Raw genomic sequence first — 72089 nt, forward strand, 5'->3', positions numbered from 1 at the left:
ATAAAATATTCCATGGAAAGGAAACACATTTCTCTTGCCATTTAGAGTCTCCCTGACTCTACATTAAGGCTACATTTGAGGTTTGGGGCCAGCTTCTACCTAGACAGCTACGTTTGGTTCACTTTATCAATGCTTTTCTAGTCACTTGTTCCTCTCATGAAATCGACACATTTTTACCCATCTATGCTGATCTTTTACACTAGGAATACAATAAAGACTTTTATTATGGAGAATTTCAAAAGCATATATCATGTAAACCTAATGGCATAATGAAACCCCATCACTGATACAGTAACTATCAACTCAAAAGCCAATCCTGATCTACTTGTACCACATCTTCAAATATTTCAGTTTATATCACCAAAAGATAAGGACATTTTTTCAACATGACCACAAAGCAATGGTTTCAACACACACACACACGTATGCACAACTTAATATCATCAAATATCTATTTAGTGTGCTGAAGTGTCCAATTCCAAAGGAAGTCCTTTTGATTTTTTTACAGTTCATTTTAATCAGGATCTAAATAACTTCACACATGACTGATTGACATATATCTTATATTTACTTTAGTCTATACTTTTCTACCATCTATTTTTTTTCCTTACTCTTAACTCGATAAAGAAATCAGGTCCTGTAGAAAGTCCCTTTGAGTAGATTTTTGCTTAATGTCTCTTTAAGGTGTAGTTTAGCATATTACCCTGTCTTCTGTATGTCAGAATCAAGTCTAATTCATTGTTTATGCTGAGTTCTTCCATAAATAGGCAGGTAAAAACTTGTTACCTCTAAGAGACTTATTAAATGATATTATTGCAAAACAAATAGACATGGCTTGAGTGGAATAGCCAAAAATGGCTGGTCTCTTCTAAAAATAATAGGAATACTCTTTTTTATGAAGAATGTTCAGTAAACTTCTAAATCCTTTCCTTCTGAAATAAAGCATTAGTAAGAGAGAATACTATGAGAATACTATGAGTATCAGTAAAGCCCACCTTTTGTTCATATAGTCTCCAGTTGGTGTTTTATTAAACTTCATTCACCATTTTCCTCCCCCCATTGAACCAATCCATGCTTCCATACAACCTCAGGATAAGCCGTAGAACAGCTGGACATAATTCCTTTAGGCTTAATAGTTATAGTGTTTTGTAATGAATGATGACTATATTTCACCACAGAACCTTTACTTAGAGAGGCTTGTAGTTTAGATGGGTCATTCATCACTGATTCCAAAAGGAAAGACAGAAACTAGAATCTCATTTCCTCAAGAATGAGTAGTCTGCACTTGGGTTAAACTCCACAGATAACATTATCTTTTGTTTTCTCTGTTTGTGTGTATGTTTTTTCATCATCTTACGCAGTTTTGGGGCCATGGCTGAAAACTAGTCAGTTTCCTTTCTTGAACAGCAAAATCCACACCCCAAACACTTACCTTAACAGGCTCTTATACTCAGGGAGCCATTATTCACCAGCCCTAATTGCCCCAGGGACAACCCCTATGCCCAGGAGCCTGCCAAATTTTCAAATTAGCCATTTAACAGGGAGCCCAGGAAACCTTATCAACCCACCCCCTACCATATATAAGCTGATTTCTAAAGCTCAAGTTTACCTTTTACCCTGTCCCTGGATCTACCCACTCTGTATCACCATGTCTGGCAGCCTTCTCTGGTTTAGAGCTGTAAGTGACAAATAGTTCTGCCTTTCATCTGTCTGAGTGTCAGTATGTTTTACTGACACTGCCAGCCAAAAAAATCCTTAGATCTTATAACACATCAGTCAAATCTCATTTCTCTAATCTGATTAATTTAGTTCTATTAAAAAAAATTAGTTTATTATATCATAAACTCTAATTTCTGAGGAAAAGTTAGAAAAACACAAGGAGAAATAAATTATAAGAAATATAAAGTAATTAACGAATGAGAAGTGTCCTAACATTGCTCTTGTCAGGTCATTATTGTAAAGACACTAATTCAATAGGTGTATTGATAGAAGCAGGACACATTTTAAGCTTACTGTGACTGTTTTCTGAGGATACTATTTATATAACTTGGAGATGCAGAAATACATACTTTTTTAAACAAAGTTAAATAATGAATATATTTAGTCTATACATATGGAAATAATCTAAATAGTAAAGAGAAATGAGTTAGACATATTTCCACACAGGTGAATACATTAAAAAATACTTTTTCAATTATATTTATAGGTGAAATAGATAAGCTATAACAATTATTCTTAATTAGTTTCCATCAATTTTTTAAACTGACTGAAAAGAATGCATACTTGATAACTACAACCAATTTTCCCTTCAAAATACTTTACCAGTTACATGTACACTAACTGGCTGAGAATGCACATTTTATCTCACAGTTTTAATGACACTGAATTTGTTACTTTCTTTTTGTTACTTTCTATTTGTTACTTTCTTAGGACAAAACATTGGATCTTATGTAGTTATACTCTGGTAGCCCCTGGTAACTAATAAGTTTGAACATGTTTTCATATATTTAATCAGACAACTGCACTTAACAATCATATCCAGCTCCTTACCCAGAACTTTCAAAGCCCTGTTTTTTCCAGTCCCAATCTTGGTAACCAATTCCAACTCATGCCACTTTCCTTATTACTCACCATCCTACAAGCCTCTAGCAACATTCTAGCGGTTCCTAGAGCGTATCAACCACTCTTACCTGAGAGCAGTTTTACTTTTTGTTCTCCATGACTATGTCCTCATTCCCACAACCCCAGCCCCGATTCTTTGAATTCTATTCATTTTGATCATTTCAATCTCTTTCCAGACTATTATCCTCTATTATTTTTGTTTATTTCGTTTACCACAGTTTTCATTATATGTATTTATTATTGTTTGCTTACTGTCTATCTATGTAACTAGCCTCTGTTTAACACAGTACTTTTTAGATAATGCCACTTGCACAGGCAGCTGCCTGATTTATTTCTCTTCATCTGTCCAGATGAGGTCAACACAAATAGAATTTTCCTGAATCACCTCTACGTTCCTGCTTGATATATACCCTTACATATGATTCTCTTTGACAATGCTGTCAAACTTCACCTTCTCTGAAACATCATGAAATCTCATGTGTTTATGCATTCATACATTTTCTTTGCCTGGAAAGTCCCCACTACAGCCCTTCTAATCCTTCATCAATTAGGCTCAGCTTCTATCTTATCTATCTTCGTCCTCTGCTTGCAAAACAGCCAGCAGACAGCACATTCTGAAAGATCACTAGGTAGTGAACTCCTTGAAAGCAGGAACTCTATGGTTATTATACTATAGACTAACAGTGTTGTATAGTAGGTGACTGGTAATTGTGTATTTAATGAATTAGGAGCATTCTGAAACCTTAATGGCATTAATTTTGCATAAGATTAGAGAAATTTCTTGCCAAATACCCCAAGCCTAAATGAGCCACTAATGTAAGAATTCTAGGAACATAACCATGAGTCAGTAGATGGTATGGGGGACTAGAGGAACATTCTTGCTCAGACCAGTTTAGCACGCTGAGACAAATATAATAATTAGAGTAAAATAGATAGCAAGTGGGAAGCAGCCACATAGCACAGGGAGATCAGCTAGGTGCTTTGTGACCACCTAGAGGGGTGAGATAGGGAGGGTGGGAGGGAGATGCAAGAGGGAGGAGATACGGGGATATATGTATATGTATAGCTGATTCACTTTGTTATAAAGCAGAAACTAACACACCATTGTAAAGCAATTTTACTCCAATAAAGATGTTAAAAATAAGAAGAAGAAGAAGAGTAGTTTGTGAAAAAAAGCAGCATCGCTTACATAAAAGTGGGAAAGCAAGACCACACCTGATCAGATATTAGTAGACTAGGCAGTACTCTCAGGTATCATTTGGCTGAAGAATTTAATTTGCTGCTTAGTAAGAAAGACTCAAAGATATTATGAAAACCCTAAACAGAACTATTAGATTTCACATATATTTTTTCTCTGGATGTATATGTTTAGTAAACAAAGAATATTTTCCCACTACATAGGATGAATTCAATTATTCTCAGGTAATTAAGTTTTAGTTATTAATTTTCAGATTAAATGTATCTTTATCCAAAATGACTGCCATAGTCAAGACTTTGGTACTGTATTTATATTTTTCAGTGTAGGAAAAGAAAATGAAAGAGAGAGAGAGAAAGAATCTCTAGACACTTAAGTGATCATTAGCATATAATGCCTAAATTAAGTGTAAGTGAATTTAATAGTGAATAATTTCTCATACAATTTAAAACCAGATTTTAAAAGCTGACTGAAATAGTGAGCTTAGAGAAATTATAACTTATAAGATTTTATTAGGGGAAACTCTTGGTTTTAACCCCAAATTCAATATATTTCCTAATTCCCCTTTTGATTTTTGAGTAATTTTCTTAACATCAAATATTATGAGCCTCAGATACTCATCATATAGTTTCTTTCATCCTTCCCTCCCTACCCCCAGCTATACTAACTCCCAGGATTGTATTATCTTGATAGCGACCCTAAGAATGGCTGTCTGGACTTCATTTCTTAATTTATGTTATTTTATTTCTTTGAATTCATACACATACAAAATATTTTACTTATGGTTAATGTATTATATTTTATTGTATGCAAAATATTTAATTCTGACTAAAATCCTATGTGACTTTAATAATATATTATTGTTAGAATATGATGCTATTGGAAATGTGTACTCACCATATAAATGAGGTACTTGTCATAAAGGAGATTTTGAGGCTAGAAAGATTAACAAATTAGTTTACAGGTCATAAATAACTTCTTTAGAGCTTGATATATGTAGTTTATTAAAAGTCATATATAGGAGATAGCATGAAACTTCAGAATAAACATGAATAAATTACCTCATGAAAATTAGGCTTATGATGGTACACATTACCAAATGTATCTTGCCTAAATCCCTTCATTAAGGGCATATTAATTACTTTTTAGAACAAAATGGAAAGATGGTCTAATAAATTGAACATAATGAAATTGCAATCTTTAATGTGTTAATTTTCTTTTTCCTTTTCTACCTTTTAACAAAATATGCTTAAATCTGTTTCAAAAAATTGGTACCTAATAAATTCTCTAAATGAAATGCCTTTCAATTTTTAAATAACCCTGTGTTCAACAAAACATCTAAAAAAAACTCACTAAAAATGCCACATATTGAACACAAAAGCATTCCTTGAACTACACAGACCTACTGGTGTGATTGGCCGGCTTAAGCTGGTATTCAGCCCCATGAAGGGTCTTATATTCCCATTAATAACACATTTTTTTCAAATGAACTAAGTTTCAATAATCATTGAGCAGGATAGCTGTTGGCCTTGACTTCTAATACAACAATATTCTTGAATATTTCTTCCTGATTTTGCAGTGATATATGTGTATGTACCTATATTTAAGAATTATTTCTAACCGTATATAAAACCGTATATATAGATCTATACCTAACAGTATATATATATATATATATATATATATATATATATATATATGGGTACTGTTACTGCCACTGATGAGAATAACAAGGTACAGAGGGTTTAAGCTTGTCAGTGGAAGATTCAGTTTTCATATTCAGGTAGTCTGGACCTGGAGTCCAAAATTTAATTACATGAGCGACTGCTTCTTACTACCTCACGATGTAAGGAAAATAATCACAAAATAGCTAATTCTGAGTGAGAAGGTCAGGGTAGATGCCAGGCAAGGTAACAATTTTCAGTGTCATACTGGGCACCCATGCACTATATAGATATATTAGACAGGAGTATGGATATAGATATGGATACAGATATAGATACAAATATATGTATGTATATAGATATCCAACAATAAGGAGCTTGGATTTCAGATATTCCTAAATTTAATTTTTGTCTGTTTTTCTCTAATGATAAAGCGAGATGAAGACTAATGATTTAATCCCAGAGTACTTTCCTCAGCAAAGGATAAGATCCCACAGAAAAACACAATGACTTCAAAACAACAATTATACCAACAATGAAAAATTGCAATCCATCAAACTTCTTCACATATAGCAAGTACATCATACCAAAGAGTCTGGGTGGTTTCAAATTAGCTGACAAAGGCAAAATTCTAAAATTGGATATACCTGCTTTTAAATATTCAGAGGAATTAAAAGAGAAAAAGATTTTCCTTTTGTGCCTTTCCAAGTCCCTCAGGAGCAGTGAAACTTAATTATTCTCATCCTCCTTTCAGTCACTCTCATCTACCATCTATCTCTATATCGTAGAAACACCTGCTTCTTTGCTGAATTCTAGGATTCTTGGCCTCTATTTCCATAGTTAACATTTCTTTGTTACATAAAAAGATTTGGACGCAATGAATTAAGCATCAGTACTATGAAAGTAGAGACAACTGCTGAATACACTCCTTTGTCATGGTAAACATTTTGACTACCAATGAGATGGATTTGAGACTTTAATGACAGATAACACGGCTGCCAGTTTTTAGTCTGGAGATTACTTGACTTCTTTTTTTCCCCCTACTAACCTGAGAAGATTCAGTTTAAGATTTTGGGGGGTTTTTTGGGGTTTTTTTTTTTTTTTTCTTCATTTTTTGGCCCCGTGGCATGTGGGATCTTAGTTCCACGACCAGGAATCGAACCCAGGCCCCCTGCAGTGGAAGCAGGAGTCTTAACCACTGGACCGCCAGGGAAGTCCCTAGAAGTTTCAGTTTAAATGTTAACTGTAATTACTGTGTGGTTAGACTCATATGTTGAACTGTAATCTAATGCTGTGAAAATGGGACACTGTGGAATATGAAGCAAACCCAACGATAGTAAAGTGCCTGGCCACTTCATTTTCAAAACAAGGTGGATATGCTCAAATCGTCAAGGATTTTATGAGAATTGTGAAAGTATAGGAGACAATTTATGTTAATGTGCAAACTGAATATAGAAAAAGAAAAACAGGTTTCACATAATTAAATTAGCCATTTCATTCCCTAAGTGAAAGCGTAGTTTCTGCTATGAGAATTTTGTAGCTCATCAAACTTTTAAATTTTCCTCATCTGGTTATAAGAAAATTATGCAAGATTGTACAGGCTAAAAAACTCATTTGAACAAGTAAGTAATAGAAAACTGCTTTCATTTTTGCAATTTCAGAAAACAGTTCAAAAAGCTGTACATTATGTGATCAACAACAAGTAAATGACTGTAGTCATATCTCCGCTCAATTTCTCTCTAAAATGTTTCTTTTCAAATAATCCAAGGAAAAAAAATTTTAATAAAGTGGAAATTGAAGTTCATGATTTCTTCTTGATTAAACTTCAATGATTATAGTAAGCTGTATGTAGTTAGAATCTTCCTGTACTGTATGATTTTTAGGACATATTTTATACACATTTCCCTAAGGCCTCTCCCACCACCCTTTGCCCAAAACTACTAATTAACTTATTATTTTTGCATGTTATTTTACTGACTGCAAGACTGTCAAAATTTTAAATGATAGGAATTCAGGAAGGTTAAAAATAAAGACTACAATTATTTTCAGGAATGTTAATAGGTACTTTTCAATTAGATATTTTACCATTTTACAAATGAGAAGATTGAGGCTCAAACAGAGTAACTCCTTTGAACAATGTTATACTAAATTGTTTAAGATTTAAGAGTTTACTTACATTAAATAATTAAGATCACCTCATGCTTAAAATTCAAAACTATTTTGGAAATTAAATTGCATGTAATATATAGAAATATCTGAAAGAATACATCTATGAAGTCTGTAAAGATTTTAAAGATAAAAATGGCTATTTTATAATATAAGGCAAAATATTTCATCAATATAGATCTGACTTGGGGAAAAATGTCTTAGAAGACAATGCTAAAGTTTTCCTTTTTTCACTTTTATGCCTATCCCCCTTAATTGCTGATAAATGAGACAGCTAAAAATACAATATACTAGACAGGAAAAAAATAACCTACTCTTCCAGTTTAGCAGCATTGATTATTTTAGCATTAATTTATGTATAACTAACATCACTGAATTTAGAGAAGCAGCCTTTCTTAAGTAGAAAAAGACCTGGTATTGGAGACAGAAAGATCTGATTTTTTTCTATTCTTTAGCTACTTTATTGTATTCTCTTTGGGCCTCTAAATAATGTATCTATTACGAAAAGATCAATTCACATTCCTGAAGATAATTATAGTATTTATTTTAACGTACCCAAATTCCTATCATTTGGAATGTCAATAATTACTCTTGTTTGCAGCAAAAAAATGACAAAAATAATTAGCATTAGGTTTGTCAGGTATTTGAGGGGAAGAGTGGTGAGAAATACCTTAAAAATATGGGAAACATGTGACAAACCCTGAAAAATTCTACAGAATTCTTCCTCAGTTTTACTCAAAAGCAAAAGAAAACAAATGAAGAAAAAAAGGCAAATTCTTTTTCATGAAAATTGCATAGTAGCATTCCTTATGTTTGCCCAATTGTACCATTAAATTAAAAAGTGTTTAAAGTAATTTGAATTAACACATTGTCAAAGGATCATGGATTAGTCTCATTAAACAATTACCTCTGAGGCAACTGAAGTTTCCAGAGTCTGATTATAAATGGCAAAGTTCCCATATCAAGGGAAGTGGACTTTACTTGAGGGTAAAGTATGCTTCTTAATGATAAAAATATAAATGGAAAAATCCCCAACCACCACATTTAAATGTTAGCCCCTCTCAGAATAATGATTATCTTATGTGCTTTATCCTTGGGTATGAAAACAATAAAATGCAATAAAAATATATTCTTTCAAAAATAGTTTTAAAAGCAGGAATGGATGACAAATATAATTACAGCTGTTAAGTTAGTGAACATAAATACTGAATCAGCTGCTTTAATTGCTATTCATTTTGTTCATCAATTTCAGCTGAACTGGTCTTCTAGAATCATATAAATGTAAAACCACAATGGAGCCTTCAGTGTTTGGCAATCTGTCATCTAGTTATCCTGTACAACAACAACAACAAAAAGTTAGAGAAATATCCAGAGGCCAAAAATCACACTCAAGCAGAGAAGAAATTGAACAAGTGTAGTGGGTGATTGCCCAGGGAACCCATATTAAATTCCACTTGCCTAGATTTTCCTCTTTAATAGGACACAGGGAAGGGGAGGCAAGCCTGAGCCCTAATCAAAACAGGAAGACAGAACCAAGGGAATCTGCATAAAGCTGGGTCCTCCCAGAAAGCCAGTTCCAGCAAAACATAAACTAGGAGAAGATCCACAAAAAGGGGGTGGAAGGTGAAGAAATGTGCCCATTTTGGCCATCATACTTGGGATGGGAATACCAGAGACTCTCTCAGAATCTATAAAGCAGCCTTCAAATGGGTACCTAGCTATGATTCATATGGCCTGTCAGATCTGAAAAACCCCCTTCTTCCCCACTGCAAGCCAAGGACTTGGTCTAAATTGATCTTCCTTTCTTAAGGTGTATATTTATGGAAACAAATGCAAATCACCTAAGTAAGAATGACTTTCAATCCAGGCCTTATTAAATTCCTATAAGAGGCAAAAATATGAATTTCTATCCTCTCCCCTTCCCTCCCACCCTTTTTCTCATACAGACACAGACATAAATTCACATGGAAACAAACCACTGTAAGTAAAAATCAGTAGGAAAAAAAATGAATTTCACAATCAGAACCAGCAAGTCAACAGGTACTAAAATTGGCAATTATGGGACATAAAGTAAGAACACTTAATATCTTCAAAGAAACAAAAAAGGGACTATAAACTAGAAGTTCAATGAAAGTTAAACAACGAAGCAGACACAGAAGAAAAGATCAGCAACAAAAGATTGTTTTTTTGGATGTCAGAATGATAAAAAGATGTCAAACATGAGAGGTTATGAAACATCAAAAATATAGTGAGAAGTCTGAAGGCATATTTGACTTCTGAATAAAGACAGTATTTAAGACAGAGAAGAGACAATGTTTGAAGGGATAACTGTTAACAACTGTTGAAATAAATGAACCTTCAATTTAGGAAACTCAACATATCCCAACCATGGTTTAAAACATAATAAATCCATACCTCAACACATTTTAGTGACATTTTTTTAATATTAAAGATTAAGAGAAGCTATTAACGGTAGCTTGGCAGAAATGACAGCTTCACAAATATCTTTCAAGAAGGAAGAAAAAGACATTTTTGCATAAGCGAATACTGAGAGTTGACCATTAAAAGGTTCCTATTAGAGCAATATCTAAAGGATGTTAAGGAAAAAGAAAAAATGGGCAAGGGTCTAAGATGCAAGAGATACAGTGCACAAAAAAGAACTAAGCATGCACATAAGTGTGTGCTGTGCACACAGACACACACACACAAAACAGGAAAATGCTGTTTTAGAGATAAAAAGGAAACCTTGATTCTTAAATGCTTTCGAGAAAAAATACTGTGAGCTTCAATCTATTGCTTTAAATTGCCTTGATTTGAAACATGTATATTCAGCATAAATCACTAAGTCAGAGACAAGGAAATTTCTAAGCAGGTTTGCTGCCTCCATAACCTAATCAATGCAAATAAAGTTTTCAAGGACTTTATTATACATTATCTTAGAAATGAACCCAGGGGCTTCCCTGGTGGCGCAGTGGTTGAGAATCTGCCTGCTAATGCAGGGGACACGGGTTCGAGCCCTGGTCTGGGAAGATCCCACATGCCACGGAGTAGCTGGGCCCGTGAGCCACAACTACTGAGCCTGCGCGTCTGGAGCCTGTGCCCCGCAACGGGAGGGGCCGCGATAGTGAAAGGCCCGCGCACCGCGATGAAGAGCGGTCCCCGCACCGCGATGAAGAGTGGCCCCCGCTTGCCGCAACTGGAGAAAGCCCTCGCACGAACCGAAGACCCAACACAGCCAAAAATAATAATAAATAAATAAATAAATAAAGTAGTTATAAAATTAAAAAAAAAAAAAAAAAGAAATGAACCCAAAATCTCATAATTGCCTTTTATAAGAAATAAACTGTATTTTTCCAGTTAGTTCCCAAACTGTTTAAAAGTTTGGGTAGAGAATTAAATAAAATGAAGAGATTTTTGCATTTCAAATACTCAAATTCAGAAATTCACAATTCAAATGGTTACCAAGAAAACCTTGCTTAGCATAATATAGGAATGAGCATGTTTAGGCCCAAATAAGATTTTGTCAACTAATTAAAAATACAGATGAAGTAATAAAATGTAGCTTTACAAATCTGAAGGTTATCTATGATTATATATTACCAACCATATTTTCTAACAAAGTTACCATAAGGTAACATTCAGTACATTTTAAAATAATTACTAAAATTTAAATGTTATAAAATTCTGACATTTAAAAAATTGATAAGCACTAATTTAAATACTGATTGTAAATCTCTTTGAAGAAGATTTTGGCATAAAATTTTAGCCCATTTTTAAATATTCCTCTAGAATAATTTTAAGAATCCATAATCATTCCATTCTGATGAAGCACAAAGCATAATTAATGAATGTTCGGCTGCACAAAAATCCAGAATAAATTGTATTCACCACCCCCAAATGTTATTTTAAAGAATTAAAAGATCTGTTACAGCCCTGCCCTTTTCTCTAAATAAAAATTCTTATGAAGCCATATGTAAGGATACTGGGTATTGTGTCTTCCACAGTATAGTATACTTACAAATTGCTTCAAAGGTTTTGAAAGAATGAAAGCTTCTTCTGCTTATCAAGAAATTTACCATCTAGTGTGGCCAACAGAATCAATCCTCAATTACCGTACAGGGTGGTTGTTAGGTAAGCCTTTATTGGGCTATAATTGACAAACAAAAAACTGCACACATTTAATGTATACATCTTGATGAGTTTGGACATATGCATACAATCATGATACCATCACCACTAAGGTACTAAACATAACATCTCCAAAAATAAAAATTAATGGGAAAAAAAATAAAGAAGGCAAGTTTAAACTATAAAGTAGACAATAGGATATTAAAAGCCTCACGGAAGGTATAACAACAATCATTTGATTTGAATTGGGTATAGATACTTGACTTTTACCTCCTTATCTACTATTCTAACTATGTTAGGATAGTTTCCCCTCCAAAAGAGAGGAAGTTTAAATCTTAAAGAAGTTGTATAAAAAACCTGGCCTGGGAAAATAAATGGGGAAAATAAAGACCCTTGATTTGAAGAGATGTGTAGAGACTTTCTATTGGTGAAAGAGACCCTAAGAATAGTTCAAACTTCTGGCTTCATTTTTTTGTGACAGCACAATATAAAACTCATAACACAGAACCGTGGATAAAGAGACAGAAGTAAAAAGTGTCTTCACCCAACTTAACACTGAATGATTGTTGTTACCCCCAGTAAGTCTTTTAACATCCCGTTGTCTACTCTGCTTTGTAGTTTAAACTTTCATTTTTTTCCATTAAATTGTGTTTTTACATAAATGAAACTTGTGGGGAGGTTAGTCAGCAAGCTTTCTTTTTCTGTGACACTTGCCGAGTTTCTGTAGGGCTTACTTCCTTTCTGTTACCACCACACCTCCAAAGGACAGCTACCCATACAATGTGGTTTTCTGTCCCCCAGAAAGGATACCAACCCAAACTGCTGCATTTGTTCCTGCACATTTTCCAAGCCCTTTTATTTTGTCCATCCAATAGCCAGGGCTGTGATCCTCCAGAGTTCAGGCCTGTTACTTAAATCCTAATTCAGTCTGGACTTTCTCCTGGTGTGAACCCTCATTAATATGATTTGTGTGTCTTCCCCAGGAGGACTTTGATAGCCTCCTCTATTATGCTCAATCCTAAACTCATTCTTTGAAAGGGTTTAAATAAGTTTAGAAACTTACTTTGTGGTTTATTTCCCCATTCACTACATGTACTTTGAAGTCTGGATAGTTATGTTGTAGGCATGGAAAATAGGTGATGGTATACACGTTCCCTTCGTTGATATTTATAGTTCATGAATGATGTGGTCACCATTTTTCTATGGGAACTTTTTGAAGTGTCCAGGCAGTTATTGTTTAAAGTGTTCTACATTTTAGTGTTGTCTGAGGGTATTTCTCCTTGCATAGTTTACTTTGTTCCTCTATCCTTTGTATTTTCTGTAATTTAGAATTTAGATCTGTGTTTAAAACATAGAAAACATACATAAGTCTGTGTGCTTCATTTTTTATCATAACAGCAGATGAAGAATTTAAGGTTGTCTCATCATTAAGAAAGCCAATTTCACTCACATAATAGTTAACTTGATGACAGCCAGGTATCTTCACTGTATCGTTTTTTTTCTTTGCAATTAGCAAATAATAGGAGGAAAAAATTTAGTCAGCAACACAAAATGTAACTGAGCATCTGAAAAGTTTATGTGACTATATAAAGTATAAATCTCTCAAATACTGTCATTATCATCTCTTGAATAAATGAGGAGGAAAATAAAATTCAATTCAGCAAAATCTTACAAATTTTTCCATTTAGTATTTTCACTAAAAGTGCCAATGAAATAAAATGCTTAAAATATTAAATAGGTGAAAAATCATTTGGATCTTACCCAGAGTTTTCATAATTTAAATAGACAGGTATTGATTAGTGTCATAAAACAATTTTTCCTGAGAATTTCTTGTTTTAATTTTGTCATTGCATTGCCAAAATAAATATGCAAAATATTTGGGAAGGCAAGCCAAAAAATTACTATCCCACAAAACAGAATGCAATTTATTAGAGAAAACATGATAACCTTATTTAAAAAAAAATTATAATGCTTACTCATGATGAAAAAGGTGTAACAAGACAACCTATAAGCTAGAGATTATATTTGATTAAAAATTGCTGTAAGAATTTGAATAATGTTAAAAAACCAAAGTGTAACAGTTAATGATCAGAAAAAAACATACTAATATTTTTAACATTTTGACTGTTCTGTAAAAGAGTTAGACCCAGGAAAATTAATGAAAGGAATTAAGCTGATTAGCAAATATAAACTTAGGAGTGTTTGTTTTCTGTCTCTCTGTCTCTGTTTCTGTCTCATTGTATCAATACTTCATAACCATTGGGAGCCATAAATAAGTAAATGAATTGGAACTGAAGGAAAGATTTCTACTGGGAGATAAAGCATAAGGAAGATTCAAGAAGATACCTGTGACCTATCAGTTATGAGTAATTAGATTTGCATGAAGGCACGAGTCTAACTCAGATGATCTCTAAGGACCCTTTCAAGGTCTTTAATTCTATTTCACAGGTGCCACTCCGTGGTGAAAGAACATAGGATTTAGAGTAAGAACTGGATTTGTGTTCAAACTTTACCTCTGGCTGCTATGATATCATGAGCAAATCGCTTAGTCTGTGCTGTCATTCCTCAATGATGCAGCTAACATTCATAATAAATTCCCCAGATTTCAATGTATTGTAATTTGAAATATTGATCAATATCTTTATGTGTATATCTATAGGTATGTATACAGATAAATTTGAAATTGCAGTATTAGCTATATGTATTTGAATGAATGTATAGATATACATAATTTACATTACTGTAAGAGTTGTAATTCAGTATATAATGCATCCATGCAATATATCTTTATATTTGCCAAATCTTCCTTTTGTTTAAAACGTTTCCTGGATAATCCTTTTTATAGATTATAATGTGTTGAGATGAATCTACAGCAGCTCTGTACCTATAGTGCAGATTAAAAACCTGCGTTTTACCTATATGAACTATTTAGAATTTTGTTAACACTCGAGTGAACAATTGAGTAATTTCCTTTGGTAATAGACTTAATAAAGCAGAGAAGCCATGTCTTTTCATGTGCTACCCACAGTAGACTTCGAGAGTTTATTCTGCTACACAGGAATTTTGATGATGAATGTATTATGACTAAGTGATATTACTTTTCTCCTCCAAATTAAGTTGCTATTTTATTTTTCAATTATAATGCACAGTAAATGTAGCATTAAGTCTGGCAAAAAGGAGAAAAATAAATGAGCAAGGGGATGAAAAATAAGTATTTTTAATAACAGTACCCTCTTCTATTTAACTTTCAAAGACAGCTTATGTTAATGTGCCTCAACGTTTCTTCTTGTTCTATTTCTGCATTCATGTTACACAGACCCCTTAATATTTATGATTAACGTTGAGTTTTTCTCAACATTAACTGGTGGCAACTGATAATGTGATCATGAATGTGAATTTAGAATCACCCAAGAACAAAATAATATTGATAATCATCACTAATTTCTCAAGTGCTATAATAAAAATTCCCCCTTTAAACTGCAATTTTGATCCTCTAAATTATACTAAATATCGAATGGTTAAAAATTAAACCACCATCACATTGTCTCCATTTTAGTATCTGATAAAATGTTTCAGTCAAAATGTCCAGGTTTGTCTGCCTAATGGGAAAATAACATTAGTGCAATCATAATGAAAGAATATTAGTTTCATGGTAAGGTCACAGGGGAAAATCCTTCCACACATATACACACACACAGGAAATAGATTTCCCAGATTAAGAAAAGAGACATTTTAGATACAGTGAGAACTATAAAGAAAGTAGCCAGCATTTTATTGAATATGAGGAGGGGGACATACTTTAATAACATAATTGATAAAAACTATTCAGTGTGAACTCTTAAGTGGAAAATAACAATCCAAGCCAGAAATAAAGGTCTGTAAAAGGGGACTGATTCAGAGAAGTTTAAGGGAAGAACAAACTATAGCATTGGAAAGAGGGTCAACAGAGGGTTTAAGAAAGTAGGTTTGGTTTCTATAAGAGAAGCCCTTCTCACAGTTAAAATTGTTTTAGTGAGTTATCAAGGAAAAAATCAAGTTCCATAGACTTTAGAATTTGTAGCATACAAATATGATCAAATGAAGTGAAGAGTGTGGTAAAATGCATGTAGTTCTTATTTTAGAGAACTGATTTAGTCAATCTCAGCTAATCCTTTGCTATTACTAAAGTTATGATTTAAAGAACTTGTCTACATCACTTAAGAGAATTATATCTAAACCTAGTGGACACATCTAGATTGTACCTAGTCAGAATTCCAGGGTCCAAAATGGTTCTATAAATTTGTATTCTATACCAGGTAGCCATGTAGTAAAAAGAGAACTCAAGTCAGAAGTAATTATATTGAACCTGACATTTATGTTCCATTTGTTGGGTATCCTATATTCTGTTAAATACTTTGTATCATTAATTTTATTTAATTCTTACAAATAAACTTTATCACAGCTTATTGTAACATTCATTTTACTCACGGCTTATTGTAACATTCATTTTACAGATGAAATAACTTAGGTTTAGAGAAACAAAATGGGTTATCCATAGTTCCAAGTTTTTAAATGGTGGGTCTAGGATTTAACTGATGCAGTTTGCTGCTAGTATTAATTTAGTAACCAGGAGGAGTCAATTCTATTCTATAATGTTGTTTCATGATTTCTGTCTTTTGTTTCTAGGATTAGGGATAAAGACAGTACAGCCAAACAAAGAGACATAGTGATATGGGAGTGGGCATCCCACAGAAGTGTGCATTCAGGACAGGAGCCAGGATATCAGTCTACTTCCCCCTGGTACATGTGATGTACATAAAGGCCTTCACAAAGTCTCTACAATTGGGAGGTACAGTGCTAAGTGGCTGTCTTCACACAGCCCACGAAATCCTCTTCCAGCCACATTTTTATGGGACCAGTACAAGGACATGTCATCCATCTTCCCTGCACTGCTTTCCTTTTACCTATTGATTTACCAGTCTTTTAAAAGAAGGAACTCCTGTAGTAGGAGTTACATTCCTAAGATATAGTTCCAAAAAACTCAGGCTTCTGACCTCACCTCCAAATTATTATTTTCAGTGATGAATTTCTGACTTGAAAACCTATTCTAACTTATTTTTCCAGACCCTGACTTAACTTCCAAAGTAGTTATTCCCCCTGCTAAGCTCCTTTGTGGGGGAAAAAATAACAGCAACAAGAAATGCATTAGCCTTTCAAGATGTTATATACTTTTAGAAAAGCTCATTTATTTTTGGAAGTGCTCTGTGATACATAAAAATCCCACAGAAATGTTTACAAGATGGGGATTATTTCCTTTAATGTTCAGAATAATGTTGCACCAGAATAAAGCAGATTCAATATTGTTAAATCATTCACTCTTATTCCATTTCAAAGTTATCATTTGTAGAAAACAACTGATTTTAATAAAGCATAAAAACCTTAAACTGTGTTCTTTCATGAAAAATAACCAGATAAAATGAGTAATGGGCCAAGTAATTGTAATTTATTCCTTTTCAAATAATTTCTTTTATCGAGATGTACAGTTTTTCTAATATACTGTTATTAAGAAACAATATATTGCCTGAAGAATGAAACAAACACCATTCTGAATTAACATCCAAGTCATGGGGCACTAATCAATTTCTCTTCATAGCAGCAAACCAAGTTTGTAAATTAAAGTTCATATCAACTTTGCTGTTTGTGCAAATTAATTGAAATGATATATAAAAAAGGCAGAGTCCCTGCAACATAGTAGTGTTCAATACAACAGTATTTTTTGTGTAAAATTATGGTTAGCCTGGTTTGGATGAAATGGGACCTTCAAAATCACATGAGTCCAGTTTGCTTGGAAAATTTTTCTAAAGACTATTTCTACTGCTGTTATTGTTCACTGACTTTTAAAATTATTTTTGTATTTACTGTTTGATGAACAATTCACCATCTGCCATGTCTAGATATGAAAATTAATTGCTAATGAATGTGGCTGAAGTCCACAGGACCACTGAGGACACCTTGACGCCAGAGTCTCTGTGACAGCCTCCTTTCCCTACCTGTGACTGATGACTGCTGTCTGTGGTCACATGTTGCTTCACCTGATAGCTGTGAAATGTACAGAATGTTGCTTCATAATTCACAAAATGATTATGAAGCTAAACATTCCTGGAAAAACAATGCTTCTGAAGAAAGTTCAAAGCTTCAACTAAATTAGGAAAAGAGTGTTAAATATGCACCAGAATTGCCCACCTGCATGCAAAATGAGACTGTTAAAATCTTGAAAAGGTTTCAATACCTACAGATGGAACTTATCCATTATCCACAAATTTACTCCTTTTTGCCTTCACTAATAACTGGTATGCTCACAGTACATCGTCTGAGTTAAATTATGTTATTTGTAAATCTTTTTGAAATAAAATTAATTAGTGCTGAGAAATGAAATGTGACAGATTTTCAACTGGTATGAGAGCAGCAATGATTCTCTGAGTGATGCCATTAAATGCCTCTCCTCGGCGTTAGGAGATCATTCTTTTTTATATACTGGCAATTGCGTACAATAAATTCACTTAGATGTTAATCTCATCCCTAAATATAGTTACCTAAATACTAGAGGGTTATCTTTTTACATATTTTCCTAAAATGCAATTGCATTATTAGGTCAAATTTTTGGTGTATCTTTATTATTATTTATAGATGAAAGAATAAAGATCATCATCTACACATAGTACAGGTTATAGATGATTAATTATATAACAATCATGGATACATGAATGGAAAAAAATAAAGGGAACTAAATTAACAAGATTGTGGTTATCATCATACTTCATCTTTTTAAGTCCACTGACCTACCTTGAATATGATATTACAATTGACTTAATCTTACCAATTCCTTACTTCCACAGATAACTTATTCTCCTTGAAGGTTTCCTTGACACCCAGTTAAAGTATTATTTTCTATGACCACTGACACTTTGGGCATCTCTTAGATAAACTATTGAATCCTTACTTATGTTTACATATTTTATCTCCATCACAAGTTATAAGATCTTCTTAATATATCTATAGATCAAAATCTATTGATAGTTAGTGGTCTATCCATCCGTCATCTTTTTGATTACAATGCAATGAACTGAAGTGGAAAAAAAAACTGGGATTATTCTCTTAATTATCCTGAGTTTATACACTTTTTCCAATAACTCCAATGGTTTCTCTATGCTTTCCTAATTTATTTTTATAATTTTTGATTAGAAAATTAGAAGCATTTCTCAAAATAACTTATTGACGGAAGAGACAGAACAAGCTGCCTGGCCAGCCTCTGTTGCCAAATAACCACTTAGTTTCATTTAAGGCAATCTCCATGATCCGATTTCCAAATCAAAACCCTGCAGTTCTGGGAACAGCATAACAGCATTTGCCACGATTCGCAGTTTATTTTACCCAAAGGAATAGTAACAGCAATACAATCATACATTTTTTTCCCACAAAACATGAAGACCAAAATTTTCAGAGCTCAAAAGCCTAAGGTACCCTTTATGTTCATAGTTCAAAAAAAAAGTCTTGTTAGTAAATGACTAATGTTTGTGTTAACAGAAACTACCCAAATTAAAACTTTATTCTCGGAATACGATTCAATTAAACTGTAAAAATACTAAGAAAGGGGAAGTCATTTTTAAAAGGTTAATCTTTCAACAGATGTTATACGTACAAGTCTATTTAATATAATCTCTCCATTAGCAATATAGTTCCTTTAGCACAATATACTTCATGGGGAATTGCTAAGTCTTTTCTTAGATTTCCTGGTTACTCTGTTATCTAAGGAAAAAAAAGGGAAAAGCTGAATATTGTACAAATAAATTAGAGAAAATCAAATCAGGGAAAATAAAGACCTGGAATATAAAGTATATACTTCATAACTTTTAACAAATGTTCAGGTCTTCAAGTCCAGTGGTACCTGTTTTTATTTTTCTTAAAACAATACTAAACTATTAGCCTAAGAAAAATGAGCTATATCTCAGGATCTCAAATGTATATTTTTGCCAATAGTATCTTATTATTAATTTATGAATCACAATTGCTTTCTGTTCATCTCCTATTAATGCTTTTTCTAGAGTGATGTTATTATTCAGACTCCAGAAAAGAGCTTTAGTTTTTTCTAATCTAAAGCTTGAGTATGTATCAGAGTCACTTAGGGAATATTTTAAAAATACAGAATCTTGGCCTAATTCCATCCATACTGAATCAGAATCTTTATGGGTGAGGCAAAGTGATCTAATTTTTAAACCTCTTCATTTGGCTCAAAAGCCAGTACAGCAATTGACAAATCAATTATCATCCATAGCAAGGGGTGATGCGTACTATTGTATTAGAAGGGGCCATAATTTGTAGGGAGAATTTAAGGGTTAAACTATAGTGAAAACCTCTGAATGATGGCTGGGGTATTGTGGGAATATACTACAGATCTTTCAGCCAGGTAGCATGCACAGATGATGCTTTCCTAATCAAAACTTTAAAAAGGAAACAGGAGAATACAGAAGGGAATTCATTTACTGAAACCTCTCCGATGTCATAAGTTCTGTTGGCCACTCTATACACATTATATCATTAATCTTATGAAAATTCCAAAAGGAAACCATTTATATTTAAATTATTCTGATATAGAGATACTGAGTTATTAATTATATTCCCCAAAGTCATGTAGCTAACAATTAGATCTTATTTAAAAGCTTATGAATTCCATTTTATCATATATTCTGTGACAGGCCTTCAAAAGGGTAGACCTGAAAAGGAAGTTGTGATATAATTTGGTAAAAGTATACCTCTTATATAATTTAAGAAGTCGTTCATAATGGGAAATACTGTTCTCAGCTTAACCTGACCACTTACGAATAACAAGTTGAAAAGTGGATATGAAGATCTCAGGGAGGAAAATGGATTCTAAAATTTGGAGTCTGTAATTGCCAAAGAATGAAGGTCATGTTTAGCCATGTATGTTTTCTACATTTGAGGGAAACATATTAACAAAAATTAACTTCATAAAACCAAGATAAAGCTTCAGAAATTTAGTTATGATCCCCTGAATGGTATTTTCAGCCAACAAAATAATCTCCAGTAAGAAATAGCCTCAGGGTAAAGATCAAATCCAGAGCTTTTCTAGTAGAATGCAGCCTTAGGGCAAAGTTTAGATCAAAAATGTGTCATAAAATTCTTTGATAAGATGTTGGAAAGATCATAAATATTTAAGGTGACATCTCTAATACTTTCTCACGAGGTTCTGATGTGGTATAAAAAAGTCTAAAACGTTAAGTTCTGATTACACACTAATGAACAAATATTTTTTAAAAGAAAATTGTCTAAAAAATCAAAGTGGAATGAGAAGGAAATCCAAAAAAGAGGGGATATATGCATACGTATAGCTGATTCACTTTGCTGTACAGTATAAACTAACACAATATTGTAAGGCAACTATACTCCAATTAAAAAAAAAAATCAAATTGGATATCCAGGAATTCCTTGGAACTTATATATTAAACAACACAGAATATTCCTGTTAGTAAGTACGGAAATGCATAGGTTTCTTCTTCTTGTTTTGTTTGTTTGTTTGAGAAGGTAATCTTCCACAAATTCCCTTATTTAAAAAAATAAATAAAAGAGAAAGCCTATGGATAACATTTTCAATTAAATTAGATGACAAGACCGTCAATGAACCCAGAATATGGGGGGATGGCTGTTTATATTTGAAGATCTGTAACTAAGTTATCTAACTCCCACATTCAGCCAACATATGTTGGTAAGGCGGGTATAGGGAGCATAGAAGCACATGGTAGTCGCTGGCCCATAGACATTATAGACCCTGCCTAGGTATATGTCACAAGTTCCTTGATTAAGATCATTTCTGCTCTCAGAAATTGATTTTAACTCTGCACTCTGAGTTAACCTTCGTTTTGATCAACAATTCATGTTTGCAGCTGAGTAGCTTTCTGAATCTGCTTCCTGACATTTGAAGTTTGTGAGCCCAGGGGACTGTTTCATTTTTAATTGTCTCTTCCTCTTTCAGTCCCAGCTGGTGATGCTGTTCCTGACCCAATTCTCTTAAAATCTTTGTGATGATCCTATGAATCTTACTGGTGTTCCTACTATAAAACCAAAGTCACACTCACAAATTTCTTCAAGATCGACTCCTCTCAATAAGATTTGTGCACTGAGTGTTAAACTACTATTGCATGACAGCTTCATGATCTTAGAAGCCAATTTTCCTAGCAGAAAAAGTCTAGAAAGCATGTTTATAAGTTCCTCAAAAGTCATTTTTCTCCAGCTGAGATGTCACCTTCACTCTTTCCCATGTTTTGACGAAGAATTTTAGAGCAACATCCTTAATTTAATCCTTCTCTGAGGCTACGTTTTACTGGAAGTTCCCTGAATTTGATTTTTACTCTGAGGCCATTTCTTACTTTGAGAACATTTTGGCTTGAAAGCATCCAGGCTACCTTATATGTCCTAGAAAGTCTGCTCAACAACTGGGCAGTTCCTTCTTGAATTCATCTGTATGTTTCTTAGCAAATACAGATAAAACATCAATTGGCATTTTTAACACTCTTCCTGGAATTACCCTTAGCCAGAATCACCAGTTCATTGAGTACATTTTCTATTTTCCAAGCTACAAAAGGCAACCATTTTGCTATACTTTCTACTACTCCATAACACAGGCAGCTCTCTATCCAGACTCCAATAACAATTTCCTCATTATTTATCCAGCTTCTAACATCAGTTTCCTCAAGGTCTTCCTGGCCACTTCCTGCGATCCTGTTCCAAAACCAATGCCACATATTTTAGGTTTTTGTTCATCAACACTCCAGTCCTCATAACAATTTTCATTCTTCTATCACTGGGTGACAAACCACCAAAAAACTTAACAGCTTAGAAAAAAAGGTATTAGTTTTGTGGTTCTGCATCTTCACTGGGCTCAGCTGCATTGTTCTCACTGGGTCTCATATACAATGTTAGTCATACAGCAGTTGGTGCTAGAATCAATCATCTGAGGCTTGACTGGGCTGGATTATGCAAGTTGGTACCTTCACTAAAATGTGTGGTGCCTCTGCTCTTCCATGTGGTAGTTTCTCTCTCTCTCTCTCCCCCATCCCAGAATGTCACAAGGTCACCAGAATAGCCTGGGCTTCTTACTTGTACTTCAGTGGAAAACTTTATAATACCAAGGTGACACAATTCTGTGTGATCTGATTTTGGTTTTGTTTTTTTTTTTTATTAATTAATTAATTTATTTATTTATTTAATTTTGGCTGTGTTGGGTCTTCGTTGTACGAGGGCTTTCTCTAGTTGCGGCAAGCGGGGGTCACTCTTCATCGCGGTGTGCGGGCCTCTCACTATAGTGGCCTCTTTTATTGCGGAGCACAGGCTCCAGACGCGTAGGCTCAGTAGTTGTGGCTCACGGGCCTAGTTGTTCCGTGGCATGTGGGATTTTCCCAGACCAGGGCTCGAACCCATGTCCCCTGCATTAGCAGGCAGATTCTCAACCACTGCGCCACCAGGGAAACCCCTGATTTTAGTTTTTATTGCCTTTGAACTATCGTACAACTCTTTAAGTTGTAGTAACCGATAGCAATGTAAAATAATTCTTGTTTATAGAGACTTAGACCTGACAAAAGATCATTTCTGTCATTACTTTATTGGACAAAGCAGTCTCAGGGCCTACCTACCTTCAAAGGGATGGAAAAATAAACTTCTCCTTTGATGGGATGATCAAGGTCACATTTCAAAAGAGCATATGGAATAGAAGATAACTTTGTAGTCACCTTTGGAAAACAGTCTGCTTACAATACATTTTAGCAACCCTCTGTCTTAGACACTCTTTGTTATTATTTTACTGATCCTGTGGTACAAAATTTATTCTATTTTTTTATAGTAGTCATATAAATTGATTAATTCTCTGATTGTGACTTCTATTGAGAGTTTAAAGCCCAGAATGTTTTTATTTTCTTTATCTAAATTCTTCACTGTAGTCAGAAGCAGCTATCTCACTGTTTTAGTACATGTGGGATGCTATAATAAAATCCTAGAGACTGGGTGCCTTATAAACAACAAATTTATTTCTTACAGTTCTGGAGGCTGGCAAGTCCCAGGTACCAGCAGTTTCAGTGTCTGGTGAGGGCCAGCTTCCTAGATGGCTCTCTTTTCCCTGCAATCTCACATGAGGGGACAAGGGATCTTTAACACGGTGGAATGGATAAGTGGCCTCTTTTAAGGGCACTAATGCCATTCATGAGGACTCTACCATCATGACCTAATTACCTCCCAAAAGACCCATCTTCTAAAACCATCACCTTGTGCATTAGGAATTCAACATGTAAATTTTAGGGGAGCAAAAATATATTCAATCTGTAGCACCCACTTCATAGAACTCCTACATTCCTCATTCCAATAATAGTCCACGAAGCAGGCAAATGCCCCACTAGTTAAATTTTAGGAAAATTTTGTCCCACTAGGATTAAGAATTGCTAGGATAATTTCAATTATGATGATTTGGGGGTCATAATTAACTTCAAACATAATCATATCAGATAACTAATCCTAGATTAATTTATTTGAGTGACTCTTATATAAAACACTTTATTAATCAGGGCTGAGTAGAAGAAACAACTACTTCAGGAATTTGAAGTAATAATAATGATGATGATGGTGCAAAAACTAGGTACCAGCAAAATACTGAAATTGTTGAAAATAACTCTCAACTGAAATTATTGACCTGGTTCCAAAAAAAAAAAATGGAGAACTGACCCCGATAGCAACTACTAGTGAGACCAGGACTAAAATGATGCCAAATTCAGTAACCCATTGCTCTCAACACTTATTCTTGTTGCTTATCCTACAGGTAAATCTGCGGTTAGAATAGCGACACCCAAAGCTTTGTTTCAGAGATAAAGAAATTGAGTCATGATACTGCCAACTATTGGTGCTGTTACCACCATAAATGGCAAATCTATGAGTGGTCCAAAGCCCCGGCAGCACTGGAGTCTTTGAAATAACATTTTTTAATTTTCCAGCCTCTCAAGCAAGGTGTATGGAATGGATTTGGAATGATTCAACATGCAACATCCATCAATATATTTTTATATAAATCTTTATGCACATATGTTAGTAACACCGTGATCTACACTGTAAGAAATAGAAGTTTAAAGATAGTAAGTAAAAAAATTAAACTGCTAATAATCACAAATTATATTATAGGCGTAGAAATTATTGCATATGTGCAAAATGGCAAAATACAGAAATTATTAGAATCAGTAAGTATTTTTACCATGAATACTGGATGAAAGCTCAATATAAAATAATAATTTGTATAGCTATATACTAGTGAATTTTTTTAAATGTTAAATATCATTATAATAGTATAAGAGAGCTAATATAAGGAACAAACCTAATGAAAGTTGTGTAAGACCTCTGCAATTTTTAAATAATGGCTAATAGAAAGTTGAAAAACTACTTTAAAAATGAAGGTAACTCTCTATGATTCATTTTTGTGAATATTCAACATTGTAAAAAATATTACTTCTCCTAAATTGGTTGAAAGATTCAATGTGATCTCAATCAAAATCCCACCAGAATTTTGTGAAAACTGACAAGCTGAATTTTAAAATTTACATGGAAATTAGAATTAAAATAATCAAAATAATCTTAAAATAGAAAGCAATGTTGGAGGACTTATAATAACAGATACCAAGACTTTTTATAAAGCTGTGGTTATAAAGATAGCATGACAGTGGTGAAATGCTATACAAACACACCAATAGCACCAAATAGAGTGAGCGAGCACATTGAAGACAGAGGTCAGTCTTTTTATAGCTAAATCTTGGAAGCAACATCCTATCACTTCTGCAGTGCTCCATCTAATCTACTCTCATGGGGAATGAATTACATAAGGGCATGAATATCAGTAGGAAGGAATAATTGAGGGCCACCTTAGAGGCTGCCTACCACAATACGTAGAAAAAAATGAATACAGTTGACCCTTAAGCAACATGAATTTGAACAGCAAGGGTCCACTTACATGCAGATTTTTCAATAAATTTAGTACCTGTTCTTTCATTTTACAGATCTTTAAATTGACTGGTGTGAAGAAAATTTTGTATTTGAATAGAGGTCACAATATGTAGAATCAAAAGGACTAGGGTTTGAGTCCTGATTCTAACCAAACAGTTCCAGCTTCCTGCTTTTGGGTGAATCATTAATCAATTCGTTTGTTTTTGAGGCAGAGATAGCAGTATGCAGATTTTCCACTGTGTGGGGGTCCTTGCCCCTAACCCCCAGCTTTGTTCAAGGGTCAGCTGTATAACCATTACCTCACATTCAAAAAACAAATAAAACTCTAATTTCAGATGGAACATAGACCTAGACATACAAGTAAAATAATAAACCTTCTAGAAAAAGAATACAAGAAATTAGCTCTTTGATTTTATACTGAGGAATATTTATTTTAAGCAAAACACAGTAAGTAGTAATCATAAAAATATAGTCAATCAGGTGTCACTAAAATTAAGAATACCAAATCATTCTAAGATATCTTTGAGAGAGTAAAAATCAAGTCACAGGCTGAGATAGAATTTTTGATATACATATATACATCAAGGGACTGTGACAGAAATGTTTGTGTTTTTCTTTTAACAAGAAAAACACACCAATAAAAAAACAATAAAAGCAGCAAAAAAATTTGAACAAATGCCTAGCAAAAGAGGATATCCAACTAGCCAATAAGGATATGAAAAAGTGCTATAGTCATTAGGTAAATGAAAATTAAATTCCTGAGATACCACTGCACCCAAATGAATGGGATACAATTAATAGAAATGAAAGTAACAAGTAGTAGAGAGGATGTGAATCAACTGTTACATTGTTACACTGGTGATGAAAGTATAACTTGATACAATCACTTTTGAAACATGTTTGGCAGTAGCAACTAAAGCTAAGGTATACCCTATGACAAACCATTCCAACCAAGGACTTAACGCAAGAATGTTCAGAGCAGAATTATTTATCATAACACCAAACTGGAAATAACCATCAATGATAAAAGGTATAAGCAAATTGTTGTATATTCACATAAGGGAAAACTACACAGCAATAAAAAAAAAATACTACTGGTGCAACATGAGTGAATATCACTAGATAAAACATTGAGTGAACAATGTGAAAAATCAAAGCCTATGTACGATATGATTTTACTTGTACAAGTTCATTAACTGCTGGCACTAATATATGGTGTTCATAATGTTTATCTCAGGGGAATTTTCTATATATTGATCTTGGTGATAGCTACAATGGTGCATACACAGTAAAATTCCTTTGAATTATATATTTAATTCATATGTACAATATGCTCAATTAAACATTAGCACACATGTTGCCTCCTACTTGGTGTATTTTGCCTTTCTAATTTTTAATTAGATGTATAGAATCATTTGTAATTCCGAATACTTGTTTTTCAAAAGTGGTGACAGTTTAAAATTAAAATAAAAAGCAATTAAAACAATTTTTTTTGAAGTAATGGGATTGCCACAGTTGAAATCTGATTTTCCTGAACTCATTCCCATATGATCATTAAAGGAAAAGTGAATTTATGGTATTAGGTCAGTATTAAATTGGGCAGGAATTTGTCACCTACTGCAAATGGAGACAGTTTTTTATCTCTCCACATTTATCTTTTAATCAAAATGTCATATGCATAGTTAGTTTAGAGTTACTCATAGCCTTTGCTGCATGGTATCACAAAAGGGATCATTGTATTATAATCTTTTCCATGAAGCTCTCAAGAATCATTCAACTCTTCTGAATGACAAGAGAATCTTCTAAAATCTTTGTAGACAGACTGTATCTGTCTTTTGTAAAATTACTCAACACCTCAAAGGATACAGCTAATTAAAAGGGGTGTGTGATATCAATATCCTAATTAACCACTGAGATATTTTCCAGTAAAAATAAAACACAAAGAACATTTTAAAGACCTGATGCATTTGTATGAAGCGAAATATGTAGGCTGTGTGGATCAACCTATATTTCTCCTGAAGTAAGGGGGAATTAAAAATAATGAAGTCAAGAAATGACACTGTTTTTTCTGGTTAGTCTCTCTGTTTGTTGAGTACAATGCAAAGAAAGAAGAAACTTCTAAATTTTTTAAGCACCAGAATAAGAGGCATTTACAGTATTCTAAATTTTCAAAGAGGCTTCTTTAGAGTATAAAAAGAAATCAAATACACACATTGAGGAATACTTCAAGTAAAAATGATATAAAATTCATCTGATTCAAAATAAGATTATTCTCTATCACAGATAAATACAGTCTCTTAGTCATAATAGGCTATTTTTATTAAAATGTAATTTGCATGCTATAAAATTTGCCATTTAAAAATGGATAATCAGATACTGCACAAAGTTGCTGCCTATAAATGTCATCTAAAGGGGACAAATAAATGGGAAATGCAAAAGAATGTTCATTTCAGGATTAGATACATTTTTTTTAACCAAGAGAAATGAGGCTGCAATATTTAAAATACTGTGCTGATAAATGATTTAAAATCAGGTGCATTCCCTCTCTTAAGCCATACAAATGCCACTTTATGAACAAAGGTGTCAGTTAATAGCTTTCTTAAAAGTTTGACATTCTTTTAAAAAAATAACTTATTTTATATTCATAAGTAACAAATTCTTGATCCTGTGATTTCTAGTGATATTTTAATTATTGTAGCAGGGTTCACATTCCCATACCTGTTTTATATTACTAAGTTTGGTCAAATATATGGCCTGGCTAAGTGAAATATTCTGATTATTATTTATAAATCATTTAACTTTATAAATTCATTCCTCCACCCACACTCTGGAATATCAAAGCACTTTTAATATTTTGTTCTGGTAATAAGTATTCTATGGAAAATCTCACATATAATCCCCCATGGAATAGCAGAAATAACATTTTTATATATGACTTAATCGTTAATCAAGGGTATTTTTTCAGATGGTAAACATTAACTTTAGTGTACACTTTGTTTAGATCAAATAGTAATTCAGTTTTTTTCTTTTATTTCATAAAATATTATTCACAAATCAGAAGGCAAATTTAGCTAATTGTTATGTGAGCAATTTCCAGAATCTATTATTATTATCTCTCAAACTAATAGTGGTTTTTTTTTTTTTGGGTATTCATATTTTAGGTAAAAGTGGATATTCTTTTGCAAATTGTATTGCCATATGTGAAACATGACAGGATTGATACTAAAATAACCACAAGTATTTTTTACTTATGCGTGCAAAGTTAAAAATTTCCATGGCAGTATTTCCTTTATATACCTACTTTAGGAATCTGGGACCGTTACCAAATATTTTAATTTGTTTGAATCTTAACCTTTCTATACAATTTTAATTCAGAAATGTATACTAAAAGAGTTTTCTTACCAGCAAAAAAAAAAAAAAAAGAGCTGATAATAGATTTTAACTAAGTTTGCATGAATGCCAGAGTAGAAAAAGTTTTTAAAAATGTTCTCATACTCCTGTTTGTATTACATTGTCTATGCAGATTTATATGAAAAAACAACGTAGAGAAAAGAGTGAAAGCTGGAGGAAATTTGAGACCGGGTAGCTTACCAAAGCACTAAGATCATTATTGTCAATTTCAAAACATTTGGAAAACAGAATTGTAAATGGGGAAATCTAATAAAATTTTAAGGCCAGAACATCCCAGAAAGAATCATGAGTTACTAGATATTTTTAATTGTTAATTTACATCTCTTGTAATCTTACATAATTTTTAGCTCTTGCTCCATATTGTATGCTTAGAAAATGGGGAAAAGAGAAGGTGCAGGATAAATGTAAGAGGAGAAAACCATATTGCTGCTCCTGGTTAAGATGGAGTTACTTGTGATGATTGACCCCTCCACTGAAAACATGTAAGGAAAGCGGGATAATATACAGTTGACCCTTGAACAACGCTGGTTTGCATTGCTTGGGTCCACTTAAAGCATATTTTTTGCAACAGTTAAGAGCGGATTTTTTTCAATAGCAAATACTATGTTACTACACGATCTAAGCTTGGTTGAATCCGCGGATGTGGAGGAGCCTCTAGTTCAAAGGGCAGATGACAAGTTATAGGTGAATTTTGACGTGGTGGTAGGTGGGCGTCCCTAACCCCAGCATTGTTTAAAGGCTCAACTGCACAAATAACTTATAAATGAAAGCGTTCGTGTGCCTCTATGGAAACTAGGGCTTGAAGGGTTAAGATCCCACAGAAAAGGAAACCTAAGACTAGAGAGCCATTATTTTCCTCAAGTCTGTATTTGCCTATTACAGGTGTAGTGCCAGAGGTTGAGAATCCAAATAAGGAGCCAGAACTGCGAAGCAGAGAGGCCATGGATCTTTTGGCCAGCCTTAGCTTACTGGAGTCACAAAATGGAGTTCAGGGCTGCCAAAACCTTGAATAGAGGGTCCAACAGTCTAGAGGCAGAGGCACAGAGAAATGAGACAGACTATCTGGTTTTCTTACTGAATGATGAACCAGGCTTAAATATGTGGATGTCAAGGGCATAATCAAATAAGCAGAAAGCCACTAAAAAGCAGAGCAGAGTTTTTGGCAATCTTACAGTGCTAAGCAGACAAAAATGGGAGTCCAGTACACACCTTACAGGAGAATGAGCCCAAGTATAGCCCAATGGATTTAACTGAAATCTGCAGGGTTAGAGCCTATCAGACATTCCGTAGGCCTTGTAGTTGTAGTTAAACAAGAAGCCTTATTGGACTGAGTGTCTAAATGACGCCCTTATGCACACATCGTTTGTTTGGTTAAAAAAAAATCACATGAAATACTCAGCTTTTTACATTTTCCAAAAAAATAAATGTGAGAATGTTATTTTTTATTACTGAAGAATCATAGCTTGACATGTTATTTGGATTGCAAAATATGTATTTTTTTTTAAAGTGAGCAGTTATTAACTGTGAAAAATATTTTCTATCTCAACAGGGTAGAATAGAAAAACATCTACTAACAGAGTATTTCTTTTGGTCAAGGGAGATATTTGTTTTGAAATCCGATGTATTGTTAGTGACAGAATCAGAGTAAAGATAATATTTGACAAACTATGTTCAATCGAATTTCAATTTGATTTTTACCTAGAATATGGTATACTTTCAGTACAGGTGGTTAAAAATGGCATGTTGTTTTACATTTTTTATCTTTATAATTTATTCTTTTTATAACCATGTTCCTCAGTACTATTGTTACTGCTATGTTTATTATCCCAACTTTAAAAACCAAGGCCAAGTAAGGCTAATCATCTTATCTAACTAATACAAGAAAAAGTAGAAAAACAAGAATCCTAATCTCAGAGTTACTCCAAGACCAGTGCTTTTAAAAACTCCGACGTTGTAATACTGTCTGGAGTTTCCATGTCCATAATAACTGATCTGAATTAAGTGCTGAGTAATACCTAAAAATAAGAGAACAACATTTGATAGAAAAAATAGTTGCTGTAACGCCAGAAATCTGAGTTGGTGGATCATAGAGAAATGAGTAAAGCAAGCTCAAGAGGGCCAGTGTGGGGTTGAAAATAACATCCATGGCAGCGCAAATCAACGTTCAACTCTGTACTCACATTCAGAAGTAAAGTGAACAGCCTGGATTCAGGGTAGCCAGGTTCCCAATTTAAAGTAAAGTAAGTCAGAAATCACACAGGAAGTCAAGATGTGTCATCAAAACGAAAACAGGGAAGCATCCAGTAATCAAGAAACATATACAGAACCTCCTGTATTTCAATCAAGAAATATTCTATACATTCTCACATAAGAGATAACTTTAAAACCAACCTCAGTAAATGGGATAAACTTTTGCATATTTAGAAGAGTCAGTGAGGGCACACCAAAGTGAAAGCACATTCAATTCTTACTGAGAATTCTGAACTCAATAAAATATGGTTCCTGTTTGCAGGGACCAAGACAAACCACATAAACTCAATCACAAAGAATATGGGGTATGTCTTACTTGAATAAATCAATAAAACTAAAAGCTAAAAAACTAAAAAGCTAAAAACTAAAAGCTGGTTCTTTGAGAAGATAAACAAAATTGATAAGCCATTAGCCAGACTCATCAAGAAAAAGAGGGAGAGGACTCAAATCAATAAAATCAGAAATGAAAAAGGAGAAGTTACAACAGACACCGCAGAAATACAAAGCATCCTAAGAGACTACTACAAGCAACGTTATGCCAATAAAATGGACAACCTGGGAGAAATGGACAAATTCTTAGAAAGGTATAACCTTCCAAGACTGAACCAGGAAGAAATAGAAAACATGAACAGACCAATCACAAGTAATGAAATTGAAACTGTGATTAAAAATCTTCCAACAACAACAAAAAAATCTTCCAACAAACAAAAGTCCAGGACCAGATGGCTTCACAGGTGAATTCTATCAAACATTTAGAGAAGAGCTAACACCTATCCTTCTCAAACTCTTCCAAAAGATTGCAGAGGAAGGAACCCTCCCAAACTCATTCTATGAGGCCACCATCACCCTGATACCCAAACCAGAAAGAGACACTACAAAAAAAGAAAATTACAGACCAATATCACTGATGAATATAGATGCAAAAATCCTCAACAAAATACTGGCAAACAGAATCCAACAACACATTAAAAGGATCATACACCACGATCAACTGGGATTTATCCCAGGGATGCAAGGATCCTTCAATATACGCAAATCAATCAATGTGATACACCATATTAACAAATTGAAGAAGAAAAACCATATGATCATCTCAATAGACGCAGAAAAAGCTTTTGACAAAATTCAACACCCATTTATGATAAAAACTCTCCAGAAAGTGGGCATAGAGGGAACCTACCTCAACATAATAAAGGCCATATATGACAAACCCACAGCAAACATCATTCTCAACGGTGAAAAACTGAAAGCGTTTCCTCTAAGATCAGGAACGAGACAAGGATGTCCACTCTCACCACTATTATTCAACACAGTTCTGGAAGTCCTAGCCACAGCAATCAGAGAAGAAAAAGAAATAAAAGGAATACAAATTGGAAAAGAAGAAGTAAAACTGTCACTGTTTGCAGATGACATGACACTATACATAGAGAATCCTAAAACTGCCACCAGAAAACTGCTAGAGCTAATTAATGAATATGGTAAAGTTGCAGGACAGAAAATTAATGCACAGAAATCTCTTGCATTCCTATACACTAAGGCTGAAAAATCTGAAAGAGAAATTAAGGAAACACTCCCATTTACCATTGCAACAAAAAGAATAAAATACCTAGAAATAAACCTACCTAGGGAGACAAAAGACCTGTATGCAGAAAACTATAAGATACTGATGAAAGAAATTGAAGATGATACCAACAGATGGAGAGATATACCATGTTCTTGGATTGGAAGAATCAACATTGTGAAAATGACTATAGTACCCAAAGCAATCTACAGATTCAATGCAATCCCTATCAAATTACCAATGGCATTTTTTACGGAGCTAGAACAATCATCTTAAAATTTGTATGGAGACACAAAAGACCCCGAATAGCCAAAGCAGTCTTGAGGGAAAAAAACAGAGCTGGAGGAACCAGACTCCCTGACTTCAGACTATACTACAAAGCTACAGTAATCAAGACAATATGGTACTGGCACAAAAACAGAAACATAGATCAATGGAACAAGATAGAAAGCCTAGAGATTAACCCACGCACCTATGGTCAACTAATCTATGACAAAGGAGGCAAAGATATACAATGGAGAAAAGACAGTCTCTTCAATAAGTGGTGCTGGGAAAACTGGACAGCTGCATGTAAAAGAATGAAATTAGAATACTCCCTAACACCATACACAAAAATAAACTCAAAATGGATTAGAGACCTAAATGTAAGACTGGACACCATAAAACTCCTAGAGGAAAACATAGGAAGAACACTCTTTGACATAAATCACAGCAAGATCTTTTTTGATCTACCTCCTAGAGTAATGGAAATAAAAACAAAAATAAACGAATGGGACCTAATGAAACTTCAAAGCTTTTGCACAGCAAAGGAAACCATAAACAAGACAAAAATACAACCCTCAGAATGGGAGAAAATATTTGCAAATGAATCAACGGACAAAGGATTAATCTCCAAAATATATAAACAGCTCATTCAGCTCAATATTAAAGAAACAAACACCCCAATCCAAAAATGGGCAGAAGACCTAAATAGACATTTCTCCAAAGAAGACATACAGACGGCCACAAAGCACATGAAAAGATGCTCAACATCACTAATTATTAGAGAAATGCAAATCAAAACTACAATGAGGTATCACCTCACTCCTGTTAGAATGGGCATCATCAGAAAATCTACAAACAACAAATGCTGGAGAGGGTGTGGAGAAAAGGGAACCCTCTTGCACTGTTGGTGGGAATGTAAATTGATACAGCCACTATGGAGAACAATATGGAGGTTCCTTAAAAAACTAAGAATAGAATTACCATATGACCCAGCAATCCCACTACTGGGCATATACCCAGAGAAAACTGTAATTCAAAAAGACACATGCACCCGAATGTTCATTGCAGCACTATTTACAATAGCCAAGTCATGGAAGCAACCTAAATGCCCATCAACAGACGAATGGATAAAGAAGGTGTGGTACATATATACAATGGAATATTACTCAGCCATAAAAAGGAACGAAATTGAGTCATTTGTCGAGACGTGGATGGATCTAGAGACTGTCATACAGAGTGAAGTAAGTCAGAAAGAGAAAAACAAATATCGTATATTAACGCATGTATGTGGAACCTAGAAAAATGGTACAGATGAGCTGGTTTGCAGGGCAGAAGTTGAGACACAGATGTAGAGGACATATGGACACCAAGGGGGGAAATCTGTGGTGGGGTGGGGATGGTGGTGTGCTGAATTGGGCGATTGCGATTGACATGTATACACTGATGTGTATAAAGTTGATGCCTAATAAGAACCTGCAGTATAAAAAAACAAACAAAACAACTAATACTAAACTTTCATTGGGTTATTTGGATGGAAATATGTTAATATAAATGTTTCAGACTACATGAAATTTCTAAAAATCTTACATGTTCTGGTATAATGTTATAAGTCATAATCCTAGTTATTACTTTAAAATGTATATCTCAGAAATAACTAAAAAAAAAAAAAAAAATGGCCAAGAGGGCCTAGGAAAGGTGTGATGCTAATAATGTACATCCATTTTTTTCTTAGACTGTCTTTGGTATGTCTTAGTCTCTAGGAAAAACTTTTCAACTGAAATGTACAGAATCTAATTGATTATTTTAAATACATAAACTATGATGTGCTTGGAGAACTTCAGTGTTTTTCCAGCACTTCCCTAATCACAGAACCCTTATTAACACCTTGAGCCAAAGCTAATAATTTTTTATTTGATTTAGGGAATCATTCTCCAATGGTTTGAGGACATCATATTTAAAAATTTTATTCTAACTGCAGTCGATTATGAATTAGGAATGATATCTCCAAAAATGTTAATCTCATTAGCTAACATCTCACCTAGAATATGTCAGTATCTTCCCATTGTTCTTACAATGAATATGAAATTCCTGAGTGTGGTTTACAAGTCCCTAAATGACCTGACCCCACCTAAGACTCCTTTTTCATCTCACATCAAGATTCTACTCTTTCCAATCCTGCTACAAAAGCTTTATTTCAGTCCTTGTACGCAGCATACTCTATCATGAAACAGAATGTTTTAAGATATGTTCCCTCTCCCTTTTTAGATATGCTCTACCCCCTTCTCTGTTTACTTAACTCTTTTTCATGCTTTAGATTTCAAATCAAGTGTAACTTCTGGGAAACCTTTGGTAATTTTCCAGACTTTATTAGGTCCCTTTTTATAAGTTACCATACGATCATTTACTTCTCTTTTGTTGCAAATAACACAGTTGCATTATCATATTTGCTTTGGAACATTATTATTTATATCCATTATTTGACTATGAACACAATGAAATAAAACAGTTGCATTTGTTAAGAATTTATTTCCAGTTTTGATCAATGTGTATTAGACTTCTAGATTAGCAATCAGTACTTTTGGAATGAATGTATAAAGTTTTAGTTGATAGGTGATAAAGACAAAAGCATCACTGACAGTCACAACTTGGCCTCATCCTATCAGCTAGGCCTTGGTGTTGCAAGGAGCTGGTCTGGCACTCATGACCAGGCCTTGGCGTTCTTCTGTTGGACATAAACAATTTTATAAAACATCATCATCAGACAAGGCTCTTCTGTGACCATGATGGATCAAGACCAAAACAAAACCACTGTCTAACCAGGTCTGAAAACTGACAGAAACAAACACTTTCCTTGCACAAAACTGACCAAAAAACCCCCCATCCTAGATAAGATCAGTCACTGCTGCTGCCCTGCCAATTTCAGTTAGCCTCACTCTAGTCGTCCCTTCTTCTAGGTAAGATTTGGATTTCAAAACAGTACAAATTTCCCTGGTGCTTTAAGCATGACGCCACACAGATATATTCATATTTTACTGACACCAAGCCGAATTGGCTGGAGGTAAAATAACTAATTAGCTAACTTTACTGCACTTACAGTGTGCTAGCCACTTAACTCACTGAGCAGAGAGTACAGTTAGTATTAATTTCAATTCCCCAAGTCTGATTAGGGTGATAGAAATATAATTAAAGAAAAGCAAAGAATCAGAAAGAGTGTATGAGTAAGATATCCAGGATCTATGAGCTGAATATTATATTTGTCATTAACATTCTAATAGCATAAATAGCACTGCACATTCACACTCCAGTGAGCTCAGAGGAAGTCAGAGAATACTGTGGAGGATGATAAAGTTGATGATGATGTGGACGAGAACAGATTTGACAGATGTTCAATATAATAGTTTGCTGAGGTCTCTTTTAAAAAAGATTGACTTCTAAGAGATTTGCATGGATTGAGAACATTAACTGGATAGCAACCTCCTTGAGGACAAGAACCACATCTTAAGAATTCTTAAATCCACTAAATTTGAGCCCTATTACTCACAAAATGTAGGAGTGAATGTAGTTTTGTAAGTATGAGTTTCAACTAGTTTTAAAATAGTCTCTGAAACAGTGACTATTTTAGCTATTAAGAAAAAAATCTGTTTTAGATAGTGCTTAACATATAAAAACAGTAAAATATAGCATTCATTTCTTAATTCTCTCATAAATAGAAGGAAGTGAGATAACTGGGAAAAGTGCTGAGAAGCTCCTCATGGGCAACAAGAAAAAAATGGATTAAACAAGAGTTTTAAAACACAAAGATTAACAGATTACATTTTAAAAATAAATCCAGCAATGGACTATCAAATTTAATGTAAAAATGTATATTTGGAAATTTAAAAATACTGTAACTTATGAATTAAAAAAGAAATTAGAATTCCAAACCATCTAGAAATGAATTATAATAAAAGCATCATATCAGAATTTCTGTAACAAAGAAAATTATGATTTGAATGAAATCTACAGTCCTGAATGTTTATACTATGAAAGAAATATGGATGAAAATCATCACACTGGGTTTCCAACCTAAGAAGCTGAGAAAGTAGCAGCAGAATAAATCAAAAGAAAATGAAAAAATAAAAGACTAAATACTTGTCGAATATAGGTGACTAGTGTCTAAATATCAAGTTCCAGAAGATTGTTTCCAATATGACAGCCTCTTTATAAATACAAAACAAATGAAATTACTGTTTACATGTTTGTAGATATATAAGAAAACATATATATATAATTTTATGACATATATGATCTATGATAAACATATAATAAAACATGTGCATATACAATAAAGCATATTTATATAAATTTTTATATATTCATATCACATATTATATCATATCAATTTTTTCATATATATGATAAAACAAATTATATATTTTATATATGTGCGATATATGCATCATATATTATATACCATAACATATATCACATATGACAAACTATGTATTTATATATCATATTTTTTTATTATATGTGTGTGTATATATATGCGTGTCTATATATATATATATATATGCACACACATTGAAGCAAAGGAGTGATAAACAGAAAATTCAGGATAGTGGTTTCAGAGGAGCCAACCTATAAAAGCAGAGGAGAATCCAACAGTCAGATAGCAGTTTTTGGTATGATTTTTAATTCTAGATTGGATGACAGGTAAATACCTGCAGATATCAACATTATATTCTTAAATATTTTAAAATAAGACAGTAAAACAAAAGAACATTATACATGCACTGAATACACCAGGAAGTTATTTACTAAAGATTATGACTAATCTACTTCTGAGCTCTTAAAGTCAATAGAAACATACTATTAATGCATTCCATTTGGCAAAGGCCTTTCAAATACATTATTTTTGTGTGTGAGAACTGTTGTTCAGAAATGGTGTTTAAGTTCACATAAGATCTTAACAGCTGATGTGAATACTGGGTGAATCTCTGACTGGTTTTGCTCATTAGTTCATTTATAATTTATCAGAAATATGAAAGAGTATTAAACAATCCTTAATTTTTCTCAAATGGCTACAACACTGAGGCCCTTACCTACTACACTGCTCCTTACATGTAAGATCCTTTGAGTGCATTGTGGTTACTTAACTAGGTTGAGTCTTAGAGTCTGTTCAAATCTACTATAAGATTTTACTTAAGTTTTTTTTAAAAAGCATATTCAATATATTACAAAAATAAGCCAACTTATTTTTGCTGTCGTTTAAAATCAAAACGAATGCTGTAGTTAGCTCATCTGAAGGAAAGATGCTTGTAACTGGTGTGTAAGGATTGGAATGGATTCAGTACCAGTAAGGGAAACAAGTTAATAAGGAAAGATGACAGATTTTACATGAAAATTTAGACATATGAGACATTTTGAAAATTTGAGTCTAAACTACCTGTTTCCATTTATTTACCATCCATTTTATTAAACAATAGACTATGGATGTCATTAATTCAATGACCTGTAATTCACTGGGCTAAGGTTCTATTGGAACTCACAAAGGCTTATTCATTGTGACTGAAATGGCTATTTTTGTTTGTAAAGCAGTGGTTACTCATATTTTATATATAAGAGTGTAAGTCTAAGTGACTCAGTTTCCTTGCCTACATCCATAGCACAATTTTTTGACCTACTCTTTTTTAGGCATATTGATCATCATCCTTACCCTTGCCTTCAACTAAAGAGACTATTGGAGAAAAATATCCATACTGGGAAGAATCAGAAGCTCTGGTGACAAGCTGTATGAATTGTTTATGTTACAGAATTTTTTTAAACTTAATATCATGAAATATACATTACAAAATTGAATACTAGGGATCGCAAGAAGAAATGATTCAAATACTTAAAGAAATTACTTATTGAATATTCCAGATGCCATCTCATATATTTCCCTATGAGGGGCAGTTATAATGCTGTCATGATCCCCATTATATGGTTGAGGTTCCTCAGATAGCTGAGCTGGCAAGTATCAGAATGTGATGGGATACATTCTGTTTGTCTTCAAAGCCTGAGTTACATTTTCTTTAAAATTTCTTAAGCCCAAATATATAACATAAAACAAACAAACCTGAGTGCCAACAGGCCAAAGAGTGGAGAAGTCTTCCCCATGATAGGGAATTTCACCCTAGCTATACCTACGCTGGGACAAGCAGCACTAACACTGATTTTGATTGTCAAGGTCTTGTACACAGGAATCCTTAGGGCTCTGATTCCCACTTGAAGGTTCTCTAAGGAAGTGTGTTTGCCTTGTGCAAATATCCTTTTTCCTAATTGCTAAACATGATCTATTTAATCTCTAAAGTCGAGTATCTGTCTTTTTAACTGCACATATTTTTCTCTTTATTTCCTTCATTCTGTTCTGGTTTGTATAAGGAAAGAGGGGTCCATCTGCCAGTTTGTTCTCCTGTCACAGTGCCTGGTTCTTGCTGGCAAATGCTGAAGAATGTTGATTCCTTAAAAGCAAACTGTCAATATATTTAAACCACTTACGTGCTTGCCCCTACCCATTACCCTATGCCATTCTGCTCTTTACAAGAAAATGTGCCGCCTTTTATGTTGAATGATTATTGCTGCCTATTTTTCTGTCTATGTCTAGGGCAAGTTCAGAGATGATAAAATGAAATGTTTGACAAGTTCTGAGTCAAAAGTGCAATGTTAATTGACGTTAAGTCATCTTTGACAGCATTAGAAGAAAAGGCTAATATGAGCAGTGTTATTTTTTAAGAAAACCCTCTTAATGTTTTATTCACTCACACAGAGTTATGTAAAATATTTACTAAAATGCATTTGAATTTTTTTTGCTTTTTAAGTCATTTTGAAGAAAACTGTACTAGTTAAGGAATATGAGAAAAATTAAGAAAATATCTAATTACTATGTATGCTCTATATTTTGTTTAACATGTATTTCTCTTGATATCTTATAAATAAGTATAAGGCAAAAAATAAAGGATAAGTTATTTTTGTTCTATCCAGTAATGACTGAGACCATCACAAATAAACCAGGTTTCTACTGAAATGACTGTAATTGATATATAAATGTATATAACCATTCAACAAATATTTTGTTCATTTATCAGGTATGATGAGGTATATATCCCAGAAGAGACATATGATGTATAGACTGCAAAAGATTTAAAAGCTACTCACACATAACACACACGTGTGTGTACATGAGTGTGTATCTGTGTGAGAAAATGGTAGGATAAATTTAAATATTTGCATTTAGCTTAAGTATGTATTGAGATCCTGGTATTCACAACGGATAGATCAAAACACAGTAATATGCCAAATTCAGTAAAGAGGTAGTTCAGAATAGAATAAAAAATCATTTTCTAAGTTTGTTCTATGGGATAGGAAAGAAGGAATCCTTTCCGGAATCTGGTCTCAAGGGAAGATATTATTCTTTGAAAAAATAGTTATTTTTTTAACAGAAAAAAAATTGCTGATGATTTATTTTAATCAAAAGTAATGCAACAAAAATCAACACTCTATTCTGTGCTTTGCTTCATGGTATCTACCCAGGACAATAGCTTATTTATTAGAATAATTGTATTTGTGTTAAAATTTCACAGAAAGTTTTTGGTACGCAGTGAATTAGCTATATGAAATCCTAGACCTTTATGGTCATTCTCAAAAATAAACAGATACGTCTTTCTCTCAATAGGATAAAAGGAGGTATGAATGGAGCTAGATATCAAGTTTGTTATTTTGAATTGCTGGAGAGGGATGTTTATGCTAAGGTTAAGATGAAGCATTTTACGAGAGGAAGAGTGCGGGAGAGAGGAAAGTACACTAAGTAATTGAGAACGAATGAAACAATATGAATTGGCTTTTGTAGATGAAGATACATGGATGGAGTCAAGGAGGAAAAAGATAAAGATGTGTTAGTTTATTCCTGTTCCTCTTCTTCCAAATTGTGTTCTCAACAATCCCTCCTGCCCCACCTCACCCCTTTATTTTGACAGCTACGATAGATGCTGAGTTCTCATTGTTAATATCTCAAAGAAGTTTGTGTGGCATGTAAACAAATGTTCCTGGCACATGGGGCTATAGATCAAAAGATGATTCATCCTTTAGAAAGCACCTTAGCTTGAATAGCTTTCAGAAAGTAGATGGATTTTAAAAGCAGATCAAAAGACAAACTGCAGACCAAACAAACTGGTAACTGCATAAGGCAAAATAAGTTAAATGCTATGATAGTTCCTCTAATCAGAACCTGCAGAGGGAGCATCTAATCTCAGTGTCATACAATGTTAATATACAGTTCTAAATTGGGTAGTTCACAAACACTAACATTAACCAATAATTTATGCCCTCCTTCTCCCATTAGTAGGCTAATCTGACTGTAATACAAGAAGCCAATATAGAAGATGTCCATGTCTTAAGATTACTGATAGCCTTGTCTTGTTTACAGATGAACCATCGATCAGATTTAACTTTTAGGTCCATGGCGTGACTCATATTAGTAAATACCATTTGCTGACACAGTGTTTAACAAGGTAAATATGCACTTTAAAAGTAAAGGGAAAAGTGAGCTAAAAAGCTGATAATTTTAAGTAGGCTTTTAAGAAATTTATGCTCCATCAGTATGCGAATGTTCTTTGTTGCCTATTTTAGTAATTTCAACATTTGAACTATCAGGGTATCTTGAATTAACATCTCATGAATCTCAAGCTTTGAAAAAAATTTACTAAAACATAGCATTAACAATATTTTCCAAATATTATTAATAAAAAGAAAACACCGATAACCAGTATTTCCAACTTGTATTAATAAATTACAGTAAAAATGAAGGAAACATGATATATAAGTTAGTATGTTTAGCCTTTTTATTATTGTTGTTAATTTATGATATCTGTCCAGTTTACCTGCTTGCTTACTTTGTTTTGTTTTTAATACAAATCTTCCTATGTCTTAGTATGTTTTTAAATTTTAAGGTTTATTAATTTCATACAAATGCTACAAACTTACAAAAATCAATTTAAAGCTTATTTTTCTCTCTCTTTACATATATTTGAATTTTGAGTAATGTATTTTTCAATTAATTTTTTTGCTTTTTGATTATTTCAGTCAACATTTGCCACTTTCAATCAGAGGGAAGAGAAGTTCTGAGAGCCTCTGAGTCACCTACAAATACTCTTAGGGTCCAGGTTTTAAAACCCTGAGGAAAAGATCAAGACGGCAGAGCAAAAGGACATAAAGGTCCCCTCCCTCCACCAGCACATCAAAATTACATCTATATGTGGAACAATTCTCACTGAAAACTAACTGGAAGCTGGCAGAAGGACTTCTGTGTAACTAAGACTGTAAGAAAGATATGTAATTGGGTAGGAAGGGATGAAAAGTGATCAGGTCAGGAATTGTGCCCCTGGGAGGGGATTCAAAAGAAAAGGGAGATTGCACCAGTGGACACCACCCTGGGAGTGAGTAGGTCGAACCAGACTGGGTGTCCCATTCTCAGGGTCCTAGGTGGAGGAGACAAGCACCCTTAGCTGGCTGAAGGACCTCTGGGACAGACAGAAAGGCTGGAGAAGCTTGGACTCTGTTCACGAAGAGCACATGCACATACGCTGGCTTACCCCCATAGCAGGGCAGAGAGAGGTTTGCACTAGTAGCTACTGGGTTTCCCATGACGATCTTACTACACACCCCAGCCTGAACCAAGCAAATGCTTCAGCTCCACTCACTCTATGCCACAGTGTGACACTAGATCTGGGGCAGCCAAGACCTGGGAAAAGTCTCAACCTTGGGACACAGAGGTAACCGGTCCTGGGGAGGAGCTCAGGTGGGGCTATGGTGGCTACTGTTGGCACTTACTCAAGCAGTGGCCCAGAAGCAGCCTAGATTTCTGACAGCAGATGCTTATACACAGGTCACCCCTGCCCCCTAGGGCAGAGAAACACCACACTGGCCCCACCTCCCCTGCAGAGCATTGCCACAACTGGGCAGGAGCAGTGGAGGCTGGGGACAGTGATCATCTGTGAGAGACAAAGGGGTTTAGCCCCCCAGGCAAGGAAGTGAGGGATCTGCTCTAGCAGCTGCCTGGTTTTCTGTGACCACCTCGCCAAGCACCCCAGCCCAAACTGAGTCATGTTCCAGCTCTCCTCAGACCATGCCACCACATGACATTGGATCTGAGGCAGCCACAACTGCAGAATAGACGCACCCATGTGCTGCATCTCAACAGAGCCACATATGTCTACCCAGGCAGCACATCAGATCTCTATATGTGCAAGGGCCCCACTTGCTTCAGCACTCTCCTTTTCTGGGGCAAAAGTACCAGTCCAGGAAGAGGTGAAAAAACACACTTGAAACAAACAGAGCCAGCCCAAGCCTGACCCTCATGGTTTCTGCCCCAAATGTGGGATGTGAACCCACCCTTGACCCACCCTCAGTGGTGTTAACGGCCACTGAGCAAAAAGGAAGTCCCACGTCACACCCAGTGCTGGCTTTACCACTCCATCTCCAGCCCCACCCCTTACCAAGGTGATAGCTACCAGCACATTCTAAGGAAAGACTTGACTAGTGTCCACACCAAATCCACCCCTCCCATCAAAAGCATTGGACACATGCAGTCTGTATATGGATGCTCTCACTTAAGAACACCCCTTCAAGACCACAACAGGTAACTATTTCATCTAGATTTACAGAAGCACAGAAAGTTAAGTAAAATGAAAAGGCAGAGGAATGACTCTCAACTGAAAGAGCAAGAGAAAACCCCTGAAAAAATAATGAAACAGAAATAAACAATTTACCAGATAAAGAATTCAAAACATTGGTAATAAAAATGTTAACTGAATTAAGAAAAAGAATTGATGTAAACGCTGAGCATTTTAGCAAGGAACTAGAAAATATAAAAAAGACCCAATCAAAAACGAATAATTCAATAGCTGAAATAAAAAACACACTAGAAAGGATGCATAACAGAATAAATAATACAGAAAAATGCATAAATGAACTGGAAGATAGAATAATGGAAATCACCAATTAGAAAAGAAGAAAGACAAATTTTTAAAAACGAAAGTAATCTAAGATATCTCTGGCATAACATTAAGCATCTCAACATCCATATTATAGGGATTCTAGAAGGAAAGAGAGAGAGAAGGGAATCAAAAATATATTTGAAGAAATTATGGCTAAAAAATTCCTAAACCTGAAAAGGAAACATATCCAGGTACAGGAAGCACAGAGGATCTCAAACAAGATGAACCCAAACAGACCCACAACAAGACATATCAGAATTAAAATAGCAAAAGTTAAAGATAAAGAGAGAATTCTAAAGGCAGCAAGAGAAAAACAAAGAGTCATATACAAGGGAATCCCCATAAGGCTATCAGCTGATTTCTCTGCAGAAACATTGCAGGTCAGAAGGGAGTGACATGATATATTCAAAGTACTGAAAGGAAAAAAATGTGCAATCCAGGAAACTCTACTCAGCAAGATTATCATTTAGAATAGAAGGAGAGATAAAGAACTTCTTAGACAAGCAAAAACTAAAAGAATTCATCAGTACTAAACCTACCTTAAGGAAATGTTGATGGGTATTCTCTAAATGGAAAAGAAGTAAGAATCTACAGGAATGGGAAAATCCCACTAGGAAAGGCAACCATATAGTAAGGATTGAAGACCACTTTTAAAAGCTAGTATATAGTTTAAAAGACAAAAAAAGTGTAAAAGCAACTGTAATTACAATACACAGTTAAGGGATAAGCATGAAGATGTAAAATACAACATCAAAAACACAAAATGTGGGGGAGGGGAATAAAAAATGTTTATCTTTCAGAATGTGTTTGAACTTAAATGACTACCAGTTTAAAATAAGTAGATATAATTATGGGTCAACATTTATCAACCCCACAGTAACCACAAATCAAAAACCTACAACAGATACACAAAAACCAAAAAGGAACACAACCATACTATTAAAGTAAAATATAAAGGAAGAAACAAAAAGAAAAAGAAATGAACAGAGAAGAACTACCCAAAAAATTGGAAAACAAGTACTAAAATGGCAGTAAGTACATACCTATCAATAATTACTTTAAATGTCAATGGACTAAGTGCTCCAATCAAAAGATAGATAGGGCTTCCCTGGTGGCGCAGTGGTTGAGAATCTGCCTGCCAATGCAGGGGACACAGGTTCGCGCCCTGGTCTGGGAAGATCCCACATGCCGCGGAGCCACTGGGCCCGTGAGCCACAATTACTGAGCCTGCGCGTCTGGAGCCTGTGCTCCGCAACAAGAGAGGCCGCGATAGTGAGAGGCCCGCGCACCGCGATGAAGAATGGCCCCCACTTGCCGCAACTGGAGAAAGCCCTCACACAGAAACGAAGAGCCAACACAGCCATAAATAAATAAATAAATAAATAAAATATAAAAAAAAAAAAATTAAAAAAAAAAAAAGATAGATAAAAAAATAAGACCAATCTGTACACTGCCTACAAGAGGCTCACTTCAGGGCTAAAGACACATAGACTGAAAGTGAGGGAATGAAAAAGATATTTCATGCAAACAGAAATGACAAGAAAGCATGGGGCAAGGGTAGCAATACTTGTTTCAGATGAAATATGTTTTAAAACAAAGACTACAACAAAAGACAAAGATGGGCATTATATAATAATAAAGGGATCAATACAAGAAGAGATTATTACCCTTGTTAACATATATGCAGGCCAACACAGGAGCACCTAAATATATAAAGCAAATGATAACAGACATAAAGGGAGAAATTGAAAATAATACAATAATAGTAGGGGACTTTAACACCCCACTTACATTAATGGACACATCATCCAGACAGAAAATCAATAAAGTAATTTTGATCTTAAATGACATGATAAACCAGTAGGACTTAATCAATATCTACAGGATATTCCATCCCCAAACAGCAGAACACACATTTTTTTCAAATGCACATGGGACATTCTCCAGGATAGACCACATGCTAGGCCACAAAACAATTCTCAATAAATTTAAGAGGCTAGAATTACAGTGAGTGTTTTTTTTCTGACCACAATGGTATGAAACTAGAAATTGACTCTGTAGAGAAAAACGGGAAAAGAACAAATATGTTGAGACTAAACAACATGCTACTAAAAAAACGAGTTAAGGGGGCGATCAAATGGGAAATGAGGAAATACCTTGAGACAAATGAAGATAGAAACCCAACACTCCAAAAATCTATGGGATGCAGCAAAAGCATTTCTAAGAGGGAAGTTTATGTAATACAGGCTTTCCTCAAGAAACAAGAAAAATCTCAAATAAACAATTTAACCTACCACTTAAAAGAATTAGAAAAAAAACAAACAAAGCCCAGAGTCAGCAGAAGAAAGGAAATAATAAAGATCAGAGAGGAAATAAATATAATAGAGGCCAAAAAAACCCAGAAAAGATCAATGAAACCAAGAGCTGGTTTTTTTTTTTGAAAAGATAAAATTGACAAACCACTAGTCAAGGAGAAAAGAGAGAGGACCCAAATAAACAAAATAAGAAATGAAAGAGGAGAAATAAACAATACCACAGATACAAAAAATCATAAGAGAATATTACAAATAGTTATATGTCAACAAATTGGACAACCTAGAAGAAATGGACATATTTCTAGAAACATACAATATGCCAAGACTGAATCAAGAATAAACAATTTGACCAGATTGATGATGCATATTGAAATTCAATCTGTAATTAAAAAATAACTCCCAAAAAACAAAAGTCCAGAACCAGATAGCTTCACAGAGGAATTCTACCAAACATATAAAGATAAGCTAATACCTACACTTCTCAAACTACTGCAAAAAAACTGAAGAGGAGGGACCACTCCCAAATTTATTCTACAAGGTCACCATTACCCTGATATCAAAACCAAAGACACTACAAAAAAAGAAAACTACAGGTCAATATCTTTGATGAACAGAGATGCAAAAATTCACAACAAAATATTAGTAAACCAAATTCAACAATATATAAAAAGGGTCATAAACTATTATCAAGTTCGATTTATTCCAAGGTCACAAGGAAGATTCAACATTTGCAAGTCAATTAATGTAATATACCGCATGAACAAAAGGAAGGATAGAAATCACAAAATCTTCAATAGACACAGAAAAAGCATTTGACAAAATTCAATATCCATCCATGAAAATAAAAGTGTGTATGGATGGAAAATATCTGAATATAATAAAGGCCATTTATGACAAATCCATAGCCAACACTAATCATACTTAATGATGAAAAGCTGAAAGCCTTCTCACTAAATTCAGGAACAAGACAAGGATGCTCATTCTCACCACTTCTAGTTAACATAGTATTGGAAGTCCTAGCCACAGCAATCAGACATAAATAAATAAATAAATAAATAAATAAATAAAGGCACCCAAATTGGAAGGGAAGAGGTAAAACTGTCTCTATTTGCAGATGACATGATAATTTATATAGAAAACCCTAAAGTCTCCATCCAAAAACTATTAGAAATAATAAATGCATTCAGTAAAGTGGCAGTACACAAGATTAATATACAGAAATCTATTGTGTTTAAATGCCCTAATAATGAACTATCAGAATGAGAAAAAAAAAAAAAAAAAAAAAATTCTTTTAAAATCACATCAAAAAGAATAAAATACCTAGGAATAAACTTAACTAAGGAGGTGAAAGACCTATACTCTGAAAACTATAATACACTGATGTAGGAAATTGAAGAGGAAACAAAGAAATGGAACATATCATACTACCCAAAGCAATCTATAGATTTAATGCAATCTCTATTATAATACCCATGACATTTTTCACAGAACTAGAACCAGTAATCCAAAACTTCATATGGAACCATAAAAGACTCTGAATTACCAAAGCAATCTTGACAAAAAAGAACAAAGCTGGAGGTATCACCCTCCCAGACGTCAGACTACTCTCCAAAACTACAGTAATCAAAACAGCATGGTACTAGCACAAAATCAGATACATAGGTCAAGGGAACAGAATATAGAGCCCAGAAATGAACCCATGTACCTATGGTCAATTAGTCTACAACAAAGGAGGCAAGAATATACAATGGAGAACAGAGAGTATCTTTAACAAGTGGTACCTGGAAAACTGCACATCTATGTGTAAATCAATAACGTTAGAACACTTCCTCACACCATATACAAAAATACACTCAAAATGGATTAAAAACCTAAATGTCTGACCTGAGAACATAAAAATCTTAGATGAGTACATAGGTGGATCACTCTTGGACATAAATTGTAGTAATTTTTTTTTTTTAAATCCATCTCCTAGGACAAAAGAAATAAAAACAAAAGTAAAGAAATGGGACTTAATTAAACTTAAAAGTTTAATTTTACACAGCAAAGGAAACCATAAGCAAAATGAAAAACCATATGGAAAGAGAGATAATATTTGCAAATGACGTGACAGGTTAATGTCCAAAATGTATAAATAGCTCATACTACTCAATATCAAAAAACAAACATCCCAATCAAAAAATGGGCATGAGACAATATATCAAAAAGATACATGCGAGCTTCAAAATGGCGGAAGAGTAAGACATGGAGATCATCTTCCTCCCCACAAATACGTCAGAAATACATCTAAATGTGGAACATCTCCTACAGAACACCTACTGAACACTGGCAGAAGACATCAGACCTGCCAAAAGACAAGAAACTCCCCACGTACCTAGGTAGGGCAAAAGAAAAAAAAAAAAAAAACAGAGACAAAAGAATAGGGACGGGACCTGCACCAGTGGGAGGGAGCTGTGAAGGAGGAAAGGTTTCCACACATTAGGAAGCACCTTCGCGGGCAGAGACTGCGGGTGGCGGAGGGGCGAAGCTTTGGAGCCACAGAGGACAGCGCAGCCACAGAGGTGCGGAGGGCAAAGTGGAGCGAGTCCCGCACAGAGGATCGGTGCCAACCAGCACTCAACAGCCCAAGAGGCTTGTCTGCTCACCCGCCGAGACAGGTAGGGGCTGGGAGCTGAGGCTCGGGCTTCAGAGGTCAGATCCCAGGGAGAGGACTGGGGTTGGCTGTGTGAACACAGCCTGAAGGAGGCTAGTGAGCCACAGCTGGCTGGGAGGGAGTCCAGGAAAAAGTCTGGAGCTGCTGAAAAGGCAAGAGACTTTTTCTTGCCTCTTTGTTTCCTGGTGCGAAGGAGAGGGGATTAAGAGTGCCTCTTAAAGGAGCTCCAGAAAAGGGCATGAGCTGCGGCTACCAGCGTGGACCCAAGAGACAGGAATGAGATGCTAAGGCTGCTGCTGCAGCCACCAAGAAGCCTGTGTGCATGCACAGGTCACTCTTCACACCTCCCCTCCCGATAGCCTGTGCAGCCCGCCACTGCCAGGGTCCCGTGATCCAGAGACAACTTCCCTGGGAAAACACACAGCACGCCTCAGACTGTTGCAATGTCACGCTGGCCTCTGCCACCGCAGGCTCGCCCGGCACTCCGTACCCCTCCCTCCCTCCGGCCTGAGTGAGCCAGAGACCCCGAAGCAGCTGCCCCTTTAACCCCATCCTGTCTGAGCGAAGAACAGACGTCCTTAGGCGACCTACAGGAAGAGGCGGGTCCAAATCCAAAGCTGAACCCCAGGAGCTGTGCGAACAAAGAAGAGAAAGGGAAATCTCTCCCAGCAGCCTCAGGAGCAGCGGATTAAATCTCCACAATCAACTTGATGTACCCTGTATCTCTGGAATACCTGAATAAACAACAAATCATCCCAAATTGAGGAGGTGAACTTTGGGAGCAATGATATATATAATTTTTTCCCCTTTTTATCTTTCTGTGAGTGTGTATGTGAATGCTTCTGTGTGTGATTTTGTCTGTATAACTTTGCTTTTACCATTTGCCCTAGGGTTCTGTCTATCCGTCCTTTTTATTTTATGTTTTTAGTATAGTTTTTTGCACTGGTTATCACTGGTGGATTTGTTCTTTGGTTTCGTTGCTCTCTTCTTTCTTTGTTTGTTTTTTATTACTTTAAAACATTTTTTTAATAATTATTTTTTATTTTTTATTTGAATAAATTTATTTTATTCTATTTTTATCTTCTTCTTTCTTTCTTTCTTTTTTTAATACCTTTTATTCTGAGCTGTGTGGATGACAGGCTCTTGGTGCACCAGCCAGGCATCAGGGCTGTGCATCTGAGGTGGAAGAGCCAAGTTCAGAACATTGGTCCACAAGAGACCTCCCAGCTCCACGTAATATCAAATGGTGAATATCTCGCAGAGAACTCCATCTCAACACCAAGACCCAGCTTCACTCAATGACCAGGAAACTCCAGGGCTGGACACCCTACCCCAAACAACTAGCAAGACAGGAACACAACCCCACCCATTAGCTGAGAGGCTGCCTAAAATCATAATAAGGCCACAGACACCCCAAAACACACCACCACATGTGGACCTGCCCACCAGAAAGACAATATCCTGCTTCATCCACCAGAACACAGGCACTAGTCCCCTCCACCAGGAAGCGTACACAACACACTGAAACAACCTTAGCCACTGGGGGCAGACACCAAAAACAACGGGAACTACGAACCTGCAGCCTGCAAAAAGGAGACCCCAAACACAGTAAGATAAGCAAAATGGGAAGAGAGATAAATACACAGCTGATGAAGGAGCAAGATAAAAACCCACCAGACCAAACAAATGAAAAGGAAATAGGCAGTCTATCTGAAAAACAATTCAGAGTAAAGATAGTAAAGATGACACAAAATCTTGGAAATAGAATAAAGAAAATACAAGAAACGTTTAACAAGGACGTAGAAGAACTAAAGAGCAAACAGTGATGAACAACACAATAAATGAAATTAAAAATTATGTAGAAGGGATCAATAGCAGAATAAGTGAGGGACAAGAACGAATAATTGACCTGAAAGATAAAACAGTGGAAATAACTACTGCAGAGCAGAATAAAGAAAAAAAAAATGAAAAGAAGTGAGGACAGTCTCAGAGACCTCTGGGACAACATTAAATGCACCATCATTCAAATTATAGGTTCCCAGAAGAAGAAGAGATAAAGAAAGGGACTGAGAAAATATTTGAAGAGATTATAGTTGAAAACTTCCCTAATATGGGAAAGGAAATAGTTAATCAAGTCCAGGAAGCACAGAGAGTCCCATACAAGATAAATCCAAGGAGAAACACACCAAGACATATATTAATCAAACTATCAAAAATTAAATACAAAGAAAAAATATTAAAAGTAGCAAGGGAAAAACAAAAAATAACATACAAGGGAACCCCAATAAGGTTAAGAGCTGATCTTTCAGCAGAAACTCTTGAACCAGAAGGGAGTGTCAGGACATATTTAAAGTGATGAAGGGGGAAAACCTACAACCAAGATTACTCTACCCAGCAAGGATCTCGTTCAGATTTGACAGAGAAATTAAAACCTTTACAGACAAGCAAAAGCTAAGAGAATTCAGCACCATCAAACCAGCTTTACAACAAATGCTAAAGGAACTTCTCTAGGCAGGAAACACAATAGAAGGAAAAGACATACACTAACAAAACCAAAACAATTAAGAAAATGGTAATAGGAACATACATATGGATAATTACCTTAAATGTAAATGGATTAAATGCTCCAACCAAAAGTCATAGATTGGCTGAATGGATATATAAACAAGACCCATATATATGCTGTCTACAAGAGACCCACTTCAGACCTAGAGACACATACAGACTGAGAGTGAGGAGATGGAAAAAGATATTCCATGCAAATGGAAATCAAAAGAAAGATGGAGTAGCAATTCTCATAGCAGACAAAATGGACTTTAAAACGAAGACTATTACAAGAGACTAAGAAGGACACTACATAATGATCAAGGGATCAATCCAAGAAGAAGACATAACAATTGAACATATTTATGCACCCAACATAGGAGCACCTCAATACACAAGGCAAATACTAACAGCCATAAAAGGGGAAATCGACAGTAACACAATCATAGTAGGGGACATTAAGACCCCACTTTCACCAATGGACAGATCATCCAAAATGAAAATAAATAAGTTAACACAAGCTTTAAATGATACTTTAAACAAGATGGACTTAACTGATATTTATAGGACATTCCATCCAAAAACAACAGAATACACTTTCTTCTCAAGTGCTCATGGAACATTCTCCAGGATAGATCATATCTTGGGTCACAAATCAAGCCTTGGTAAATTTAAGAAAACTGAAATTGTATCAAGTGTCTTTTCTGACCACAAGGCTATGAGACTAGATATCAATTACAGGAAAAAATCTGTAAAAAACACAAACACATGGAGGTTAAACAATACACTACTTAATAATCCAGAGAACACTGAAGAAACCAAAGAAGAAATCAAAAAATACCTAGAAACAAATGACGATGAAAACACGACGACCCAAAACCTATGGGATGCAGCAAAAGCAGTTCTAAGCGGGAAGTTTATAGCAATAGCATCTTACCTTAAGAAACAAGAAAAATCTCAAATAAGCAACCTAACCTTACACCTAAAGCAATTAGAGAAAGAAGAACAAAAAAACCCCAAAGTTAGCAGAAGTAAAGAAATCATAAAGATCAGATCAGAAATAAATGAAAAAGAAATGAAGGAAACGATAGCAAAGATCAATAAAAGTAAAAGCCGGTTCTTTGAGAAGATAAACAAAATTGATAAACCATTAGCCAGACTCATCAAGAGAAAAAGGGAGAAGACTCAAAATAATAGAATTAGAAATGAAAAAGGAGAAGTAAACTGACACTGCAGAAAAACAAAGGATCATGAGAGATTACTACAAGCAACTCTATGCCAATAAAATGGACAACCTGGAAGAAATGGACAAATTCTTAGAAATGCACAATCTTCCGAGACTGAACCAGGATGAAATAGAAAATATGAACAGAGCAATCACAAGCACTGAAATTGAAACTGTGATTAAAAATCTTCCAAAAAACAAAAGCCTAGGACCAGATGGCTTCACAGGCGAATTCTATCAAACATTTAGAGAAGAGCTAACACCTATCTTTCTCAAACTCTTCCAAAATATATCAGAGGGAGGAACACTCCCAAACTCACTTTACGAAGCCACCATCATCCTGATACTGAAACCAGACAAAGATGTCACAAAGAGAGAAAACTACAGGCCAATATCACTGATGAACATAGATGCAAAAATCCGAAACAAAATACTAGCAAAAAGAACCCAACAGCACATTAAAAGGATCATACACGATTATCAAGTGGGGTTTACCCCAGGAATGCAAGGATTCTTCAATATATGCAAATCAATCAATGTATTAAACCATATTAACAAATTGAAGGATAAAAACCATATGATCATCTCAATAGATGCAGAAAAAGCTTTAGACAAAATTCAACACCCATTTATGATAAAAACCCTCCAGAAGGTAGGCATAGAGGGAACTTACCTCAACATAATAAAGCCCATATATGACAAACCCACAGCCAACATCGTCCTCAATGGTGAAAAACTGAAACCATTTCCACTAAGATCAGGAACAAGACAAGGTTGCCCAGTCTCACCACTATTATTCAACATAGTTTTGGAAGTGTTAGCCACAGCAATCAGAGAAGAAAAAGAAATAAAGAATCCAAATCGGAAAAGAAGAAGTAAAGCTGCCACTGTTTTCAGATGACATGATACTATACATAGAGAATCCTAAACATACTACCAGAGAACTACTAGAGCTAATCAATGAATTTGCTAAAGTAGCAGGATACAAAATTAATACACAGAAATCTCTTGCATTCCTATACACTAATGATGAAAAATCTGAAAGAGAAATTCAGGAAACACTCCCATTTACCACTGCAACAAAAGAATCAAATACCTAGGAATAAACCTACCTAAGGAGACAAAAGATCTGTATGCAGAGAATTATAAGACACTTCTGAAAGAAATTAAAGATGATACCAACAGATGGAGAGATATACCATGTTCTTGGATTGTAAGAATCAACACTGTGAAAATGACTATACTACCCAAAGCAAGCTACAGATTCAATGCAATCCCTATCAAACTACCAGTGGCATTTTTCACAGAACTAGAACAATAAATTTCACAATTTGTATGGAAACACAAAAGACCCCGAATAGCCAAAGCAATCTTGAGCAAGAAAAACGGAACTGGAGGAATCAGGCTCCCAGACTTCAGACTACACTACAAAGCTACAGTAATCAAGACAGTATGGTAATGGCACAAAAACAGAAATATAGATCAATGGAACAGGACAGAAAGCCCAGAGATAAACCCATGCACATACAGTCACCTTATCTATGATAAAGGAAGCAAGAATATACAATGGAGAAAAGACAGCCTCTTCAATAAGTGGTGCTAGGAAAGCTGGACATCTACATGTAAAAGAATGAAATTAGAACACTCCCTAACACCATACACAATAATAAACTCAAAATGGACTAAAGACCTAAATTTAAGGCTAGACCCTATAAAACTCTTAGAGGAAAAAATAGGCAGAACACTCTATGAAATAAATCACAGCAAGATCCTTTTTGACCCACCTCCTAGAGAAATGGAAATAAAAACAAAAATAAACAAATGGGACCTAATGAAACTTCAAAGCTTTTGCACAGCAAAGGAAACCATAAACAAGATGAAAAGACAACCCTCAGAATTGAGTAAAATATTTGCAAATAAAGCAACTGACAAAGGATTAATCTCCAAAATATACAAGCAGCTTATGTAGCTCAATTTCAAAAACCAAACAACCCAATCCAAAAATGGGCAGAAAACCTAAATAGACATTTCTCCAAAGAAGATATACAGATTGTCATCAAACACATGAAAGAATGTTCAACATCACTAATCTTTAGAGAAATACAAATCAAAACTACAATGAGGTATCACCTCACACCAGTCAGAATGGCCATCATCAAAAAATCTACAAATAATACATGCTGGAGAGGGTGTGGAGAAAAGGGAACACTCTTGCACTGTTGGTGGGAATGTAAATTGATACAGCCACTATGGAGAAGAGTATGGAGGTTCCTTAACAAACTAAAAATAGAACTACCATATGACCCAGCAATCCCACTACTGGGCATACACCCTGAGAAAACCATAATTCATAAAGAGTCATGTACCACAAAGTTCATTGCAGCACTATTTACAATAGCCAGGACAAGGAAGCAACCTAAGTGTCCATCAACATTTGAATGGATAAAGAAGATGTGGCACATATATACAATGGAATGTTACTCAGCCATCAAAAGAAGCGAAACTGAGTTATTTGTAGTGAGGTGGATGGACCTAGAGTCTGTCATACAGAGTGAAGTAAGTCAGAAAGAGAAAAACAAATACTGTTTGCTAACACATATACGTGGAATCTAAAAAAACATGGTTCTGAAGAATCTAGGGGCAGGACAGGAATAAAGACTCAGATGTAGAGAATGGATGTGAGGACACGGGGAGGGGGAATGGGAAGCTGGGATGAAGTGAGAGAGTGGCATGGACTTATATATACTACCAAATGTAAAATAGATAGCTAGTGGGAAGCAGCCACATAGCACAGGGAGATCAGCTCGGTTCTTTGTGACCACCTAGAGGGGTGGGATAGGGAGCGTAGGAGGGAGATGCAAGAGCAAGGGGATATGGGGATATATGTATATGTACAGCTGATTCACTTTGTTATACAGCAGAAACTAACACAATGATGGAAAGCAATTATACTCCAATAAAGATGTTAAAAAAATAATAATTCTAATCAACATAGGGACAGAGATGTCTATATAATACAAAGAAGAAGAAGGAGGAGGAGAAGAGAGATAGAAGAGATAAAAGGAGAAAGAAAAAGAAAATATATATATGTAAACTCAGCTAAAAAGCTGCAAAACCTGTAGAAGAAAACTATAAAATACTCCTTAAAGACACAGAGTTGAATACATGGAAATGCATTCCAAGCATGGAGATAGTCAACAACTTAGAGATACAACAATGGCAATCTCAATAAAAATGCCATCGATTGTGTGTTTGTTGTTTTTTGTAGCTGGACGAGATGATAAACTGTCACATTGGAAAAAGCAAGAAGAAAAAAAAAAAAAAAAGCAAGAATAGCCAGGAAAACAGTAAAGAAAGAAGAGGAAAAAGGTAGAGGAAAGTGCGGGGACAACTCTGCCCTTCATTCAAAGAGTTTGTTATTATATAAATTATCAGATAAGTTATTGGAAAGGATAGAAAACCTGAAATTGAAAAAAAATGAAAATTTAGTAATTTAATACATGAAAAGGGTGTCATCTTAAATAAGTTGGAAAATATGTTGACTTTTTAATAGAAAGTTTTGGGAGGACTATTCATGGAAGAATGAAAATAGCTATATAGAAACATCACTTGGTAAACACTAAGACAGAGTCAAATGTAGGAGAAACTTAAACGTTAAAAAAAAAAAGAGGAAAATATACAAGTACTAGTTAAATTATGTGAGTAAATAACTCTATGACTCAAAACAGACAAAAACTTTAACTATGATTACAAATCCAGAAACAAGAAAGGAAAATTTGACACATTTAATTACTTAAAAATATGAAGAATAAAACAAAACATGGCAAATCAAACCAGTATAAATAAAAATTGTTTTTAAATGACTAATTGGAAAAATATTCATAATTTATGTCTCCATCTAATACTTAAATATCTTCTAAAATAGAAACTAAATAGGCCAACAACTCTATTGGAGAATTTGTTAGAGATTTAAACATAATGACTACAGAGAAAAGAAAGCAAATAGCTCTTAATCATATGAAATCATGATCAGTTTTCTTATAAAATACGAAAAATTAACTACATTGAAATATCAAGTCTTTGCTATCAAAATGGCAGAATCCAAACTTTTGATAACATACTCCATTGCCAAGACTATGGAATGTTAAACAGTACAATCTTATAGAAAGAAATTTGCCGATATTTAGCAAAATCACATATACATTTTACACTTTAGGCCAGCAATAATACTTCTAGTAATTTTTTTTTTTTTTACAAAGTTGTATGCATAAGGCTATTCACTAAACATTTTTATAATGGCAACATACTAGAAACAGACATCCAAATGTCTGTCAGTAGGGAACTGGTTCAATAAGGTATGGTTTATCTACATAATAGAAATTATTCAGCCATAAAAGAAATGAGAAATATTTTCTACGTATTGCTATGGAGTAGATCACAAGGATACCAAATAAGAAAGCAAGATGAAAAAAAAGTGTATATTATGCTACTATTTTTATATTATTATTTTTATGCTAACACGAATTAGGAAAGGGATACTATATAAATTTATATACATATTTACTTTCATTAGGTTAACAGTGGAAAACTAAAGCACAATTCAAAAAATTATCATAAGGCTTAGTAGGATATAAATGACAAAGAAGCAGAATTTTTAAATTTACCATGTTTTGAAGGCATGACTCCAGTTTCAGGTAAATATTTTATACAATTTAAAACAAGATTATATTTAAAAGCAATTTCTAAAAATAGTTAAATAAAGCACACAAACCTAGCTGTGTCTCAGTAGTGGGTTTACGATGCAGAAAATAACTATTCCAAATGGCTTTCAACACAGACATTTGTTCATAAATCCCCACTGGTATATACCCCAGATACAACAACACACAATAGCATCAATAATGGGAGATAGAGACAGAGAAAGTGAAACTGTCTTCAGTAATCATATTATTGGTAGCCTGCTTTCTTCTCTTGAAATCACACAGGGTTTGTGATGGAATCTTGCTTTTGGTTTATTGCATCAAGTGACATCCTGGGGCTACCACATTTTTTTGTCAAAAACAAAGTTACACAAAAGGTCCAAGTGAAGTTCATGCTCATAGCAGACAGAAAGCAGAGCAGGGCGCTGAAATGGCAAGAACACTGGTATGTCATCAGATGTTCTAAGTATTTGCCTGTTCAGTCACTTCAATTTTAAGTCCTTAAGCTTCATACCTAAATTTTCCTAAAGCCTGTTTTTACTCATTTTAATGTGGTGAAAATAATACTTATCTACCTCCATAAGTTGCCGTGAAAATAATGAGAAAATGTTTGAAAGATCTTTGAATGTGGTTTGCTTTTAACAAATTTAAGATACCTTTACTAATGAAATGGATAAGAAAGCCAAAAGTGAATAACAAAAACAATATATGTATCCATATATGTATATGAGTTACTTTGGGGCAATTAACTGTTTTTCAGATGACAACACTAATGTGGCATTTTTTCTGGAAATATTTTTTGGAGTTGAATCACAAGATTTAGACCCCCACATAAGTTAAAATACTAAATAGTTTCAATATTATAGAATACTATAATTAATAGAACAGTAAATTTGCAATGTCTCAAGACTCATCCTGATAAACCAGGGGTTATATCCCACATATAAAATTTTGACGGAGTAGTATTCGTTTTAAGGGACAGTCCCTGAATCAGTGCCTCTCTCCTCAGTGAGGTCTTTGTTACTCTCATCTCTGGTAAAGTGCTTTTTTATGGCATGTGCTTTGCACATCAAACAATTCACATACAGTTTTGTTTCAAATTGGTTTGTTTCAATACATATATGTATACATGTTTAAATGTGCCTATCTTGTCAAGCTACATGTGATTACAACATTTAAGTTGTCATCTTCTAAAGAGGGTTTTATTTTTTCCTCTTGCAAAACTTTCAATAACTAACCTTTGAAGATTTTTGCTGTGATCTTAAAAAAGGTATATATATTTCTCCACCAATTACCTTTCCATTGATTTCCATTTAAATATCAGAGCTCCCATATTGGCTTGCTCTGAGCATAGTGAAATATTTTAGATAGTTTTCATTTACAACTTATTTTAAGTGATTCTAATAAGGCAGGCAAGGATTTAAATCCCATAGCTAGAGTATTGATTTATTTTAACCCTATGAAATTTTGAAATTTTTTTAACCCTATGTACAATTTTGCCCTGTAGCTTTAAGAATTTTTATCCTTCCTATAATGAGCTACCAGCATCATTTACCTATAGACAAAAAATAAAATAATTTCTTTCCATGTGAGTTCAGACTATATTTCTGACATAGGTTTAATCCTTTCTCAGATATTTATCAATACAACCTCATTGAAGTTTTTAAAATTGTATTCATAAAAATAGCTTTATTTCCTTAAAATTTATAACTTATTGGTGTCTGAAAGTGACGTATATGCGCTAGACCATGTTATTAAATTGAATACATCTAAAGTATCCCTTTTTAAATTTGCATCACACATTTCATCAGGTCAAATATACTCAGCTGATGTTGCTTGAAGTCACTGTACTGTGTATTGTTCACCAAAACACCCATTGGAATTTTGCCACAATGTTAAACATATTCTTGCACTGTTTATAAAACCAAGGCCTAATCACACTTGGACCATTAGAAGATGTGGTTCCTACAAGTGTCAGAAAGGTAAAGATAGAGGGAAATACCATATAAACTTGGGAAATAAAATTGGGTGAAAATTTCTCCAAAAAAAAAAAAAAAACTGCAAAAAAACAAATATACTCAGTTGAGGTACATTATATAAAGTGAAGATTACATTTACACTTTGATAAAGAATGTATCAAATTAATTTACAAGGGTGGGGACTATCTTGGATATGAAAATATAAAATTTTATTACATTAACCCACAATATGTTAATAAGCAGTAGCTATCATTAATGTTATAATTTAATCCATTCTCCTGATATCAACTCTGGTGTCACACAAAGAGAACTAGACTTGGAGCTAGAAAACGAGGGCTAGAATATATTCTTCCATTTACTAGCTCTTTGACTTGAGATACGTGACTCATTGTCTCTGAGCCTGAGATTTCTGATATATGAAAAAGGGACCATATTAAAATTATGAAATTAACCATTCCTCACAAACCTTACATTAATAGTAGAAAGGAGAGAGAAAATATAAGTTGGTTAACACACATATTCATGTATATACCTGAGCAATCACTGGGCCTCAGTAATATGCACCTCATGTTAATAAACTTATTTCATAGCAAAACTTGTTTTATACCAAATAAGTAAGGCAAAAGACTCACTCACATTGGATTTATGGTATTAACATCATGCAAAGCAACTGGTCTGATGGACTAATGGAATGACCTATTGAAGATTCAATAACTGTGCCAGCTAGGAGACAACATTCTACAAAGCTGGGTGCTCTCTTACATAATGTTTTATATGCTTTGAACCAGTGACCAATATATAGTGCTCTTTCATCTACAGCCAGAATGTAGGTCCAGATAACACCTAAGGGATATAAACAGGAATTATGTTTCTCATTATTAAACCTAATGTCCTATGTGTAATATTTTGATTTATTTTTTCCTTTACTTAGGGCTCTACTGATTCAGAGAAATGCTTCCTCCAGGAAATGCAACAATGGTTATACTGAAAATCAACACTACCACTTTGCTATTCCCAGTGGTAAAGGTAATAGAAATCTACAGAAACCCGTAGGAGGAAAAATACCGAGAACTGAGACCCCAAATGACCTTGTTTAATGGATTAAGGTTTCAGATAGAATTATGGTTATTAATCAACTGACTCTAAGATGGGGAGATTATCCTAGATTATCCAGGTGGGCTCAATGCAATCACAAGGGTTCTTGTAAGTGGAAGAATGAGACTGAAGAGGTAGAGTCAAAGATTAGCATGCTATGCTGCTTTGAAGATGAAGCTTTGAAGATGAAGGAAGGAGTCGAGTCAAAGAATACAGATGGTCTCTAAAAGCTGAAAAAGGCAAGGAAATTGATTCTTCTCTAGACCTTCTAGAAGGAATGCAGTCCTTCTGACGTCTTGCTTTTAGCCAGTGAGACCCATTTCAGATTTCTGACCTCCAAAACTGTAAGATAATAAATTTGTATTGTTTTAAGCCAAAATTTGTGATAATTTGTCTACACCCATAACAAAAAACTAATACATGCATAAAATTATTGCTTTTCAGCCAAAAATGGCCGATATAAGCAATTTAATGTAGTTCAATTTATATATGCCAACTGATTTTTAAAAATCCACTAATAGACTCCCCAGTGGTTACCTGTGTATCTGTTACCATTTTACCTTTATGTATTTAATTTGCCTCTCATTTTTTATGTAACCTCAATTGTAATTCTGGGCAACTGTGTGATTTATTGATGCTTGACATTTGGCAGGGAGTCTTGGTCAAAAATGTAGAGCTAAATAGGTCTTACCAAGGTACGATGTATGATACAGAGGCAGGCTGATTTTTCAACATATTTACCCTCCTCCTCTTTTATTTTAAGTGATATGAGGTTTCATGGTATTAAACAGAAGATTTAAAATGGTACTTAAAATACAATTGCAATAGGAGTGAAATCTTGCCTTTTTCCCCCTGAAAACCTTATTCATTATATCCACCAAAGGGCTAGGATTGGGGGTATGTATAGTCTTAAATCCCATAATGTCTTATTAGACATCATAATATCAAAGGAAATTTTATAAATGCCTGGAGACTCTTCTAAGTTTTCTAACTGCCAAGAGAATCTTCTTAAATCCTCCTAGTCAGACTGGTTTCGATTTCTTTCAAGGTACTCCCATGATCTCCAAAGGCCACAGATTCTGAAATGTATGTCCAGAAGCACAGAGCTAAATTTTAATAAGGCTTTGATGTGTTTGTGTAGTCAATAATCAGGTCATTTGAACAAACCTCTATTCACACAAAATCAGGAGGACTTTTGGAATAACAAGTATAATATTTCTGTATTGCTGTTTTAATTAACCTGCCTACACTATGAAAACAAATCTCAATATTTTTTTAAGTTACGTGGGTATGTGGCTTTTGCATTTTTCTAAATTTTCAAATAGATTCATCTAATGAAAAACAAAGACTTCTAAGACATACATGTGGAAAGAAAAACAGCAGGAGGGAAGAATATTTCAAGTATTTTTAGCATAATTCTGGCCATTTCTGCTATGGAATTTTAATTCTCTTAAGTATGTAAAAACAGTTTTTCTGTCAGCCCTTAAAGATAAGAATATATGACACATATGGGAACAACACTCCTCCTCCACCAAAATAAAATTAGATAAACTCATCACAACACACAATTCATAGTGCGTTACTCACATAGTGATACAATACACTATGTTCATAGTGTGTTACAATACATAGTGATAGTACTCACTATCCCAAGAGGAAAGGGTTTGTATGAGTTAAAATAACTTGTTTGTAAGTATATTGCTATTAAGAACTCTAAATGATTTAGGCTGTGAAAAAACCTCTTTATGAATTAGAAGGTCAATTAACTTATTTTCTGAAAGAATTAAATTCCACTAAAAGAAAAGCTATTTAATGCTTATTCTTGATTAGAAATAGCCCCTTGATATCCCTTGATATATTTGACTCCAGGTAATAATCATTGTTGCAAAGTTTAGATTTCCATCTGTTTTCCACCACATTGGCCAATCAAAAAATATACTGAGGGCTTCCCTGGTGGCGCAGTGGTTGAGAATCTGACTGCCAATGCAGGGGACACGGGTTCGAGCCCTGGTCTGGGAAGATCCCACATGCCGCGGAGCCACTGGGCCCGTGAGCCACAACTGCTGAGCCTGCGCGTCTGGAGCCTGTGCTCCGCAACAAGAGAGGCCGCGATAGTGAGAGGCCCGTGCACCGCGATGAAGAGTGGCCCCCACTTGCCGCAACTGGAGAAAGCCCTCGCACAGAACCGAAGACCCAACACAGCCATAAATATAAAAATAAATAAATAAATAAAAAATATATATATACTGCATTTTCTTATTTTTATTCCTTTCATTTCCCACCTACAATTGTCATATCTTTGAACTTAAATGATTTATCTGTACTTTTTATATTATACTGATCCATGTATTCTTTAAGAAACTCTTTATAGTATTTAATATCGTCAGTTAACCCGTTAATGCTCATGTCTTGTTCAACATTTAAAACTTAAATAATCCGAAGGTTTTCTATACCCCACATAATCACTAAATATCAAATAGACACTGTGGCAGATACTGTTGCCCTGCCTATATCCTGTCCACACTTACAACTTTTCAATGGAGGCTGCCCCTGTAGAACATCTAAACTGTCTGTCTGAGGGACTTTTTGATTTTTTTTTTTCTTGCTATAGGAGTACAATTACTTTCAATCACAACAAGCCGAAAGTGTCAGAGAGATATTGCCCTTAGAAGTAGGGCTCAACTAAGGAGTGATGGGAGTGGCTGAATAAAGTAGTTTCCTCTAACTTAATTGATATAACTTTAAGATGCATTCTCTCTCTCCCACAATTCCCCAGCTGGATGAACTCCAATTGTCCCCCTTTGTTGCCTGCTTTCTCTTATCATTCTTTCCCACTACTTTATTGATGTTTCTTGGAATCATTTCTCAAAAAAAAATTTTACTCGAGCTCTATCTCAAGGTCTGCTTCTGGGTAGCCTAAACTAAGACATTATTTATTAAAAATTAAAGAGAAATAAATGAGAAACAAAACTGATATAAGGTGTTGTACTATAGAGACATTGGAAAACTTGATTGCAGAGTAGTCTTTGGGAGCCCCATTGGGATAGGAAAAAATGTCTAGAGACTGTAAAAAGTAACACAAAAGAACGAACAATGAAAACCTTCAGTGATAGATATTATATATCCATAGCACTGGGATAGATTAAAAATAGAGCCAGATTATCTTATTATGATAAAAGACATTGTTATAATCAAATCCATGTCTACTGATGAAAATCATATATAGTTCTAAATCCAGTATGAGGTAACTTGGCCATTCACTTGCACATTATTGAACATGGGCAGAAAACAACCTGTGGTTGATCCCCAGTAACTGTGGCACGCCACACCACACCTCTTGCCAAGAACAACAATGTAAGCCCACATGCTTTGTAATTTTCTGAGGGCAGGGAGGATGGGAAGCACATCTTTATTGTCCCACTCTGTCTGGAACACTGGGAGGATTGACTGCATATCCCCTTGAATCCCTTCCAAAAGATTTAGTTTGCATTTGATGACAAAATATGGCTATAACTCAAACTATTGATCTTAAGGAATGAGAGCATCCTATAATGCAGGAGATAAAGAAATGGTTTCGTGATGAGCAATAAAGGCTTTATCTGCCTAGTATCTTATAGGGATATTCACTGCTAAGTATTAAAATAATGCAGTCACTAACCTACACTTTGAACAAAGCCTATTATTGATATGTAATCTTCAATATCAAAATATAAATATTTTAAAAATAATTATTATACAAAGAAAACTGAATTACACATCTAAAAGCCATGCCACAATGAGCTCAAATCTGCTGAAAGGCATTTCAAGGTACTCAGAATGATTCATGGAGGAAATATGAACTTGGATGCAGAGACAGAGATTTGATTGAAGGTAAAGACATATCAGCAAAAGTGTGTAGGAGAAACAAAGGTATTGCAATGGAGAATCTTGAATAGACTGAATCAACTGGAGCTTGAGAAGAGGAGGAATAAACCTGGCTTTTTTTCTCTTTACTAAAAGAATAAGCCTGGATTTTCACACTATGCATATGCTATGGAGTAAAGTTTGGGAAGCAGGAGAAATAATTAACTTGTATTGAGAACCGTGCCATTCAGAGTATCATGCTGGACCCTAAAATACATTAATTCATTTCATTTACATAATCTTTTGAAATAGATTTCATAATCTGAATTTTGAATCTACTGAAGCTAACGTTTCTGTAAGTAAACTCATTTGTTCTAGGTAACTCTCCTAGACCACAGCAGAATCAGGATTCCAAATTAGAATCATACAATAACACAAACCAAGTACTATCATTAATTTCAATTGCCATTCAATGGAGAAGTGTCATGATATTACGGACAAAGAAATTCATTCCAATAACTAGTCAATGAAAACTTCTATGGAGAGATACAAGGAAATAGGAAAGACATAGTTTCCATTTCATGAAAAATCTTACACTTAATAATAATTTGATATACACTCTAGCCTTTTTCAGAATCTTCAAAATTAGCCAAGTTACTTTATTCACAATATTTTCTTTTCTTACAGAGGAATTATCAGGCAAAATATTACCTCTCCTTGCCTTACGGTCTATGTGACTCTGAAGCACTCTTTTTTTTCACTTTTATTAGTTGAATTTTGAAATAAGCATGAATCAGTTTTTAAAAAATAGAAAGAAAACTCAAAAAAAAGGCTATAATAAGAACACATTATGAAAGAAAATCCAATCACACATAAAAATATTAAGATGGAAAACTGGTGAAATGTGGTATTTGCCATTTAAAGCCTAGTCATATTGCTCAATAAATTACTGTAACGGGTGTCAGAAATACTATTTGAAAGATCTGGAGGCCTTTGTTGTAGCTTCATCTTACTCTGTTTAATTACTGTCTATCTCAGTAACATTGATTCAGCTCCCTAACTGTAGTGCAGAAACACCATGAATTAGTAAAGGAAAAAGGATGGTGGCAGTGAACTATCTACTTAAATGTCTTTGAGAAACTAGCAAACAGCAGCACTTCCTTTAAAAAATGAGATGAATTATCATTGCAAAACAGTTGATTATTATTAAAACAACAAAATATATTTGCAGCAAAAACATAACCAGAGGATCATAAAAAGGAATTAAAACAAAAAAGAACCACATTTACTACTAATGAGCCTATATAAGTGTATATTTAGTTAAAATAAAGCAGACACATATAATCCATATAATTATGTATCATATATACTTTCATGATTCACAAATTTATTATATAGGAAGAAAACTATTAATAACTTTTCATTAATTTTGCACAACTGAATGCTTCTCACTTTTTATTTTGACCTTGAGTGTATAAAAGCATACTAAAGGGGTCAAGTAAAAATTTCCCTTGGATATGATGTAAGTTTTATTTTTTCTCAATGACTATTAAAATAGATTCAAACATACATCTAACTTTATAGAATAACAGCATTTAAATCATTAAACTCAAGCACATTAACACTAAAGTTAAATGAATTTCTTCCCAATTTCATATAGTCTTCCATTAATTTTCCAAAGATGCTACAAATTTGCTTTTATGTTTGCCTTTACCTTCCTGGGAATTTAATTAAAAAGAGTGAGAGACAATTGCCTAATCGGCATTGCTGTTTTCCTACCTATGAACAGGTTTACCCTTGCCTTTGTTATTGGCTATGAAGTACTTGTACTACTATTATATTTTTTAAACAGTACTTAACAGTGTTTCTATTGTTTTTTTTATTCTCGAGAATAAAATTGACATTCTTTAAAATAATTATTCAATTAAAAGGAATAAACTTGCATACTACAAATTATAATATACTCTAGCAGCTCATTAAATTGAAAGGCTAATATGATATGCTGTAGAAAGGCTGTCACTCTGAGTTGTTTACAAAGGGTGCTAATTAAGTGCTTTGCCTGATTTACTGCTGTAACTTACCCTTCTGTCAGCTCTACAGAAATTTTCTAAGATGTGAGAGCAAAAGGATGGACTTAGCCAATGTTAGATATCCTGTTTATCTCCAAGAAAATAGAAGGACTCGCTCATCTTCTTTAAGTCTCCATTATGCTTTCTCTTTCATTTAAAAGCTGTATTAATGTTTCTATTTTAAAAAACAAAACAAAACTAGAGGCTTCTGGTCTCAGTTAGGAAATGTGGGAAGCTGAAAAGGGTGTCTTTCCCCCTGGAAAAATTTCAAATTCATGAAAACATCAGAAATCTGAAATCACAGGGTAACCAACTAACCTGAAATCTGGAGAGAGAGAGGATTGGATTGGAGAGTTGGATTCCTGGAGGCAAGCGTTGGATTCCTGGAGGCAAGTGACGCCAGAGGGCATATAAACTGATGGCATATAGAGAGTGGACATACTCTCCCTCCTGAAACAACCAAAATGTGGAAAAAAATACATGAGACAACAGTAAGCAAGATATTGTACACCAGGCAACAAAAGGAATCCCTGAAAGATGTGGAAATAATGTAAATGCTACAATTTTGATTCAGTGTATGAAGTTTCCAGGTACAGGGAGTGAGAGCCCAGCTGCAGCCTAGTGGATGCCCTGAGTTGAGCTGGCAATCCGGGGAAAGTAAGGGGGCCACAGATCCTGGGACAGAGTATCAGAGAGGACAGAGCTATGCAGAGAATGAACCCAGAAGTCTGCAGAGAGACTCACTTGAGTATTTGTTTAAGCACTGATCAGGGCATGCCTGTGAGGAAACCACTAGGGTCTGGAGAAAACCCTTCCAAAAGGATGAGAGGTAACAGTACACAAGGTTCACAGAGGGACAGAGGGCCATAGACAGTGCCTGTCCCACCAGCCAGACTCAAAAAACTTAAAAGCCATGGGGACTGTATTATCAATAGATGCTAAAACGAATGGGTGTAAGTTTGATGAGAAATAGTATGTCTACATTGTATTAAAATATCTCCCCTCTAATATAAAGGGAAACAATAGTAAACTACAGTTGGAAAAACCTACCTACATAACCTTAAGCAAAGCAATCAAAATTAACACTACCATAATAGGACAATCCAAAATTGTGTGTCTCCTGATATTACTTGCTGAGAAACATAGCATTGCTTTTGTGATATCCTTGTAAAAAAAAATGTATCACATGAATCAAGTAATAAGGAAACACCAGAGAAACCCTAGTTGAGATATTCTTCAGAATAACTACCTTGTTCTCTGACCAAATGATTGTTGTGTGTGACTGATAACTCTATTGTATTTATGCATGAAATGTTCCTTTTATAGGAAAAATGCCCTTAAATATTTAATTATCATGTCTGCCACTTACGCGGAGATGGGTCATGTTTATACACACACACACATATACACACAGGGAGAAAATGATAAAGAAAATGTAGTAAAATGATAACATTTAGGGAAGCTGGGTAAAGGGTAAATAGGAGTTTTTTGTACTATTCCTGTAAATGTTCTCTGATTTTGAAATTATTTCAAAAAATTAAAAATCCAAATATATATTAGTGTAATTAAAAGTGAAAATAAGAAACACAGCCTTAATTAAAGAAGTTTTCAAATATTTCTTTGCTTTAATAATGCTACCACTGGAACAAACTTTATCATTATCGCATAAAATCTTATAGAAATGTTTGTGGTCTAAAGAAGTTATAGAAATGCATAATCTGTTCTAAATCACATGAAAGACAATTTAGTAAAGAATGACCAGAGAATCTTGATCTAAGTCAGTTACATCACAAGTAAGACAGGGTTACAGGAAGAATTGAAGGGATGTTGCTGGATTGATACTTCTTTAAAATCAGGAAATAGAGATGGAAAACCTCATCTAAACTTCTGAATAGTTTTCAGTTGTGTATACTGAGTTCAGGAGACATATGTATAATTTGTATAAGCATATCCTGACATTCAAAGTTAGATTTTCCAGCACTTCGTTTTTCCCTTTTTCTCCAATATTTTTAACTTAAATTGAGATAACGGGACTAGGAAGAAATATCTATTAACATAAAAATATTTATCATGTACTGTCATCCTTTAACCAAATCTTGTGCTGTTCTCCTCATGTATTCATCTTCAGCACTAACAACCTACTAAGCATTCTTTGATTTTACTAACAGTGTTAAAGGTCAGGGTCCTTGAACTTGCTTTTGTCTCTTCTAGGAATCTTCCCTTCCAGACATTTTACAATGCTTTCTCCAGGTTTCGGGTTTCATCAGTTCTCTGCCCAAATGCCATGTTCTTACTGAGGTTTTCTCTGACCACTCTCTGTAAAATACTCTCTTTTTAAAATCACTCTCCATAAATCAGACTTATTTCCCTTTGTAGCAAGTAAAGCACATTATGTGTTTACCTGTTATCTCTTCAAGGACACCTAGTGTGCAGGAGAGTTAGAAGCAAATGAATCAAATATTCAAAATTAATTCCAAATCCAATAGCTTTGCTACTGATTTCACCAAGATACATTTTAAAAATAATTTCTTGAATGTTGGGCCAACAGTTATTCTGGCATTGGTTTTGTTTTATTATTTCCCAGGAAGCCAGTAATAAAATACAAGGAAGCTAATATACTTTTTCCTGATTTTATGCCTATGTCTGGCTTTTTATATGAAGATGTCCTTCTGAGCCATGAGACTATGGCAAACCCTCAAACTTTTGGCAAGAAGGCAATGGTGAGCAAGAGAGAAATGAATGTGTGGGCCACTGACTAGGACCAGTGCTCAAGGCTCTGGGCCACAAACAGGGCTGGCTTGAAGAGACTCTTTGCTGCTTATTTCAGGCGATGCCTGAGATCTGGGTCTGTCTATTTCTCCCAAGGGAGTCATGTCAAAACTTCCAGTTTTAAGAATATGTTCAGCCTTTCTCACATCTAAAAAATATAAAACAAAAAATTAAGGTTGTAACTGCATTAAATTGAAGTTACCAACTTTTAAAAGATATGCATACATGCTAATGTTAACTTTGGAAAAAAAAAACTTTAAACTATGCCTAGAGAGAGAACCCTCAAAAAGTTACAAGCAAACAAACAAAAACCCCACACACACCAATACTGATTTGGAAGAAAATTTTCTTAACAAAAAATTTCTATAACGACTGTGTGTGAAGTAAAATACATTTGGAAAATGAAAATAGTTGCAACACATAGTTTAGTCAGCTATACAATATATTAACAACTAGAATTTAGACAATCTAAATGATTTTATAAAACCTAAGTTGTTCTTGGCTGGCTTTGCAGTTTGAACTTCTGCCTTGCATGCTTCCACCAAATTTCAAATTGATCTTAGAATGTCTCATTTGTTTCTCTTAGATACTTTGAAATCTATTTTAATCAAATGGGAAATTAAAATCAAATAAAACTTTAAATGCTTTGGCCCTCTTGCTTTCTATCAGCCTCTCTCAAAGATTCCATTTGCCTGCTCTGTCATATTTTGCCTGAGTAAAATCCATTCAGTTCAGCTCTATCTAATTCGCTGATGGAACTGGCATCTGCTTTGTTCTGTTTCTATTGAATTAAAATAGGAAGAAAAATGGACTCTCTTCACAAGCTCTGCGCTTTGCTTAAAATAGGACCACCTCAGTGGGAGTTCTGCCATACCTGGCTGCTTTGTCTCAGCTCTGCTGGACTGTGAACTGGCTCGGCAATGTATTTCTGCTTATACAGATTGCTTTGCTTGGTTGTTTTATGAATAAGCATCTGATTCTCTCTGTCTTTGCTTTATTGAAAAATCCTCACCACTTTTGGTTTTGGCACCCAGCAGAGTAAAAGGACATATTCAAAGCAAAGTCTGGGAGCAAATTTGATAGCTTTAGTGAATAAACAGCGAGGTTTTATTTTAAATGATTCATGCCTACTTTGAAAAAATACTGCTAAGTACCTAAGTGGGAAAAATTAATGCGTATTTTGTCAGACAATATGGTTTATGAGTTTGTCTATATTTAAATGTGTGGGAAATGTGCACATTGGTCTACTCAAGTTATTACCCTTGAGATAGGAATATGAATTGCAATAGTAGAAACGCATTAACTAATGTCTTGATTATTTTACCCAACTAAAAGGGTGGTCTACTGCAGCCTCTTACAACTTTAGAATAATGTGATGGCAACTGGTCACATGACTGTGGAGGGAGAGATTTCTTTTTAAACCCACCAGTACTACTGGCCCATCTCCTTCCTTTCAGGACACTTAAGACTAAAACATGTAGCTGTTCTATTCTTGAGTTCCTCATGTGTGAGCTGGCCAACCAATTACTCGAGTACCTACGTAAGACAAACACAAATTTTTCAATAAAATTTTTTGTTCCCTTCAGCTACTCTTTCAGGTCCTTTCATGTATTTTCTAAATATCTCTACCCCATCTCCGTTCTAACTCCACACTTAATAAACCAAGGTACTGGGTGCTTTTAGGTCTTTTCCAAGGTCCCCATATCTCAAAAATAAGAAAAGGATATTCTAACTAGCTTAAGCCTTTAAAGGCACTGAAGTTATTTTAGTATCAAGAAACTATGACCTGAAAGTTTATGAACATATTTTTACATCAGTGTCAGGATTCCCCTTTTTATGTTGAGCAGATTTCTGACATCCTAAGGAATCTTAAAGAAAAACAACTACTAATCTGGTCTGTAGCAACTTGAGAGGTTTGACAAATCTGGGGCAGCAAGTGGTCATATACAGAAGACTGAAAAATGTCCCAAGGTTCAAAAGTAGAAATTAGAACACTCCCTAACACCATACACAAAAATAAACTCAAAATGGATTAAAGACCTGAATGTAAGGCCAGACAGTATAAAACTCTTAGAGGAAAACATAGGCAGAACACTCTATGACATAAACCACAGCAAGATCCTTTTTGACTCACCTCCTAGGGAAATGGAAATAAAAACAAAAATAAACAAATGGGACCTAATTAAACTTAACAGCTTTTGCACAGCAAAGGAAACCATAAACAAGATGAAAAGACAACCCTCAGAATGAGAGAAAATATTTGCAAACAAAGCAACTGACAAAGGATTAGTCTTCAAAATATACAAACCGTTCATGCAGCTCAATATCAAAAAACAAACCCAATCAAAAAAATGGGTGAAAGACCTAAATAGACATTTCTCGAAAGAAGACATACAGATTGCCAACAGACACATGAAAAGATGCTCAGCATCACTAATTATTAGAGAGATGCAAATCAAAACTACAATGAGGTATCACCTCACACCAGTCAGAATGGCCATCATAAAAAATTCAACAATCAATCAATGCTGGAGAGGGTGTGGAGAAAAGGGAACCCTCTTGCACTGTTGGTGGGAATGTAAATTGATACAGCCAC

Source organism: Balaenoptera ricei, chromosome 3 (genome assembly GCF_028023285.1).
Source record: "Balaenoptera ricei isolate mBalRic1 chromosome 3, mBalRic1.hap2, whole genome shotgun sequence".
In the NCBI taxonomy this organism is placed as follows: domain Eukaryota; kingdom Metazoa; phylum Chordata; class Mammalia; order Artiodactyla; family Balaenopteridae; genus Balaenoptera; species Balaenoptera ricei.